The sequence below is a fragment of the Hippopotamus amphibius genome, chromosome 2 (assembly GCF_030028045.1).
Source record: "Hippopotamus amphibius kiboko isolate mHipAmp2 chromosome 2, mHipAmp2.hap2, whole genome shotgun sequence".
In the NCBI taxonomy this organism is placed as follows: domain Eukaryota; kingdom Metazoa; phylum Chordata; class Mammalia; order Artiodactyla; family Hippopotamidae; genus Hippopotamus; species Hippopotamus amphibius.
The window spans coordinates 201,298,164-201,370,252 of NC_080187.1; the positions used below are offsets into that span (position 1 = coordinate 201,298,164).

The 72,089-nt window shown below is 36.6% G+C and overlaps 2 protein-coding genes across 13 annotated transcripts; both read right to left on the reverse strand.

The window, feature by feature from the left end:
- Window positions 1-11,726: 11,726 nt before the first annotated feature.
- Window positions 11,727-18,678, reverse strand: GTF2A2 (general transcription factor IIA subunit 2). The gene is made up of 4 exons (XM_057722608.1): window positions 18,560-18,678; window positions 17,841-17,945; window positions 14,197-14,323; window positions 11,727-12,033 (listed from the first exon to the last, which is right to left on the reverse strand). The coding sequence occupies exons 1-4, from the start codon at window positions 18,629-18,631 to the stop codon at window positions 12,008-12,010; spliced, it is 330 nt and encodes a 109-aa protein (XP_057578591.1). The 5' UTR covers window positions 18,632-18,678; the 3' UTR covers window positions 11,727-12,007.
- Window positions 17,923-58,820, reverse strand: BNIP2 (BCL2 interacting protein 2). 12 transcript variants are annotated; one of them, XM_057722594.1, is made up of 16 exons: window positions 58,611-58,804; window positions 52,268-52,374; window positions 51,329-51,396; window positions 50,640-50,816; window positions 48,605-48,781; window positions 45,467-45,569; window positions 44,674-44,805; window positions 43,452-43,538; window positions 43,233-43,331; window positions 42,482-42,517; window positions 39,419-39,466; window positions 33,812-33,957; window positions 32,454-32,493; window positions 25,337-25,386; window positions 18,560-18,674; window positions 17,929-17,945 (listed from the first exon to the last, which is right to left on the reverse strand). In XM_057722594.1, exons 2-15 carry the CDS (start codon window positions 52,315-52,317, stop codon window positions 18,652-18,654), a joined length of 1,236 nt encoding a protein of 411 aa, XP_057578577.1. In that variant the 5' UTR covers window positions 52,318-52,374; window positions 58,611-58,804; the 3' UTR covers window positions 17,929-17,945; window positions 18,560-18,651. The 12 variants fall into 12 exon arrangements, with proteins under 12 accessions (XP_057578584.1, XP_057578588.1, XP_057578577.1 ...); XM_057722595.1 differs by lacking the exon at window positions 17,929-17,945 and adding an exon at window positions 18,981-19,073 and having other exon boundaries at window positions 18,653-18,674; XM_057722597.1 differs by lacking the exons at window positions 17,929-17,945; window positions 25,337-25,386 and adding an exon at window positions 18,981-19,073 and having other exon boundaries at window positions 18,636-18,674.
- Between the last annotated feature and the right edge of the window lie 13,269 nt (window positions 58,821-72,089).

The following is a 72,089-nucleotide window of genomic DNA, read 5'->3' on the forward strand; positions in this document are numbered from 1 at the left end:
GTCATTTTAATCATTCTGGTGGGTGTTGGTAGTATCAGATGGTGACTTTAATTTGCATTTCCCTAATGACTGATGATGTTAAGTATTGGGTTGGCCAAAAAGTTCTTTTGGGTTTTTCTGTAAGATGGTACAGAAAAACGAACTTTTTGGCCAACCCAATAGTTTTTCATATGTTCATTGCCATTTGGATATCCTGGAAATTCTTTCTTGATTACCTTTATTTTGTCCAGTGAAATAAAGAGCAAGATGATTTTATGAGATGTGTATGGGGGAAGAGATATCGGAGGTTTAGAAAGAGGAAAGTGTATTAAATGATTGTTTCTGAGTGGAAACTGGAAAAAAAGCCAGACCAAGGGGAAAAGATGCCTGGCAGCTTTAAGAACCCACTGACATTAGGGAAAGTGAGTTTGAAATGAAATCAGCCATTCAGCTGCAATAGTACAGGCATACAGCTAACGCATATATATGGAATCTAGAAAATGGTACTGATGAACCTAGTGGCAGGGCAGGAATAGAGATGCAGATGTAGAGAATGGACTTGAGGACGTGGTGGGGGGGAAGCTGGGATGTAGTGAGAGAGTAGCATTGACATATATACACATTACCAAATGTAAAATAGCTAGTAGGAAGCTGCTGCAGAGCACAGGGAGATCAGCTCGATGCTTTGTGAAGACCTAAAGGGGTGGGATAGGAAGGGTGGGAGGGAGTCTCAAGAGGGAGGGGATATATGTATATATGTAGCTGATTCACTTTGTTGTACAACAAAAACTAACACAATACTCTAAAGCAATTATATTCCAATAAAGATGGGGAAAAAAAGAGTACAGGCATACAGTAGGCAGAGAGTAGGACTTACTCAGGTTTGTGATTTATCCTAGCAAGTTTGAGAGAGGGGCAAAGGAGCTGAGGTTATGTTAAAGGGAGTGATCATAATGATGGACCATAGAATTTTATCTGGGTGGGGAGGGGAGGGGATGATGATGGGATGATATAAGGGGTGTGCGAGAGTGTCATGTCCATGATGTGTTGGGATTGCTTTGAAGGGAGGGATCAATCCTATTTCAAGGAGTCTATTGAAGTAAGGGACTAGTCTTATTGCAAGGACTCTATTAAAGATTTTTACAGACAGTGACACTTGGACTAGGCCTTGGAGTTCATCAAATGATGAAAGTAATGAAGGGTTTTCCAGGCAAGCAAATGGGATTACCAAATGTGTGAAAACACAGGGTATGTTCAGGGAACTGAATGTAGCTCCTTATAGGTAAAGAGGAGGTAGCTGGGAATGAGGGAAGGTGAAGATGAGCCTAGAAGGTGGCCAGATTGCAGAAAACCTAGCGTTCTTCTTCTGTCAAGTAGTTTGGACTTTATCTGTAAGCAATGAGGATCTGTAGAAAATATTTTGAAAAGAAATCTTTAATACAGAAATCTTCAAGCACAGACATAAATATAGAGAATAACCTAATGAAACTCCCATGTACCCATCATCCAGGTTCAAAAATGATCAACTCCTAACCCACCTTGTTTTATCTACTCTTGGACTAACTTTCCAACCCCAACTGGGCTATTTCGAAGTAAAGCCCAAATATATTTTTTTCATTCATTTATTTTTTAGTATGCATCTCAATTGAGATAAGTAATAGATGTTTAAAAAAACCCAACCAACTATAACATATTTAAAGTAATACTAGTAATTCCTTAATTTAATGAGATACCAAATGTTTTTAAATTTCCCCAACTGTGTTATAATTATGTTTTACAGTGGGTTATTTGAATTAAGATACATAGGGTTGATAAATCTCTTAAATCTCTTTTAATTGTAGATCCCTCCCTCTACCTTTTTTGTTTTGGCAGTTTATTGAAGAAGCTCAGTCTTTTTCCTCAACAGTTCCCCATATTTTGGATTCTGCTGATAGGATCTCAGCAATATTATTTAATATATTCCGGTCCCCAATATTCTTGTAAACTGGTACTTAGATTTAAGAAGCTTGAAGGGATTCAGGTTTGAATTTTTGTCAAGAAAATTTCATTTTGGTGTTTTGTATTCCGTATTCCACCACATCAGGAGGTACATATGTCTATTTGGTCTTTGTTTTCTCTTCTTTTTTTTAATGTTGGGATTGAACTGTGGGGTTTGGAAGCGGTCAGCCTGATTATGCATTTCCCATAACCTTTTCTCCTAATCATTTTAGTAGCTGTTGATGATCATTGTTAAGTTCTTTTATTTCATAACAAATTGCAAAATGGTGGTATCCTAATTCTACAAATCCTTTTTTGTTTAAAATTTTCTAACAATACAGCTTATCAACTGTATTGCTACTCTGAAGTGCAATTATTCCCCTTTACCAGTTTTCAGAATAATGAGTTGGTTACCTAATGACAAACGAATTTATGTGTATTCATTTAGAACTCAAGAATTGTTAAAAATATATATATATAATTTATATGCTGTGATTCACTGCAATTATTATTTTGATGATGCTCAAAATGCTCCATCTTTGGCTGGTGTATTTTCCTTTGGCTACAGTACCAAATTATCACAAACGTAGTGGCTTAAAACAATAGAAACTTACTCTCAAAGTTCTGGATGCCAGAAATCCAAAATCAGGTTCATTGGGCCAAGTCAAGGTGTTGTCATGGCCACACTCCCTCTGCAGGCTTTTGGGGAGAATCTCTTCCTTGTGTTTTCTAGCTTTTGGTGGCTGCCAGCATTCCTTGGCTTGTAACTGCATCACTCTAATCTCTACCTACATGGTCAGATTGCTTTCTTTTCTCCTGTATGTCAAATCTCCTTCTGCATCCATCTTATAAAGATACATGTGATTGCACTTAGGACCCATCCTGATTATCCTATACTTCCCCATCTCAAGATCTTTAATAACATTTGCAAAATTTTCACCATATAAGGAAACATTTACACATTCCAGGGATTAGGACCTGATGTCTTTGGGGGCCATTATTCAACATACAACAGCTGGTGAGAACCCTTTACAGTTGGCTCCTGTTTCCTTGTGACATGATTCTGGTAATTTTGGATAGCTTCCTTATTTTCTGTTATAAGAAACCTTTCTAAGCTTGTTATATTTCCTATCCCTTACCTTTAATCAGCCATTCTCATAAAAGTTTTTTTTTTCTTAAGTGTGAATGCTATTCATAAGCCACAATTTGGGCATTAGGGATGCTCTTTGCTAATGGGTTGTCATTGAATCAAAGGGTCCAGGAATCAAGGGGGTAAGTGAGAATGGCTCTTAGCAATGTTACATCTAATAACCCACTCAAATAATTTTTGCTTCCTGTACCTGCAACTTTGGGCTCTGCTGGTTGTGTCCCAAGGGAAGAATATATCTACTAGGAAACCAACAATGCTCCCACTGAATTGGAAATTGAGACTCCCATTTGGGCATTTAGGGTTCTTGTGCCACTGGACCAATGGGAAAAGAAGGGGGTTATTATACTGACTGGGGTGTTTGATCCCAGTTATCAAGGGACATATGGCTGTTGCTAAACAAATCCTTACTGCCCCCATAATTCAGTTGTACAAGTTAAAGAAAGGCTCTAGCAATTCACTAGGGGAAAATTCACTAAGAACTTAAATACTTCAGGAATGAAGTTTAGAGTCTCCCCACCAGGTAAAGAATCCCAGTCAGCTAAAGTGATGACTGAAGGCAACTGGAAAATGATATGGGCTGTGAAAAAAATATGTCTGATGGCTATTTAATTTATAAAAATGAGGGCTATGTCATCTATGTTTGTTCTGTTTGTGTGTGTAAACATTACATGTTAATCTTTTCCCTCTCCTGTTGTTACCTTTAAAAGTTTTGGTGGTGAGTAATTTTTATAATTTAGTCTTAACAGTACAAAATATCCAGGGAGGCGGTGTTTGTGTGGAATTAACATCTCAAGCAGATGTTCCCAGTGATAGGAATGTGTGTCTTTCTTTTGGGGGACAGGCTAAGCGCATTTTGTAGAAGAGAGAGTTTGTTATTGTATGTAAATCTCAAAACAGGCAAAAGGATGGGAGCATATGCTGAATAGTCAAAGGAGGGTGCTGGATAGTGTCTTTCAGCTCCATGTTAATTCTTCAGTATTTCCCTTTGCACTGTTGTGGCAGGAGATCCACAAGCTACATTTCCCAGACTCCCTGCAGCTGGATTTCTGTGTCGTTCTACCTTTGAGCGGCACTACTGGGATACTGGAAGGTGAGAGGAAGGGAGAAACTATCTATCTTATACATTCTGGTAGTGTCACAAGCAATGGCAGTGATAGAAGAAGTGACAGTAGATGCAGTGACAGCAACAGCACCGTGGCAGCTGTGGCTGGTGAGTGCAGGATGGTTGGTTTCTGATCAGGCACATGGTCCAACAGTTGCAGCCTCAGTGGCATAGTGACTGTGGGCTCCAGGTTCATATCATTTTGTTTTTGCTCCCTCTGGCTATAGGGGTGTTAGCTGCTTCCTCAGTTCCTGTTCTTTAGATGCACTTACCTTTCATCTTTTGCTCAAGCTGTTTGAACACCTTTGTAACAAACTTGCTGTATTAAATTCCTTCTGTTTGAAATACTTAATGTGGTTTCTTTTCTTTTGAGCGGACAATGACTGATACATTTCCTCTAGCCACTAGAGGAACCCCCAAACAAGCTGAAGACGGTCTTTTTCAAGGCTCTTACAGGTTAAGTTTCAAGACAAGTAGATTATCTAACACTATGTAGGGTGGTCTAGGAGTTCAGGGGAGTTTAAGAAACATGTGAAGTAGAATGGTGACGAAACCTTAGAAGTGGTGGGGCTTGAGTAGAGCAGGCAGACCTGAGAGAGGCAGGGAGAAAGATTTTTTCCCTCAGCATTTTTTTTAAAAGAGTAATAACAGTTGTAAAATATACATAAAATTTACCATCTTAATCACTTTGGGGTATAGTTCATTCATGTTGTGCAACCAGTCTCCAGAACTTTTTCATTTTGCAAAACCAAAACTTTACACCCATTAAACAACTCAATCTCAGCCCCTGACAACCACCATTCTTTCTTTCTCTAAAAATTTGACTGCTCTCTATATAAGTGGAATTATACAATATTTATCTTTTTTTGACTGGCTTATTTCATTTAGCATAATGCCCTCAAGGTCCATCCATTTTAGATGTGTCCAAATATTTTTTAAGGCTGAATGATATTCCATTGCGCATGTATATATATTGATAATTTTGTTTATCCATTCAATTGTTGATAGACACTTGGCTTGCTTCCACCTTTTGGCTATTATGAATAATGCTGCTATGAACGTGGGTGTACAAATATTTCTTTGAGTCTCTGCTTTCAATTCTTTTGGTTATATATGCAGTAGTGTTGCTGGATCATATCATAATTCTATTTTTAATTCTTTAAGGAAATGCCATACTGTTTTCTATAGCAGCTGCAACATTTTACATTCACACCAACAGTGTACTAAGGTTCCAAGTTCTCTACGTCCTCACAAACACATATTTTGTGTTTGCTTTTGATAGTGGCCATTCTAACGAATGTCAGGTGGTCCTTTTTAAGCAGTTTTAAAATTTTGTTTTATTGTTTTCTAAGTACATAGTTTTTTAACAAGAAAACTGTGGGTTTGTTATCTTTGTTTCTGTGGTTACAAAGTGACCTTTACTTCTGATTACATAAAAATTTTTCTCTTTTTCACTGGTCTTAGATGAGATTATGAGGTACATGGTTATCTGGTGTAGCATTTATTAAGGCTTCTTTGCTCTGTTGATTTATAGTTTTCAGCAAATTCGGAAAAATTTGACTATTTCCTAAGAATTGTTCCCTTCCTTCTTGGGGGTGCGCACGATATGTAGAAATCTCCACTTGCTATGATCCCAGTCTTTTGTCTCTGTACTGTTTACTGTACTGTACTGTATTTTGGCTAGATTTATTGCTAGGTCTTCAATTTCACTGATCTTTTCTTCTGCAGTGTCTAATATGCTGTTAATTTATCTAGTTAAATTTTCATTGCATCTATTTTGTTTCTTATTCCTAGAAGTTCTGTTTTGTTATTTTTAAAAATATTTTTTCATTTCTCATGTTTTAAATACTTGGACAAAATTAACTGTTTTAATATCCTTGTCTGCTAGTTCTATCATTCCCATCACTTCTGGGTCTTTCCCTATGGACTACCTTTTCTCCTACTTATGGACCACCTTCTGCTTCTTGGAATGTCTAGTAACTTTTTTAAATTACTTTAAATTTTTTGTGAGTGCTATGTTAGGAGAATCTGGACGTTGTTGACAGAATTTTTTGAGCGTTGTTTTGGCAGTTATTTACTAATCAGTTTGATCCTCTCAAATCCGGTTTTTCACCTTTGCTAGGGTGGTTCTAAGCTAAGTAGCTTTTACTCCATTTTAGTCTACTATTGAGGCATGACCCTCTGGAGTCTTGCTCTATTTAATGCCCTAGGTGACTACTGAGAACTGTTCACTCTGGTCCCCCACCCTGTGTGAGCTTTGGGAATTGCTATTTATAACTAACTCCCTAGTTACACTTTGCTTTATTTTGTAGAGTGTCATTCTACTTATGTGCAGCCAAATACTCAGCAAACAGTCTAGGGGACCACTATTTTGATTCCTTCTAGAATGCTGCAACTTTCAATCACTTCAGCTTTCCTAAACTCTGATCTCAGTGTCTTTTCAACTCAGCAAGGTTGCCAGGCTCTGTTTGGGTTCCCCTCACCCTGTGTCTATAGTTCGGGTTTTGTTTGTTTGTTTTGTTTTTTTTTTAAATTTATTTATTTAGCTGCGTCAGGTCTTAGTTGCAGCACACAGGATCTTAGTTGCAGCACACAGGATCTTCTTTGCAACAGGGTCTTTAGTTGTGGTATGCAAACTCTTGTGGCATGCAAACTCTTGCGGCATGCGGGATCTAGTTCCCTGACCAGGGATCCAACTCAGGCCCCCTGTGTGGGGAGGGCAAAGTCTTAGCCACTGGACCACCAGGGAAGTCCTTATAGTTTGGGTGTTGCCTCCATGCAGAGAGCTGGAATATTATAGAGCTCATGTATTTTTTTGCCCCTTTCTTAAGGATTACAGCCTTGTGCTGCCTGTCGTCCAATGTCTGAAAAACACTGTTTCACACATTTTGTCTACTTTTCTAATTGTTTATGGGAGGAGGTTAAACCCTGTCCTTGTTATTCTGGCATGACTAGAAGTCTCTGAAGATGGGAACTTAAAAAAAATTGAGATTGAAATTGACATATAACATTGTATCAGTTTTAGGTGTACAGAATGGTGATTTTATATATGTGTATATTGCAAAATGATTACCATAATGTTAATATCCATCACCACACAGTTAACATTTTTTTTCTTATGATGAGAATTTTTAAGGTCTACTCTCAGCAACTTTTAAATACAGTTGACCCTTGAACAATGAGGTGGTTAGGGTTGCTGACCCTCTGCAGTTGAAAATCCATGTATAACTTATAGCTGGCCTTCTGTACATGTGGTTCTTTTATATCTGTGATTCTATATTTGTGGATCCAACCTACTGTGGATCATGTAGCACTGTAGTATTTATTATTAAAAAAAAAAACCCTGTATAAGTGGACTCCCACAGTTCAAACTGGTGTTGTACAATATTGTTAACTATAGTCACTGTGCTATACATTACATTCCTTGCACTTATAACTGCAAGTTTGTATCTAATGACCACCTTCACTCACTTTGCTCACCTTGTCACCACCTGCCTCTGGCAACAGCGGATCTGTTCTCTTTATCTATGAGTTCAGTTTCTTTTAGATTTCACACAGAAGTGAGATCATACAATATTTGTCTTTCTCTAACTTATTTCACTTGGCATAATGCCTTCGGGTCCATCCGTGTTGTTGCAAATGACAGGATTTCCTTTGTTTAAGGGCTGAATAATATTCTGATCCTTGTGGGCCATAGATAACATGTTTTCTTTATGCATTCATCCATCAATGGACACTTATTTTCATGTCTTAGCTGTTGTAATTAATGCTGCTCTGAATATAGATGCAGATATCTTTTCTAGATAGTGACTTCACTTGTCTTCATGTAAATACGCAGAAGTTGGAATTGCTGGATCATAAGGTAAGTTTTATTTTTAACTTTTTGAGGAATCTCCATACTTTTCCATAGTGGTTGCACTAACTTACATTCCTGTCAACAGTGCACAAGGGTTCCCTTTTCTTCACCTCTTTGCCAATGCTTGCTGTCTTTTTGATAGGAGCCATTCTAACAAGTGTGAGGTGATACTGTGGTTTTGATTTGCATTTCCCTGGTTAATGAACATCTTTTCATGTACCTGTTGGCTATATTTATGTCTTCTTTGGGAAAATGTCTATTCAGATCTGCCTGTTTTTTAGCTACTGAAATTGCCTGAATTCTTTGTAATTTGGATATAAATCTCCCATCAGGTATATAATTTGCACATATTTTCTCCAATTCTGTAGGCTGCCTGCTCATTTTATCGATGGTTTCCCTTGCTGTGCAGAGATGTTTTTTAGTTTGATGTTGTTTCACTTACTTTTACTTTTGTTGCCTTTGCTTTTGGTACTAAATACAAAAAAAATCACTGCCAAGACTGATAACAGGGAGCTTTACACATGTATGTTTTCCTCTGGTTTTATGGCTTCAGGTCTTAGGTTCAAGTCTTTAGTCCATTCTGAGTTAATTTTTTGTGTGTAGTATAAGATTGTGGTCCAGGTTTCCCAACACCATTTATGGACAAGATTGTCCTTCCCTCATTTATATTCTTGCCTCTTTTGTCATAAATTAACTTACCATATATGTGTGGGTTTATTTCTGGGCTCTCTCTTCTGCTCCATTGATCTATGTGTCTGTTTTTATGCCAGTACCATACTGTTTTGATTACTATAGATTTGTAATATAGTCAGAAAACAGGAAGCATGATGCTTTCAGTTTTGTTTTTGCTTTGGCCATTCCAGGTGTTTTGTGGTTCACTTAAGGGAACAGAATGAGTAAAAGCAGAGGAAGAAAGAATCAGAGAATAAGAGAGTTGGGACATTCAAGAGACAATACTGTTGACAGTTTTCTTGCACAATGCTCTCTTGAACTAATCCTGCTAAATCCTTTGCTGCATGTTGCCAAATTCTTATCCCTCTTACAAGGTAAAAGGCCTTGCCCCAAACCCCAGGCACATTCTATCTACCCATGTACTGAAAAATAAGATTCTGTTATTACTACAGCATATAAAAAATAGCTGGATGAATTTTCACCAAATTAGGGGGCATTTTTAGAATGGACTGACAAAACAAGGCATTCTACTTTATTGATTCCAAATTTTATAACTATGCCACAAATAACTGCTTCCCCAGTTGAGTGAAACACACACACACATTCCAATACATGTACATATTCTACTACTAGCGATTCAATTATGACCCACTCAAAACTGAAAATAACATACCTTATGACGCTGGGATTGATGTCTACCAAGAGGTAAAATACTTTTTTCCCCTAACATTAGCTGAAGACAGATCACTATAAACAACCAAACTATGACCAGTCTGGCATTTAACCCAAAGAAGCTATTCTTTGTCCACTAGTTGGGTGTTAAAATAGCACTTTGTAATGCACCTAGACAGGACTGACTCTATGTTACCACACAAAGCCCAGGCTTTACATTTAGTCCTACTTAATAGATGAATTAATGAACTTCTTTTCTTCTTCCATGTTAACAGGCAAGTAAGCTTGTTATCACTGGAGCTGTGGCCAGGTGGGAAAGCTTACACCAAAGTGGTATAAGCTCTGACTGTGTCAATTCTGTTAAGTTCCAGTAAAGTCCAAGCACTGCTGTGGGAAGATTAAAACACCTATATCACTATGCAAATGTTAGCCATGTGATGTATATGCAAGTAATTAGAACTGAGAGGAGTAAATGTCAGGCTATGATTTCTGCACTCCTGCCCTGGCAAAAACAGAGGTGTGTATGGTGGCTGACCTAAGTATAAGAACTTGTTTCAACTGGTGGAATGTGGTATAATCCCTAGGATTTATACCTAGGTACACTATAAACACTAGGTATTCCATACCAGTTACCTGGATGAGTATGAGTGACTACTGAAACTGATATAAGTTCTTCTTGTCCTTTGTTGTGTTTCCTCATGACTTCTTTGTTAAGAGCTCACAAGGGAAGAGATCGATATGGGCTACACTCAGATACAAGCGGATTTAAATTTTGAAGAATGGGTAGGATTTTGATTCTGAAAGGAGTCATGAGAAATGAAGGAAACAGCATCACCAAGACAAAAGAAAAATCCGAGATCAGACATTTTTGTTTCTCAAATTTAACTAGAGCAGACTATGTGACCGTTGGTAGGAAAGGTTAGGAAGAGAACATTGGAAACAGATTATGCAGAATGGGCTGCAAGGATGACAGTTTTAATGTAAGAATCAAGGACTACACTGACATGCTGAAGTAATAATAGGCGCACCCAGTCATTACACCAATTAGTAGGTCATGGCAGTCAACTATTTCCTATAAGAAACTCATCTAGGTCAACGTTGCTTCTGTACCTTTTGTAAGCACAATCTAGGGACATCATTTGTAGCATTTAAAATCCCCCAAAATATACACCTCCAGCCCTATACTTCTTTCTGGAAGATCTCAGTGATTGTTAATAACATGAAAAAAGTTTAAATCATAATTTACTCAAGAAACAAATTTCTACACCCATTGTAAGTTTACTATCAACATAACCTGTCTCCTAACCATTATGTTGAACCTCCAAAATAAAAAGGTATTGACCTTGACTAACTGCAATTAAGAAAAATCCTAATTTGGTAATTAAGCTTCTAAATCTGTAAAAGGAGAACAAAGTTCTTTCAGGGCTGCTGTGAGAATTATCTAGAAGACTATATGTAACACATAGGGCACTCATAATGAAGTCAATGATGTTGGCCACTGCCTCACATAGCTCGGATTCAGCACTGATTACCTAAAAATGATGACACCTATTATATAACACGTTCTACAACTAAAAAAGGTGGGGGGGGGGGGGGGGCCTGTGTGCAATATAAAGATCTTTTTAATACTAGGTTTATGAAAAGCGACTTGGCTGAAGATTGCTGCCAACTCTATTCTCTCTCAGCAGACTGAGAGTGAAAAGACAGCTTCACATTGAAAAGGGTTGAAATGGGAAGGACCATAGGATGGGGCTGTAAAAGCCTACTCCTACTAAGTGATAAACATTCTCCCTCTGTGACATTTTAGAAACGCCACTTTTGCATCATATATACCAAGAAAACGTTCTCCTTCAAGTACACAAGGATATGGCATACATTTAATAAGACTTTTTATTGAAAGTCTAATAACTGGTAAGATGTAGACCATTCTAAAAATGAAATGACTGACATGGCCAATTTAAGAAATAATTTACATGTCATGTAAAGATTATATTTTATGTTGTTTGTTTTAGCTATAGAAGTTGTATAAAGACTGCCTAATTTTTCCTAGTTGAGTTGTATTTAGGGTTTTCACACCAATAATTACCTTTGATTTTGTACTTAAAAATTTTTTTTTTCTAAAGAAAGTTCTAGCCTGGAATTTTGGTCTTGCCCCTGCTGATGCTTTCAGCAGCTAAACTTACAATTGGTAAAAACTAAACATTACTGAAATGAATGCATTTTCTAATTTCCTTTGCAAGGAACACGGTGCTCTTTCAAAATGCTTGTCTAATATCTTCATGTTGCTAGCTTAGTAGCTCTAGCAGTTATTACTCACATTGAGTTTTAAAATGAATTTATTAACGAATGGTCTTAGGAAGGCAACAGTGTTTGATTTGTCATTAAAAAAAGTTGTTTCTTCATGCTGTATAATAAAGGTAATGTAAGAGGGTACAGAGTTATTAAGCTTCTTTCTACTGGAATTCTCTGATAGTACAGCACAGTGTAGTCATTTCTGCAATGCTAGAATAAATTAAAAGAAAGTCTCTTCTATGCTTCTCTTCAAAAAGCGGTGAACAATAACAGGATGGCATTAAAAAGCCATTTTTTTTTTTGTTGTTCATTCCGTAGTATTGGAGCCAGTATCTAGGAAACAAGAGGAGAAAGAGTAAATTCAAGAATCAACTTAAATGTCTTTTTACCTCTGCCTTAAAAGAAAAGTTAACGCTTAGCCTCTATACTTATGTTAAGAGAAATCAAGCTGTACTACATTTGGTTCATACAGCTGCTATACTTTTTTTTTTGCAAATCCTCTACTGCCCCAAAATTTAAAACCACAAAGGACTATAACATATAATCAGAAGAGAACTGTATTTAATTCCTGGCGAGAAAAAGACTAAAATTCTAGCCACTATCACTTTTTTTCTGCTTCTCTATTTGGAATTGAACTTTATTTCAGAAAGCTGATTTTTAGAAAAAAAATGGGCTTATTTCACAGTAGCACTGTATTTATCTGGTTACTAAGGAATGGTATTAATTACTTAAGCTTCTACCTCCAAATGCCACAACCATTTATATTTTAATGATTGTATTATTTTCTGCTGACACGGAGTACATGGAACACAATCTAAGCTTTTCTTGAATACTCAACAATTTTTTCTTTGAAGAACAGTTACTATACTGTGCTGTAAGTGGGGCAAGTTCCTCAGAAGCCACTGCAGTAGGTAAGGCTGATTTGTACTTTGTTTTTTCAAACCTCAGTGGATATAATCTTGTATCTTTAAGCAAGAGAAATAAACTCTAAAGATTACCTATAAGTAAAATACATGTTTACACAGACTCTTTGATACTGTTTGCTCAAGGGCCTTCACTGACTTTTAGATATGCTTCAAATGATACATTTCCATCAGTATGAAAGTTTTATCAACAGTGCTGATTCATATCATTAACTCATTTTGATAGCAGTCTAGAAATTATACATTAATGCTCAAATTCTAGTGTAGTAAAAATTTGAAAACCTAAGGGTTATAAGGATGTTATTAGCCTAAATTATAAGAAAGACATGAAGAAAAGTATACATTATCTGACATATAGAAGTGTTACCATTTGTGATCTGGGAATTATAAAATTACAAACAGATTTTTGTTGTTACAGCAAGGAACAAAGTAGTCAATAAAAAAAGTCATCTTAAAGTTCTTAGAATGGTTAACCCTCTGAAACATACAAGCCACTGTAACACTGCTAGTTTCAGAGACTCTGACATCCTGAAGAGATGATTTCTTTAAAAAGGGATAAAGGTATAATTTTAGGCAGCTATCAAAAATCAGGTTTGAGAGAACAGTTAATGACTATATGTGAAAAATGATATATTTGCAAATGAGTATATATGCATACATATATTACTGTAAATATAAGTAGAAGGTTATACACTAAAATATTAAGTGCTCTGTTATCTCCAGATGACATTACAAATGATGTTCTCCTTCTGTGTGGTTTTCTGTCTTTATACCTTTTCAGTGATTAGAGCATTTCTTTGAAAGCCAAAATATATAAAGAGACTTAATCTATAACCTGAGAAATGTAGATACTGCTTTCTACATTTCTCTTTCTCTTGCTTTTCAAAACTCCCCTTCTTGGACAGTGACAGTATTCTCTATTTAATTTCACGAATAGCTGCTTTAAACACAAATTGTTCAGAATACAAAGTAAAAGTAAGGATATTTAAAATACAATTTATATATTTAAAATTCAATTAGCAAAAAGAAAATATAGTTTTGAAACATTTAAGGACCTGAATAAATTTCTAGGCCTGCTATAAAAATACCCGCATTTAACAGATCAGAGGCCTAGAGATTTACCATTATGACTTATAAGACGCTTACGGTTATGTAAACTCTTAAATAATCGTTTTTAAAATATAAAATGTATAGGTATCCAACAACACAGAAACCACACAGGATAAATTCTTGAAATCAAACACTTCCTCAAAGAAAAAGAAAAGCTTAAGAAACACTTAGAAAAGCTTAAGAAACACTTCAAATCTGCAACTGAAGTAGGGAAGAAAAGCTTATTAATTTGTTTTTCTCCCCCCATACAAATTCAACGTGTCATAGGAAATGTTTAAAGTTAATTATGAGGACTATTTGAAGCCTGGAATCCAGAATCTAGCTGAGAAAGAAGCCAGGTCTCTATCTGGGAGTGGATCACTGGCCATTTCCACTCTTAATTTCAGATGAAAATTTTCTAAAGACTCATGAAAACAAGATTTCAGGTACCTTTGCTTTCACAGTAATTAGGGTAAACACTTACTTTTACCATCACAGGCTACGATTTTCACTTTATCCACTTTAATAAGTTCTGTCACCTCTCTGAATTCAACATCATTCAATACAAAGGTCCACACATTATCGCAGAATCTGTATGTATTTAGAGAGCCCTTTAAAACAAAACATTGAGACAAACCATGAAAAGTCATTTTTTTCCCTCACATTTTTCTCTAATTTAAGAAGACAGAGCTACAAGTACATAATTCTCAAAACAGGATGAAAATTAAAGAAAATCTTAAGCAAGCAAGCTAAGTGTTAATCATACTATCACTTAAAGCAAAAATTCCTAGACAAATTTGCTAAGGGAAGAGCCTGCAACTTACCTGAAATGTGAAGAAAAGCTGAATGGAAATTTGAAGTTGTGTTTATACTGCCCTCACATGGCTAAATTATGAAAATTCATTTGAATTTTTATGTAAATACTTTTTAAAAGCAACCTATTTTATTGTGTTAATTCTCCAAATTTGTACAAAAGCAGGGAATTCCTAGAAACATTAATTTAAATCCTGTGACTTAGTGGCTAACACAGTAATTTACTAAGATTACAACATTATCGTCCTGTGCAACTGACATTCTTCTGGTTAAAAAAAAAATTATTTTTTTTTTTAGGAGAAATAGGTATCTGAACATAAAAAGGAACTTTTCTGAAGAGTGTGATGATGGTGCAAGGGTGGACACCAACAAAATATAGTCAAAACCTGAGAGATATACACATGCACAAGTATTTACATACGAAATTTAGTATTCAATAAGACATTTATATGCCTTCAGGAAAAAAAAAAAAATCAGCACAAAACTGTTCCCTGCAGTGTTACTTAGTATACCAAAAACTGAGCTCTAATTAATGTCTTATTAAGTTAGAATGAGAATGATTAGGGAAACTATAATGGCTATGAATGAATTAATGAATAATTACTATTTATTAGACTATACTAGGCTCTGAGGATATAACGGTAAGTGATACACATATGATCCCTGCCATCCAAGAAGCTTAGGTTAGCAGGTTACATTAAAACAAGTAAATACACAGTGTAACAGTGCTATGAAAGATTAAGTTACTGGGTACAACGGGAGTACAGCAGAGGCACCCAACAGTACAGAAGACAGGACAGAGAAGGCTAGAGTCCCGACAAATGAAAAGGAGTCAAGGGAAAGGTGCGATAACAGAAAGGAAGACAAGTACTTGGAATGGGATAGTAGTTCCAGAAACCAGAATATGACGGGAGATCCTAAGGTGGAAGAGATCTTGGAGAACCTTGGGAAAGCTTTACCTATCGTGAGGGCATTAGGAGGTCAATGAAGGATTTCAAGCAGAGGAGTAGCATGGTGAGATTTGTATTTTTGGTGATAACGTGAAGAACAGACTAGAGGGGAGTCTGACTGAAGGAAGCAGAGCAGCTAGGAAGCCGGTACCTTTTAGCTGGCTGAATCAGGTGAAAGTAGCTGGGTGATAGCAGGAGCAAAGGGGGTCCAGAGAAGTGGAGAGATTTTAAAAGGTAGATCTGTCAACACTTGACAACCAACTGGATATGGTCGGGTGGGGAAGAGAGAAATCTTTGTTATTCCCAAGTTTCTGGCTCATGTAACAATGCAGTCATAGAAAAAGCTGGTTTGGGAGGAAAGTTACATTTGAGTTTCAGCTACATCTTACCATACCCAGTAAGCAGCTGGAGTGTAGAAGCAAGCATGGGAGCCTATCAACTTTAAAGCCAAGGGCTGGATGAGATCATTCAAGACTATGTGGAACTCTAGATAACTTAAGGAAAACCAGCAATTAAGTGATACAGGCAGGAGGAAACTACAAAGGAGCCTGAGAGAGGGGCCAGAGACTAGGGGAAAAAAAAGCCAAAATAGTATCATTTCAAGGGAAGTATGGGTTTCTAAAGAGACTAATCAATAGTATCACTAATTATGCATTAGATTCAACTTGGCAAGAGAAATTTCAGTGGAGGGGTGGGATTATTGCAAAGAAAATCACTCCGGACCTACTGTAAAAAGATGCAGAATTGTAAATGTAAAAAAAAAAAAAAAATTTTTTTTTTTTTTTTTTTTTTTTTTTTTTTAAATAGATCTGTTCCTTGAAGATTGAGCCTTTGGAAGGCTAAATAACCAAATGCCAACCTCAATGTTCATTTCTGGCTTCCCTGAACTTGTGTATAATCCAATGAGCCTATGAGCATGTAAGTTATTGTCATATCTAATTGGTGTGTCAATAATTTGAACAAGTTTGAATTTGGCATGTCTTTAAGATTTATGATTAGCATGTAAACATTCAAATATGCTGAAATTCTATTCTTTATATTCAAAAAGTTCCTTCTATATGATGATATGTGACTAAACTGTATCTTTAATGCACCTAATATTTTTACATATATCTATAACTGAATAACACTTTAAATTTACTTTTAGCTGAACTATCTTTAATGCACCTCTAATAAACACATTTTTTACATATATTTACTGAGCAACACTTTATTAAAGTTAATTTACCTTTAGCTAAATAGATCCAAACTAGAACCCGACAATAATACAACTAGAAGACCACTCAGGCCTTGTGAACCCTATAACTCTGATAAGTAGTCAAACATTTTCTACACGCACAAAAGTCTACGTATCAACATGGATCGATTTAGAATTAAAGGACTAGGTTCTAAATGACAAACTAGGCAGATTTGTATGTATGGTTGTAACCAAAAAAGGCAAACTTTGCCAGCATTATTACTGTTAAAAATTCAAGAATTCACTGATAAAATTTTATAAACACACATTTTACTCCAGATAATTGTTAGGTGTATGAAACTGATGTGACTTATTTATATGAATATAAAATAGATGCAGATTTTATCCCTTCACTAAAATAAGTCAAAGGGGGCCTTCCTTGTCTGTCTTCTTTTGCCCTGTATACCCAATATCCAGAACAATGCCTCGTATTTAATAGGCTTGAAATGTTCACTGAGTAAATGATAAATTTTTCTTTTGTGTTTTTCATCACGAACTAAAACCAAAATCCCCAAACTCTGACGTTCTCTTAAGTGCAAATTAACGTCTATATTCTTTTCATATGTTTCATATGTTGATTTTCACTTTTTAACCTGAATTTACCATCAAATTGAGAAAGATAAGTTTGTTCAGTTTGGGATTACTGTTCAAAGTACAAATGATTCAGAAGAGACCATTATCTCCCAACAGGTCAGGTCTTTATAAGCTATGTATCTAAGAGTAGGTGGGATGCAACATGACGTTTCTAGAAATAAGTCTGAACTTCGTGGTGAGAGTTTAAAAAACATAACTGATCCTTAGAGATTACTCTCACTTACCTTCAATCCTGCAGATAATATTTCAGATGTCTGAAATCTCAGTAACTCTTCAGGGAAGGTAGCCAAACATACACAGGCTGATTTGTGAAACAATGGGATAAGAATCTAAAAACAACTCTGTTTCTCACATTAAGTAGAGGAACTTAGTATACAGATCATTTAAACATAAAGCAGGATTTAGTTGTTATAAAATAAGGTCCAAAGTTTGATTAAGCCATCTCTTTTTATGATTAATAAATATGTAGGTGTCCTAAAAAGCACTATTTTAACAACCATGGTGCAGCTTTTGGATTTAAGAAAATATCCTTACCCTGAAATTGACTCTGTTCCTGACTCTCTGTGCCAATGCTGAATTTATAGCCTTATCAAACTGAAGTAGAACTTGAAGGGCAAGCTGGGGGGTAATCTGTTGAGACTGAGAAAAAATAAAGGTCATGAATCTTCTTAGGGAAGAACATTAAAGACAAAAATAAAACAAAAGTATATGAATTATCATCTAAAACTGAACGGAGGTTAACCAGAGCCTCTAAACTAGAGTCCCTTATTTTTTGTCATAACTGACAACTAAGAAGCAAAGTCTGACTATTTTCTTGCATTATCTTGACACAAACCTAATTTTGAAAAGAAAACATGCAGTGATGTTACAACACCAGGACAAAACTTTGTCAACCACTCCTTCACAGTATCTGGAAAGAAGTGTTCGATAAAGTGAAGGAACCAAGTTTCTCTTAAATAAAAAACTTGAGACCAATAATATGTTAAAAAAAAATCAATAAATCTCATCAAAGCTCAAAATATATGAAAATAAATGGAAATACATAATATATTCTTGGGTACGAGGTTTATATAAAAAGGTTAATTTTCCTAAAATTAAAATATAAACTCAAAATTCTAATTTAAATCTCAAGACCTGCATTAACTTATCCAAGCTTACCTTAAAGCAACACAGACTATGCAGTTCTCATAATTATGAGAACAAGGATTATTACAGATCCATCTAAATAAAAATGTTGATTTTTAGTCCCTCACCTGTATAAGCTCATCGAGGCTCTCCTGAAGACTGTTTCCCAAAGTGGTATTTCTGTACAACTGATATGCCATGGCTTAGGAAGGAGAAATTCTTATTCAGGCTTGCATTGATATCCTAAAAAATTAATATGAAAGTATTTTAAAAAATTATAAATTACATATGTAATATATAGTCTACTTCATATTTTCTAACATATACTATTAATATACTATATGTTCTATATAATAACTGAGGAATTATAAGGAATAGTTAAAAATGGTTTTCCTATTTTTTCTATTATTTCGATGTAGGCATTTATACTCCTTTATACAAAGTATAGATATACATTTATATTACAATGTACATCTTTACCCATTTCTTTCAAATATCTACCTTTTGACCTAGTCTAGAATTTACCATGTACCATTCTTTTCTACTTACTGTCAAGTCAATGATCCAGACAATCTTCAACTCACATTTGCATGCCTTCCCTTCATTTTCCTGTTCTCTCAAAATTCAGTATTTATAGAGTGCCTACCAAGAAGACAGCACTGTGATAGGTACCATGGAGAGGAAGGTAAAAATACACCTCTGACCCTAAAAAATTTATACTTTAGAGAAGATAACAGACATATAAAAAAGTTGAATAGATTATAAGAACTGTGATAGAGATTATATAGTTACTGTGGAGGCTGCCTGTGGACAGAATGAGTTGGCTCACAAAAGCGTCCTAATTCTTCAAGCTAGACTTTAGTCAAGCAAAGGAGGAAAGTCATCTTAAGCTGAAAAAACAGAATGAGTAAAGCCACAGAAGGATGAAATAATACAGTCTGTAGACAGAAGTATAAATTGTTCCATATTAGGGTATAGGTATGAATAGGAAGTGATAGGACATGAAGCTGAAAAAGATGACATGGATGGATTTGTCAGGAGAGGTGCCAGGGTTTTATAGTGCAAATAATGGGGAGCCCCTGAAGCTTTCTAGGCAAGAAAGGTCAGACAAATGGGCAGCAATGTAAAGAATATACTTGAGTGCAAGATTAGAAAGAGATGAGGGATGAGGGGTCAAAGAGGGTGGCAGTAGTACAGATTCAACAAATATTGAGCTTCTACTACATGTGTGTAAGACGCCCAACCTCATGGCACTTTCAGTTTAGAGATAGGAGACATGTATTTAGGAGTAATCATCAGGTAAAACTCAGCAAAAATAATACTTATGAGTCTTCACATTACACACCCTGTGAGCATTTGATACACTTGATCATTTCTGCCTTCTTGAAGTCTTTTCTTTGGCTTTTGGGACCCGACACAGTTTTCTCCCCCCACCTCAGCAGATACTACTGTTTCCTGTTTCCTTTTGCTGGCTGCTCCTCAGCAATCTGACAATCTGACTTCTAACTGCATGAATGCCCCAAGGCTTCTTATGTCTTCCCTATATGCTTTACGCCCTACTTACCTCATCTAGGCTTATGGCTTTAAATACCTTAGTATTTTATCTGCTGATAATATGCAAACTTACATTGCTAGTCCTGACCTTTTATATGCCCATGTTGCCATATATAAAATTGCCTACTTGACCCTAGATAGAAATATGAAGCAGTAGACCAAATTAAATTTGTCAAAACCCAAATTCCTGATACTACTACTCCAAACCTTTTCTGCCCTCGGTTTGTCCACCCCAATTAACAGTAAATCTAGTCTTCCAGTAAGACAGCCCCAAAACCTTGTAGTCAACTTCTCTCTCACCCTGCATGCAATCTGTCAGCCAATCCTTTCAGCTCTTCCTTCTGGATATAACCAGAACCCGACAACTCTGACCATCTCCACTGTTAGCATTAAGTCACCATCATCTGTCACTAAGATTTATGGATATAGCCAAGTAAGGCTTCTCCTTTCTACCCTTTTCCATCCCACCCCTGCCCCCAGAGCAGCCACACTGAGCCTTTTGAAACATAAAATCACATCACTCATCTATTCAAAACTTCCCAGAGCAGCATCCTATCTCAGTAAAAACCAAAGTCCTCCTAATGGTTTACAAGGCCTGCATGATCTGGGCCCCCCACCACCTCTCTGAACTTGACTTCTTCCACCTACTCTCTCATTCACTCTGCTTCAGCCATACTAGTCCGTTGCTTCAATATGGCAAGATGTTACTGGTGTAGGGCCTTTGCACTGGCTGTTCTGTTTCAAATGTTCTGTACAGATACCTGCATGGTTTACCCCTCATCTGATTCAGATCTCTGCTCAGCTATCATTTCATCAGAAATGACTTTTGTGACCAACCTATAAGAAAGACCTCCCTCCCTCCCCCTTTACACTGCTTTATTTTCATTCATACCAGTAACTGAAGCTGCCACATATGCTTATTCTGTTTCCATCCACTAAAACAGATGTTCCCTAAAGATAGGACTTTTGCTCAGCTATATATTTACCACCTAGAACAATGCCTGGTATGTAGTATGAATTCAACAGGTACTTGTTAGTGAACAAATAACTTGGTTAACATGTCAAAATGCTCATATCAAATTATATTGCACTTAGATGCATTTATAATAGGTTTTCTACCTTACTGAGGAAAGTGAAGCAATGAAACTTCAACTCTCAAAACTACATCTAACCATCTAGCAATAATCTACACCCATATACTCTGCCTGTCACTACAGTCAAACTATCCAGGCTGTTACCTAAATATAATCCTACCTGTGCATCAGGTCCTATCCCACCTATTACAGACAGGATATTGTTCCAACAATTCAATTATTTCTGTTCTATCGAATTTCCCACCTCTATGGATCCTTCCCATCAGCAAAAAAACATGTGGCTACTTCTCCCGCCTTTAAAAAAAAAAAAAGTCTCAACTCGCTTCTCTGGCCAGCTACACTCTATTTCTCTTTTCCTCTTTGCAGCAAAAACTAAGAGTTGTCTTTATTCACTGTCTCTCATTCCTTTCCTCACATTTTCTCTTAAACTGACTCCTCAGAGTTTTGCCTCCAGCACTCAAATGAAACAGATGGCGAAGGTCACCAGTGGCATTGTTAAAACTAATAATCCTCAATTCTGTACTCTCACCAGACTTCAGCATTTGCCATGACTGATCGCTTCCCTCCTCTTTGATAAAGGATCTTGGCTTAGCTTCTGGGACAGTACACTTTTTGGGTTGTTCTCTTAAACTCACTGGTTCATCCTCAATATCGTTTGTTGGTTGGAGGCTCTTCTCCCTTAACTCTTAATGTCCCAAGACACCTCCTTGGTCCTCTGCTGCTTTCTGTCTACACTCATTCCTTGGTGATATCACTTTGTCTCACGGCTTTACATACCATTGCTGATGACTCCCAAATTCATATATTAGAATACAGCTTGCCCTAAACTCACTCCTGGATCCAACTGCCCACTCTGCTTGTTGTCTTTCCCACCTCAGGTGATGCAACTCCACAGCTCTCTGGGCTTAGGCAAAAACCTTTGAAGTTATTCCTGAGCACCCCTCCCTGCTCCTACTCTGGCCATCTTACCTCCACGTCCAATGCCTAGCATAACCTGTAAACTATCTTCAACATGGATTCAGAATCCAACCATTTCTAACCATTTCCATTGTTATCACCCTGTTGTGTGCCACTATCACCTGTCACTGGGATTACTAAAATAGCTTCCTATCTGGTTTCCCTGCTTCCATGCTTGTCCCCTACATTCCAATCCCAATTCAGCAGTCATGTGATCTTCTAAAACACAGGTCAGAACATATTTCTTCTCTGTGAAAACCTCCCACAGCTTCCCTTTCATTCAGTCCTTCTAATAATCTGGCTAGCTATTATCTCACTGACCTCATTTGCCATCTCCCCCTTGTTCTTGCCCTTCGCCAGACATACTGGATTCCTTGCTTTTCTTAGAACATGACAGACATGTTCCTGCCTATGTAAGCCTTCCTAAAGCCTGTTCTTGCTACCTGGAATGCTCTTCCCCCAGATATCCTCTTGGTTTTCTTAATTCCTTCAAGTATAGCATATACTTAATGAGGCCTAAACAGACCATCATATTTAAAACCCCAACTCCCACCTCCACTCTGGAACTTTCCAATCCCCCTCACCCTGCTATGTTTCTTTGATGGCACCATCACTTCCAACACATTATATAGTTTCCTTACTTTATGTTTATTTTCTGTATCCTCCAATAGACTGTAAGACCCACCAGGGCAGGGACTTTTGTCTATTTTTGTTCACTGAAGTAAACCAGGTGTCTAGAACACTACCTGACACATAATAGCAGACAATTAAATACTTGTTTAATAAATAAAAGCAAAAAAATCAGTTAGTATAATGTGTGTGGGTAGGTGAGGGGGATAAAAAGGGCAAGAAGGGGTCCCAGCAAGAAGATATAAACTTGACAAAGTGCAAGTATAGAATCTTTGTGTTCTGCCCACTTAACAAAAGTCTAAGAGCTATGTAGGAAATAACTATAAGTTAATAATAAGTTATCAGGAAGAGAAATAAACAATCCCATTTACAATTGCATAAAAAAGAACAAAATACCTAGAAATAAATTTAGCCAAAGAGATGAAAGACCTGAACAATGAAAACTGTAAGACAGTGATGAGAGAAACTAAATATGGCTCAAACAGAAAGAAATTCCATGCACGTGGACTGGAAGAATCAATATTATTAAAATGTCCGTACTACCTAGAGCAATCTACAGATTCAACACAATTCCTATCAAAATTCTAATAGCATATTTCAAAGAAATAGAACAAACAATCTTAAATTTTACTTGAAATCACAGACCCCAAAATGTCAAAGCAATCTTAAGAAAAAGGACAAAGCTGAAGGCATAATATTTGCTGATATCTAACTCTATCACAAAGCTATAGTAATCAAATATAGATTATAGTAATCAAATATAGATGAATGGAACAGAATAAAGAGCCCAGAAATAAACTTACGCATGTATGGCCAATTAATTTATGACAAAGGAGGCAAGAATGTACAATGGTGAAAGGACAGTCTCTTCAATAAAGGGTGCTGGGAAAACTGGGCATCCACATGCAAAAAAAAAAAAAAAAGAAAAAAGATACCAGACCATTATCTTATACCATACACAAAATTGAACCCAAAATGGATTAAAGGCTTGAAATGTAACACCTAATACCACAAAACCCCCAAACTCCTAGAAGAAAACAGGTGGTAAGCTCCTGACACAGGTCTTGGTGATGATTTTTTGAATCTGACATCAAAAGCAAAAGCAATAATAAATAAGTGGGGCAGGATCATACCAAAAAGCTTATACACAGCAAAGGAAACCATCAAAAGGAAAATTAATAGGCTACCTACTGAATGGAGGAAAATACTTGCAAATCATATATCTCATGTGGGGCTGATATCCAAAATATATAAAGAATACATAAAACTCAATAGCGAGAAACCAAACAATCCAATTAAAAACTGGGCAGAAGATATGCAGCAACAAGGATGGACCTAGAGATTACCACATTAAGTGAAGTCAGACAAAGAAAGACAAAATATCATATGATATCACTGACATGTGGAATCTAAAAAATGATACAAATGAACTTACTTACAAAACAGAAATCAACTCACAGAGAGAAAACAAACTTATGGTTACAAAAGGGGATGGGGGGGTGAGGGATGAATTAGGATTTGGGGATTAACATATACACAATACTACATATAAAATAGGTAAACAACAAGGACCTACTGTATAGCACAGGGAATTATACTCAATATCTTATAATAACCTATAAGCGAAAAGAATTTGAAAAAGAACATATATATATTTATACATATATGTATAACTGAATCACTTTGCTGTACACTTGAAACTAACACAATGTTGTAAATTAACGATATTTTAATAAAAAAAAATTGGGCAAAAGATGTGAACACTTTTTCAAAGAACATATATAAATGGCCCAACAGGTACATGAAAAGCTGCTCAACATCACTAATTATCAGGGAAATGCAAATCAAAACCATGAGATATCACCTCACACCTGTTAGAATAACTACTATCAAAATGAGACTTAATAGCAAGTGTTGGTGAGGATGTGGATTAAAGGGAACTCTTGTGAACTGTTGGTAGGAATGTAAACTGGTGCAGCCACTATGGAAAACAGTACGGACATTTCTCAAAAAAGCAAAATAGAACTCCCATATGATCCAACAACTCCACTTTGGAGTATTTATCAGAAGAAAAAGAAAACACTAACTGGGAAAGATATATGTACCCCCATGTTCACTGTAGCACTATTCACAATAGCCAAGATATGAAAACAACTTAACTGTCCATCAAAGGATGAATGGATAAAGAAATTGTGGGATGGGAGACAAGAGTAGGACATCATCTCTCACAAAAACACCAAAATGACAACTAGCTGCTGAACAACTATCTACAAAAAAACACTGGCACCTACCAAAAAAGATACCCTACATCCAAAGACAAAGAAGAAGTCACATCGAGATGGCAGGAGGGGCACAATCGCGATAAAATCAAATCCCATACCCGTTGGGTGGGTGATCCACAAACTAGAAAATAATTATTAGCACAGAGGTTGTCCCACAGGAATGAAAGTTCTGTGCCCCACGTCAGGCTCCCCAGCCTGGGGATCTGGCAAGGGGAGGAGGAGCCCCCAGAGTATCTGGCTTTGAGCACCAGTGGCATTTGATCACAGCAATTCCACAGGACTGGGGGGAAACAGAAACTCCACTCTTGGATAGCACACACAAGGTCTCATGCACACAAGGACTCAGGGGAAAAAGCAGTGAGCTCATAAGATCCTGGGCCAGACCTACCTGCTGATATTGGAGGGTCTCCTGCAGAGGTGGGAAGCAGCTGTGGCTCACTGCAGGGACAAAGATACAGGTGGTGGTAGTTCTGGGGAGTACTCATTGGTGTCAGCCATCCAGGAGGCCAGCATTTTCTCACCAACACTTTGCCCCACCCAACACCCTCTAGGCTCCAGTGTGGGAACACCTGAGGCCAAACAACCAACAGGGTGGGAACACAGTCCCACCCATCAGCAGAAAGGCTGTCAAAAGTCTTCCTGAGCCCACAGCTGCCCACTAAACACACCCCTTGACACACCCCTGCCCACCAGAGGGACAAGGCCCAGCTGCACCCACCAGCGGGCAGGAACCAGTCCCTCCCATCAGGAAACCTGCAAAAGCCTCTTAGACAAGCCTCATCCACAAGGGGGCAGAAGAAGAAGCAAGAAGAACTACAACCCTGCAGCTGAAAAGATGCAAGAAATGTTTAAGAAGGAGAATATCTAAAGAAGAAACAAGCATGAACAAACAATAAAATAACTGAAATGAAAAATACACTAGAAGGAATAAGTAGCAGAATAAATGAGGCAGAAGAATGGTTAAGTGAGCTGGAAGACAGAATGGTGGAAATCACTGCCACAGAACAGAAAAAAGAATGAAAAAAAAATAGGACAGTTTAAAAGACCTCTGGGACATCATCAGATACACCAACATTCGCATTATAGGGGTCCCAGAAAGACGAGGGAGAGAGAGAGAGAGAGAGAAAGCACCTGAGAAATAATTGAAGAGATTGATAGCTGAAAACTTCCCAAACATAGGAAAGGAAAAAGTCACCCAAGTCCAGGAAGCAGAGCCCCACACAGGATAAACCCAAGGAGGAACACGCCAAGACATACAGTAATGAAATTGACAAAAATTAAAGACAAAGAAAAAAAATATTAAAAGCAACAATGGAAAAGCAACAAATAACATACAAGAGAATTCCCTTAAGGTTATCATCTAGGGCCTCCTAGGTGGCGCAGTGGTTGAGAATCTGCCTGCCAATGAAGGGGACACCGGTTCAATCCTTGCTCTGGGAAGATCCCACATGCCGCGGAGCAACTAAGCCCGTGAGCTACAACTACTGAGCCTGCGCTTTAGAGCCTGTGAGCCACAACTATTGAGCCCATGTGCTGCAACTACTGAAGCCCACGCACCTAGAGCCCATGCTCCACAACAAGAGAAGCCACGGCAATGAGCACGCGCACCACAATGAAGAGGAGCCCCCACTCACCGCAACTGAAAGAAAGCCTGCACACAGCAAAAAAGACCCATCACAGCAGTAAAACAAACAAATAAATAAATTTATAAAAAAAAAAGATTATCTAATTTTTCAGCAGAAACCCTGCAGACTAGAAGGAAGTGGCAAAATATATTTAAAGTGATGAAAGGGAAGAACCTACAACCAAGACTACTCTACCCAGCAAAGCTCTCATTCAGATTAGACAGCAAAATTAAAAGCTTTATAGACAAGCAAAAGCTAAGACAATTCAACATCACTGGACCAGGTTTGCAACAAATGCTAAAGAAAGTTCTCTAGGCAGACAAAAAAAGGCCACAACTAGAAACAGGAAAATTACAAATGGAAAAGCTCACTGGTAAAGGCAAACAAACAGTAAAGGTAGGAAGTAAGCCACACAAAAATATGATATCGAAATCAGCAATCACGAGGAGAGCACAAATGCAGGATATTGGAAATACATTTGAAGTGAAAAGACCAGTAATTAAAAACAATCTTGTTTATATATAGACTGTTATATCAAAGCCTCACAGTAATCTCAAACTGAAAATCTACAACAGATACACACCCAAAAAAGAAAATGCAAACACAAAACTACAGTTACTTATCATATCACAAGAGAACAAAAGAGGAAGGGGAGAAAAAAAGACCTAAAAAAAAAATTCCAAAACAATTCAGAAAATGGCAATAAGAACAGACAAGATAATTACCTTAAATATAAATGGGTTAAATGCGCCAACCAAAAGATAAAGACTGGATGAATCCATACAAAAACAAGACCAGTATATATGTTGTTTACAAGAGATCCCTTCAGACCTAGGGACACATACAGACTGAAAGTGAAGTGTTGGAAAAAGATACTCCATGCAAATGGAAATCAAAAGAAAGCTGAAGTAGCAATACTCCTATCAAACAAAACAGACTTTAAAGACTGTTAGAAAAGACAAAGAAGGTCACTACATAATGATCAAGGGATCAATCGAAGAAGATATAACAACTGTAAATATATATGCACCCAACATAGAAGCGCTTCAAATATAAGGCAAATGCTAACAGCCATAAAAGAGGAAATTGACCGTAACACATTAGTAGTGGGGGACTTTAACATCCCACTTTCATCAATGGACAGATCGAGACAGAAAATCAATAAGGAAACAGACCTTAAATGACACGTAAGACCAGATGGATTTAATTGATGTTTATACAGCACTCCATCCAAAAGCAGCAGAATACACATTCTTTTCAAGTGCACATGGTACACTGTCCAGGACTGATTATAACTTGGGCTACAAAGCAAGCCACGGTAAATTTAGGAAAACTGAAATCACGTCCAGCATCTTTTCTGACTACAACACTATGAGATTAGAAATCAACTACGAGAAAAAAACTGTAAAAGACACAAAAAAGTGGAGGCTAAACAATATGCTACTAACCAACCAATGGATTACTGAAGAAATCAAAGAGGAAATCAAAAAATACCTAGAGAGACCTGAAAATGAAAGCATGATGATCCAAAACCTACGGCACACAGCAAAAACAGTTTTAAGATGGAAGTTTATAGCAATACAATCTCATCTCAGGAAACAAGAAAAATCTCATATAAACAACCTAACCTCACATCTAAAGCAACTAGAGGAAGAAGAACAAATAAAACCCATTTAGTAGAAGGAAAGAAATCATAAAGATCAGAACAAAAAGAAATGAAATAGAGAAGAAGAAAACAACAGAAAAGATCAATGAAACTAAAAGCTGGTTCTTTGAAAAGATAAACAAAATTGATAAACCTTTAGCCAGACTCATCAAGAAAAAAAGGGAGGGCTCAAATCAATAAAATTAGAAATGAAAAATGATAAGTTAAAATGAACACCACAGAAATACAAAGGATCATAAGAGGCTACTACAAGCAACTATATGCCAATAAAATGGACAGCCTACAAAATACGGACAAATTCTAAGAAAGGGACAATCTCCCAAGACTAAACCAGGAAGAAATGGAAAATATGAACAGACCAATCACAAGTACTGAAATTGAAACTGTGATTAAAAGACTCCCAACAAACAAAAGTCCAGGACCAGATGGCTTCATGGGCAGATTCTATCTAACATTTAGAGAAGCCACAATGAGGTATCACCTCACACTAGTCAGAATGGCCATCATCAAAAAATCTAGAAACAGTAAACGCTGGGGAGGGTGTGGAGAAAAGGGAACCCTCCTGCACTGTTGGTGGGAATGTTAAGTTGGTACAGTCACTATGCAAAACAGTTTGGAGGTTCCTTAAAAAACTAAAAATGGAACTACCATATGACCCAGCAATCCCACTACTGGGCATATACCCAGAGAAAACCATAATCCAAAAAGAAACATGTACCATAATGTTCACTGCAGCACTATTTACAATAGCCAGGGCATGGAAGCAACCTAAATGCCCATCAACAGATGAATGGATAAAGAAGATGTGGCACATATATATACAATGGAATATTACTCAGCCATAAAAAAGGAATGAAATTGAGTTATTTATAATGAGGTGGATAGACCTAGAGTCTGTCATACAGAGTGAAGTAAGCTAGAAAGAGAAAAACAAATACCGTATGCTAACTCATATATATGGAATCTAAAAAAATGGTACTGATGAACCAGGGGAGGACAGGGCAAGAATAAAGATGCAGATTTAGAGAACAGACTTGAAGACACGGGGTTGGGAGGGGGCGAAGGGGAAGCTGGGACAAAGTGAGAGAGTAGCATTGACAAATATACACTATCAAATGTAAAACAGATAGCTAGTAGGAAGTTGATGCATAACATAGGGAGATAAACTCGATGATGGGTGATGACTTAGAGGGCCAGGATAGGGAGGGTGGGAGGGAGTCACGGGAGGGGATATATGTATAAATACAGCTGATTCACTGTGGTGTACCTCAAAAAATGGCACGAGTGTAAAGCAATTATATTCCAAAAAAGAGCTTAAAAAAATTAAAAAAAAAAAAAGAGTTAACACCTACCCTTCTGAAACTAGTCCAAAAAACTGCAGAGGAAGGAACACTCCTAAACTCATTCCATGAGGCCACCATCACCTTGCTTCCAAAACCAGACAAAGATACCACAAAAAAGAAAATTACAGGCCAATATCATTAATGAACAGATGCCAAAATCCTCAACAAAATATTAGCAAACCGAATCCAGCAACACAGTAAAAATAATCATACATCATGATCAAGTGGGATTCATCCCAGGGATGCAAGGACTCTTCAATATCCACAAATCAGTGTGATACACATAAAAAAACTGAAGAATAAAAACCATATGATCATCTCAATAGATACAGAAAATGCTTTTGACAAAATTCAACACCCATTTATAATAAAAACTCTCCAGAAAGTGGGCACACAGGGAACCTACCTCAACATAATAAACGCCATATATGACAAACTTACAGTTAACATCATACTCAATGATAAAAGCTGAAAGCATTTCTTCTAAGATCAGGAACAAGACAAGGCTGTCCACTCTCACCACTTTCATTCAACATAGTTTTGGAAGTCCTAGCCATGGCAATCAGAGAAGAAAAAGAAATAAAAGGAATCCTAATTGGAAAAGAAGTAAAACTGTCACTGTTTGGAGATGACATAATACTATACATAGAAAATCCTAACGATGCTACCAGAAAACTACTAGAGCTCATCCATGAATTTGGTAAAGTTGCAGCATACAAAATTAATATACAGAAATCTGAAGCATTTCTATACACTAACAATGAAAGATCAGAAAGACAAATTAAAGAAACAACCCCATTTACCACTGCATTAAAAAGAATAAAATACCTAGGAATAAACCTACCTAAGAAGGTAAAAGACCTGTACTCTGAGAACTATAAGATGCTGATGAAAGAACTCGAAGATGACACAAACAGATGGAGAGATATACCATGTTCTTGATTTGGGAGAATCAACATTGTCAAAATGACTATACTAACTAGGGCAATCTACAGTTTCAATGCAATCCCTATCAAATTATCAATGGCATTTTTCACAGAATTAGAACAAAAAAGTTCACAATTTGTATGGAAATACAAAAGACCCTGAATAGCCAAAGCAATCTTGAGAAAGAAAAATGGAGCTGGGGGAATCGGGCTCCCTGACTTCAAACTGTACTGCAAGGCTGCATTAATCAAAACAGTATGGTACTAGCACAAAGCCAGAAATATACATAAATGGAAAAGGATAGAAAGTCCAGACATAAACTCACACACCTATCATCAACTAGTCTACAACAAAGGAGGCAAGAATATACAATGGAGAAAAGACTATCCCTTCAATACGTGGTGCTAGAAAAGTGGACAGGCACATGTAAAAGAATGAAGTTAGAACATTCTCTAACACCATTCACAAAAATAAACTCAACATGGATTAAAGACCTAAATGCAAGACTGGATATTATAAAACTCTTAGAGGAAGACACAGGCAGAACACTCTGACATAAGTCACAGCAGTATCTTTTTTGATTCACGTCTTAGAGTAATGAAAAAGACAAAAATAAACAGCTGGGACCTAATTAAACTTAAAAGCTTTTGCACAACAAAGAAAACCATAAAGAAAACAAAGACAACCCACAGAACGGGAGAAAATATTTGCAAACGAGGCAACCAACAAGGGATTAATCTCCAAAATATACAAACAGCTCATGCAGCTCAATATACACCCCCCCACACACACACAAAAACAAAACAAGCCAAAATCCCAAAACCAACCCAATCAAAAAATGGGCAGAAGATCTAAATGGACGTTTCTCCAAAGAGGACATACAGATTGCCAAGAAGCACAGGAAAAGATGCTCAGCTCAGCATCATTAGTTATTGGAGAAATGGAGATCAAAGCTACAAGGAGGTATCACCTCACACCAGTCAGAATGGCCATCATCAAAAAAACCTACAAACAACAAATGCTGGAGTGTGTGTGGAGAAAAGGGAACCCTCCTACACTGATAGTGGGAATGTAAACTAGTACCAATTATGGACAACAGTGAGGAGGTTCCTTAAAAAAACTAAATATAGAGCCACCATATGATGTAGCAATCCCACTCCTGGGTATATAATCAGAGAAAGACTTAATTTGAAAAGATACATACACCCTGAGGCTTCTCTGTTGGAGCAGTGGTTAAGAATCCTCCTGCCAATGCAGGGGACATGGGTTTGATCCCTGGGCTGGGAAGATTCCACATGCTGTGGAGCCACTAAGCCCACGTGCCACAACTACTGAGTCTGTGCTCTGGAGCCTGAGAGCCACAACTACTGAAGCCCGTGCGCCTAGAGCCTGTGCTCCATAAGAGAAGCCACTACACTGAGAAGCCCATGCACTGCAAAGAGTAACCCCTGCTTGCTGCAACTAAAGAAAGCCCACACGCAGCAACAAAGACCCAACACAGCCAAAATAAATAAATAAATAAATAAATATATTAAAAAAAAAGTTACATGCACACCAATGTTCACTGCAGCATTATTTACAATAGCCAAGACATGGAAGCAACCTAAATATCCACTGACAGAGCAGTGGATAAAAAAGATGTGGTACATATATACAATAGAATATTACTCAGCCATAAAAAAGAATCAAATAATGTCATTTGCAGCAATGTGGATGGACCCAGAGATTGTCATACTGAAATCTGTCAGAGAATGACAAATATATGATATTATTTATATGTGGAATCTACAAAAGTGGTACAAATGAAGTTACTTACAAACAGAAATAGTCACAGATGTAGAAAACAAACTTATGGTTACCTGGGCAAAGGGTGGGGGGATAAATCTGGAGATTGGGATTTACACATACACACTACTATATGTAGAATAAATAATAAGGACCTACTGTAAAGTACAGGAAACTCTACTCAATACACTGCAATGACCTGTATGGAAAAAGAATATTAAAAAAAAAGTGGATGTATTTGTATAACTGATTCACTTTGCTGTACACTTGAAACTAACACAACACTGTAAATCCATTATATTCCAATTAAACAAAAACACAAAAAGACACATGCCCTTTTCTTTCACTGCAGCATTATTTACAATAGCTAAGATATGGCAACAACCAGTGTCCATCCACGGATGAAAGAATAAAAACGATGTGGTATATATACTGGAATAATATTCAGGCATTTAGAAAAATGAAATCTTGCCGTCTGGGACACTGTGAATGGACTTTGAGGGCATCACACCAAGCGAAATAAGTCAGAGAAAACAAATACCACATGATCTCACTTACATGTGTAAACTAAAAAACAAAAGAGAAGAAAATTAAGCTCATAGATAGAAGTTTGTGGGTTGGGGAAAAGAATGCGTGAAGCCACAAACTTCCAATTATAAAATAAATACGTCATGGGGATATAAGGTACAGGATGATGGCCAGAGCTCATATTGTACTGCATATTTGAAAGTTGCTAAGAGGAGATCTTAAAAGTCCTCGTCATAACAAAAAATTTTTTTGCAACTATGGTGATGGATGTTAACTAGACTTATTGTGATCCTTTCACAATGTGTACAAATATCGAATCATTATGCTGTACACCTTAAACTAATGTCGTTATATGTCAATTATACCTCAATAACAAATAATTTTAGAAAGAGCTGTTATTCAAATGTTTGTAGCTTTAATGATTTTAGACTCCTAAAATTTCCTTGTGAAATGTTCAAATCTTTTAGATGTAATATGAGCCACATAAATTTAGTACTACTCCACCCTGCAGTTTAAAAATTAAAAAAGAAGGCTCCACATTCGCAAGTAACCTGATAGTCCCAGTCTTTCTTGAGCAAACAATCTAGTTTAAATTCATTCCGGTACGAGTTCACACGAAGTTGGAAAACTGACTTCAAGCACCGAAGACACACAAGAATGAGAAACTTAAGGAATGCGCCCCCACCCCCCACCTCCGCCGCGATACTGTGGGGGAAAATCACCGTGTAAGCTTTAAGACATTCATCTGGCTAAAAATACAACGCTGGGCTGAGGACCCCTCGCCCTCCGGACTGTTCAGCTGGCGCCCCGAGTACAAGCCTCCCGGCCGCCTCCCTTCGTTTCGCATCCCGGGAACCGCCGCGGGGCCATCCCGGCAGCGAAGTCGGTCACCGGCCGACCGCAGGCCGAAAAGGCCCTCGCAGAAGACCGAACGGATGCAATGCCTGCCCTGAAGGGTGGCAAGGAGCGCGGGCCGGCTCACCCAGTACCTGTGGAAAAGGCGCTTCCCGCCTCGCAGCGGACAGAAGTGGCGCGGCCAGGAGCCCAGCAGGAGGTACCTACGTCCCCGGACCACCTCTCGGGCCGAAGCAGAGACAGCGGAGCTGGGTCGACGACCCGGAAGCGCTCGCAGAACCTGGAAGTGACAACATCCCGGTGGGCCGGGAAGTCCCGCCCACTGCTGCTCCCGCCCTCCACTCAAGCCTTGCGAGAGGGCGGGGATGTGGAAATAGGAGGAGCGAGGGGACGCAGTTTTCAAGCCCTAGACCGCTCAACAGGCTTAGTTCCCGAGTAATTCACCAGGTTCATTAAATCGTTAATAAGAGAATTATAATTTTACAAACTATTCTCCACTGTTAGACGGACAGTTACAAAATGTAAGGCAGTCACACTTTATGCCTTAAGTGTGTTCAGCGTAATACTGCTGAAGACCCTGTAATACTAAATTGAAGACAAATTCTTAAAAGTTTATATAGCAAGTATTTAATTCAAAACGGTGGCAATTCATTGAATCTAGCAAGCGTTTAGTTTGTGAATCATACAGAATTTCAATTCGGGAGAATCTGTATTTAAAATTTATGCTTAATGCCAGACAAATACTTTTAATATATGTTTACGTTTATGTAATCCCAAATGGTATCCTAACTGTGGATTAAAGCCAGCAGTAAAATGCACGGCTGTTTGCCCTTAAGCAGCTGAACAATGATTAAGGAGTAAATGCAAAACAAGTGCTATCAACTGGAACCTCTGAGCAGGTCCACAGAGTAAACAGGTTATTTTTTATGCCATGTTTTCAGCTACTTATTGATTTCATTGGTGGATTCTCCATAACTAAAATAATTCTAAACTATGAAATACAAAGTGTTGCTTATAGTTAAGATAATGTTTAAAATTAAAGCAGGATGAACCCTTCACCCCCTTGAATAGGAAGCAGCACCCAAACTACAGAAACAAAAATAAAGGTCTAAAACTATTTGAAAAGCTTACAAGATAAACTTTGTAAAAATTCAGTAGTGAAATGCGAGACAGAAAAAATGTGATAAAACGAGTCTAAAACAAACTTTCCAATTAATTTATTTAAATTCATTAACGTTGCAAAAATACGATGTGCAACAAATCAGGACACAAGTTATTGTATTCCTAACAAGTCAAGGAAAAAGAAAATATTACATCTTCTTACTAAATCAAGACCAACCCTAGTATTTCTTACAGGGACCACATCAACATCTTGCACACACAGTCTTCAGAACTGAATTTCTCTCACTGTAAAAGGAGAACACTAGGCTATGCAACATTATCTGAATAGTGGTAAAATGATCACAGTACATTAATTGTGTCTAAATGACAGCAATGTGAACTTAAGAAAAATGTTCGAATCTTTGAAATATATATCAAAGTGCATTAAGTGTCTAATGAACTCTGAATTGTGTTCCATATGCCCCAAGGGCTGCGCAAGTCAGTGCCCTCAACACTACAAATATTTACTAGCCAGTTTATGTAAATAAACTGTTTAAGGGGCAAAACTTTAGAAAATTCAAATACAAAAAGTGCAGTAGAGTAGCTAATTTAACATTATTTTCCAAGTTCCTCCTTAGCTATAGTGAATGTGAAAATGCATAAAAATTTCAAAATGCAAATGTTTTAACCTCTTATAGAATGTTTTATAAAATAGCTAACTGAAACAGATTATAATTCTTTAGTAATGTGAAAGCATTAAAGCTCTGATTTTCTTTTGGTGTTTGATGTGTTATATTAAGTGCTTTATGTAAACTTTTCATAGCATTTTAAAAGTAGTTCTCAAAATATAAGAAATTAAGTAGATCATGTATGGCCGCAACAAAGTAACAATTCTGTTCAAATTTTAGTGTCACTCCTTGCTAGTCAACACATTATTTTCAATTACCATTTAGAACTTTTAAGGAAAGTTACATTACTGGGACTCACCACTGATGTGATTCTAATTCATTCTGAATCTTGGGATGGGAAGGGGGGTGGTGAAAGGCTCTCCAGGTAATTCATCCTTACTATTAGTATATTGATAATCTCCCGTTTCTCTTACCAGCTGCCCTTCTCAGGCAAGTCTAAGTCCTTGACTCTTTCTCCCAGCAACTCAGGTTACACAATCCCTGTTCCCTATGACAAGATAAACTAACAGAATAGTTGGTCTGTTAAGAGTTTTAAGTACAGTCTAACTTTTAAGTACATTAACTCCTCTAGCTGTCCCACCCTTCTGAGATTCGTGATCCATTTCTCAAGTATCTATACAGGATGAGAAAAAATAGGCATGAAAACAAAACAGAATGGGGTAGCCATATCTATCTATTTTCTATCTATCTCCTCCTGATTGAGCAATGTTAGCAATTTTCCACATATAACATGGGGAAAAAGATGAAGCTACTTCACCTTATGTACAACCCTACCAATCTCATTAGGAAACTGGATATATCCTAATGCTAATTTTTATCAATTGAAGAATTCTAAAAAGCCACTTCTGCATTAATTCAAACACTTTCAAATTCCCTGAGCACTCACATAAAAACAGCCAGAGTAACACAGTCATTTAAAAGCAGTGTCTATCAAAAAAGCAGACTCCTTATCTTTTTAAATTCTGGAATTGTAGTTGAAGAAAGTCTAGCTATCTATATATCAGCAAATTTCAGTATTCAGTATGGTTACTAAAGTGTGATGTCCATTTTGGAACAATACATTAAATGTTTACCAGCCATGAATGTCAAAAGTAACAAAACCTTACACTTTAATCAGAGCATTGTAATTGCTGACCCTCCCTGTTTAAATTTGCCTCTGTATGAAGACACAAAGAAAGCAGAGGAAAATATGAATTCTCACTGTAGGTATTACTAGCCTTTGCCCCCTTCACTCCACAGTCTCCTTATTTACATATTCTGTATGTGGCCTGCAGGTTTTCCTGCTCGATACAAGAAATGGTACAAACAGCTGCCATATACAGCACTTTCCTTAACAAGGATACATTCAGTGGCATCTTAGGTAACAGCTAATTTGTTATCCCTTTATAGTCCTCTTTCTCTTACTTCCTTGTTTTGTTATCTTCCTTTCCAGGTACCCTGCTGGGCCCTACTTGGAATCATATTTCTTTATACTCCCCACACCCTCAGTTAAAGACTTATTAAGCTTAAACTGTGGGATCGATATAGTGTCTTCCCTTGGTACTAATAAGGAATATGACCAAGCAGAACACAATCAGATTACTTTATATGAGAAACTTTTGACTAAAAAGAGGCACTCAGAACCCAAACAAAGCAAAAAATAGTGGCAGAAGCATCAAATTAAACAAGTTACATCCATGATCCCAGCAGAAAGATAACACAATTATATGTACTTTCGCCTCAACCAGTAATGGAAAATTAAAATTGATATGGGAAAAACGTCACATAGCTAGTAATTACAAATAAATTTAATAAATGATTTTCCTTTAAGCTACTTGTTATGATCTTAAGTCTCATAGTTATAAAACATTTTGTGGCACGTCCCTACACCAGATTTCACCGAGGGATAGGTTAGAACAGGCATTCTTTTAAATCTAGTGATTCATGGCACATCCCTTTGGTTATATCCCAAATGTTATTACTGTTCCCTCTGAATTTTAATGTTCTAATAGAATATAGGCTACCTCTACTTTAAAAAAAATATGCAGGAAAATGCACCACTTTTGCAACAAGTTGTTGCAGGAACAATGCCCACAAAAGCAAGTCAATAAACAGTAACGTGTTGAAACTGAAGAATTGGGTATTTATGTGGAGGAAAACCACCTATTTAAAAAGCTCAGCCAGGTTTGAGTGAGACACAAATTTATAGATGAAAGACTACCTTACAGATGAAAGGTCACTTAAAGCACTCTACAATTATAGACTCTAATCACAATTAAATTCAATATGATCCTTTATTCTTAAGTTCAGAAGGAATGCCTAAGTTGTTACTATTAGTTTGCTTTCTGAACACAAAGTATTTCTAAGATCTGAGCAAGCAATAATGGTTTTGGCTTTATTCACTATAATGATGTTAGTTCAGGATCTGCCTACGGCTGCTGAGGAAAGTCTCATTCTGGGAATCCTCCAGCATCTCCCATAATTGGACTTGGGTTAGCATGTCAAGTTTATGGACAAAAAGTAAAGGAAATTCTCTTTTGTAATAGAAAACTTTATATTAAAAAGAGCAATGACAAAAGCCAGTCTAGAATAGAATAAATCCTAAAGGCTTAGCTCCTTCACCTCAATTTTACTACTCTTTTGTAAATTACCTTATTATAAGAAGGGCTGGAGTGTGGTGTGACACTTAAATTAGGAAAGTACTAAGTTTACCAAATGTATGAGTCACACAAGTATATGACAGTATTAGACCAATCTGTTGTTTTTGGATGATTCTGTGGGTAATTAAGTTCTATCTGGGAGCATAAGTACAATTCAATGTAGAGTCCAGGTACTTACCAAATTTAACAAGGAGTTTATATGCTTACACCAGATGCAAAACGCCATAATAGGATGATGCTCTACAACTTACAAAGTAACTTAATTTACAGTACTGTCAACACAATTCAACAGAAAATGTGAAAACACACCATATCTGACTAGGTCAAACATCTGATATCAAAGTATTTTGGTAAAGTGCCCACACTGAAAGCAGTTAAAAAAGCAGCCCCTGTTTTCTAAAGAAAAGTAGTGACAGTGAATAACTCATCACAGTCTCTGAATATTACACTGCACTCACACAAATTCAGGAGAGTAAAACCCTGGACACACAGCTTATTTCACATTAGTGAACAAACCTAAAATTTTTATGAAGTTCTGACTTTTGGCCAGAGGAGAAAATGCCCGATATATACATATATATAAACCCCAATTCTCAACCTCTTAAATCCTCTAATTCTAAAAAATGGCTTTGACTTGTCTTTAAGTTTAAAAAAAAAAAGTGTGCAATACACTTGTATTTGTGTCCGAATTAAGAAACAATACATGTTAAGTGAGAAAAAAGCCCAGAATGGTACTCATCTACTTAGATTATGTACATGACCTTTGGGTATTCATGAGAACCAGTTTAACTGTCCCTCACCTTATGAGCATATTTTCTAAATGACCCAGGAAGTGCATTTAACCATTTAAAAAACAAAGATTCTAACATGCACTTCACAAAATCATGATCTTATTTACCTGCATATTTTTCCACAAGAAAGGTATACATTACAAAATATTGCTCAAAAACATAAAAATATATATTATCTCTTTCCTTTTCCATTTAGGCATATAAATATTTTACTGAAGAAAATGCATCATTTAATAAACAAATGCAAAAACTGCTTTATATAAAGTGTGATTCTCTGCTATTTAGCAATATAAAATATAAAATGATTACAATATAATTAGCTAGTAAAGAGCTAAATTCGAGAGATCTGTGAACCAATACAGCAGTGAACAGTCCCTTATACGAAAGTCCATTAAGGAAAAGTCAAGTCAATTTTGTAATAGGTTACATAAAAATCAGGACCAATAAATGCATTATAAATGCAAAAACACTGCTTCATCAGCACATTCTTCAGTTGTGTTTGGACTAGATGCCAAACTTACTGTTCACTTTTCGGTTCATCTTGTTTTCCATTAAGCTCTTGATCAACTCTGTTTAATGAGAAACAACATAGATAATAAGATGTAAGCAAATGAACAATTCTCTTTCTAAAAATAATGATTAATTTTACCATAGATTATTATTCTGTTAAAAACAAAGCTTTGCAAAGAAGCAGACATAGTAAAAAGGTTACCAAACATTTTCCCAACCAGGAAAGATAATTTTTAAAGGCAAGAGGACGCTGGCAAGAATGTGACTGTTGTTTTTTTTAAAAGATACTTTACACACAAATGCATATAAACTTTATTAAAATTTCAAATTACAACAGGCATATTAAAACGCTGAACTGTAGCATGGCTGAGGCAGGGAGCTAAATGATCTCAGTGGCAGGAAAAATAATTCCCTCAAAAATGATTTTGTTAACTGAAATATTTAAATGACACTAATGCCATCAACTGATCAACTCATATTTTTAAGTTCGGTGATAAAAGTACATATTTATGGGTACCATAATTATTCTCCAAAATTTATTGGTACACTTAGAATGTGAATGCTTTTCGTTTATCTTGACAGTAAGAAGCCACAGAATTTAATAATCAGAAATATCTAGACTGGGTATGACTGGATCAGGAGTGCAATGCACAAAGATCACATCAAAATTTAGGCAAGTGGGGATTAGAAGAATTATGTAATTACCACACAAAAATTATAGACAACCCTTCACAGATAATGTATAACAATCTCTTACTGGGACTTCCCTGGTGGTGCAGTGGTTAAGAATCCACCTGCCAATGCAGGGGACATGGGTTCGATCCCTGGTCCAGGAAGATCCCACATGCCTCGAAACAACTAAGCCCGTGCGCCACAACTACTGAGCCTACATTCCACAACTACTGAAGCCAGTGCAGCCTAGGGCCCGTGTGCCACAACTACTGAGGCTGTGTGCTGCAACTACTGAAGCTGGCACACCCTAGGGCCCGTGTGCCGCAATTACTGAGCCTGCGTGCCTAGAGCCCATGCTCTGCCACAAGAGAAGCCACCGCAATGAAAAGCCCGTGCACCAAAACGAAGAGTAGCCCCCACTCGCCACAACTAGAAAAAGCCCATGCGCAGTAACGAATACCCAATGCAGCCAAAAAAACAAAAAACAAAAAGACAAAAAACCAATCTCTTACTATTATATTTGTATATTTACATTTGTAGTAGTCTGAATCACTGATGGAGGGGAGTTTAAAACAACTTGGTATGACATACCTTTCACACTTGTTTCCATTACTACAATCACCTGAACAATTAGTGAATCAGACCTAAAAGCTTTGGCCTGTGGTAAAGCCAGATTAATAACATTTTAAAATATTTTTCATATTGGTAACAAAAATCTGATAGGTACGTATTCTTGATAAGGCATGCAATACACATCAATCTTTTCAACATCTGGAATATTGTTATGAACTAATTTCATAGTCACTTTATTTTCAAACTCTGTTCAAATACTTTAACGATCAACATCTACCAGGCCACACTTGCACCGAGTTGTCTGAAACAAGCATCTGAAATACCTGAAACCGCTGTATCTCAGCACACTCAGTTTTGAATCCTCCTTATCACCAGCACCCACATAGAGATTTCACCTCGAGGAAGCTCCCCAACATGTAGTTTCTGTTAATTTGGTTTTAAAAACATGCCCTTCTATTTTTAAAACCTGAGTGTTATCATTTTCAAGCTGACACGGGTTTACTATTTTTCAAGGCTAAAGAAACTTTGTACAAAAACTAAAAAGTGCCTAAAAGATATACGTAATGTACGTAATGTTTCTATTCAAGGTTAAATGAAACAAAAGTAAAAATCAAGATAAAATAATATTGGTAGGTTTCAAACAATACATTTAAATAAAAAGTACAATTCTACTTTTTTTCTGATGCCTAAGTTACTTAACGAAGAATTTTGTAAAAAGGAACAACATAGCAGATTTCATCAACAAAGGCAATTCATTTTGAAATCCATGAAGCAGCTGGCTTCAAAACATTCTACAATTACAGACTACATTTTAAATTTCAGCCAATTGTCTGGCAAATGCACACCAATGTCTTGAGAGGAAGACAGCAAGATCTAAAATCACTGTCCTTATCTCTATTGTAAAATGTTTAGCTGTAAAGCGTCATATAGAAATGTAAAGCTATGACCCTTATTACATGGTCAACTGAATTCTTGCTCATCAACAGAGCCAAAATGTGTTCAAAGTTAAGAATATTCCAGCTCCAGTTCCTTACCATAGTCCAAATGATAACTACACACAAATCTCTCACTTTAACTCTTGAGAGACTGTATGAATTCGTTTTGCTAATTTGTCAGTATTTTAAAAATTCATTAGCAAGTTAGATATAAATCCTATACTTTTCTAAATTACTATATAAAATGGTAACTTTTATACACTTGCCTTTCATCTCCTATGCCAAGATAGTAAAGGATGACAGTTTGTTATACTCAAAGCGGAAGTATTCAAAATTAAAGATGGAAAGCAGAGTGTTTAACTATTAAATGGTACATGAACTTTTAGGTATTTTATCACATGTAGAATTTGACTAGTTAGCAGGCCATTTAAGCATACAAGTAAATCAATGTTGGTTAGCCAAAGAATATATGCATTGCAAATATAATCATCAACCCCAGGATGGGAAAACAGATACATTAAAAAAGTGCATAAATATTTCAAAAGCACAAGTTAGAGATTTAAAGTACAGTGAAACTGGTAAGGTATTATAAGTAATTGGTTTTTCAAATAGTATTCTTAGAAATTCACCATCAGTATTTTTACGAAAAGGAGGGAGGAGGAGGTGTGGTCTTTATTTTCTAACTGGCATTATTGTGGTGTTAAAACAGAGTGAATTCAAGCCATACTCAGCATCAGGAACTGTGCATTCACTCCACATTTGGATCCTGGGGTATATTTATATTTACAAATGCTATTATCTTTGTCTACAAGCTAACCAACCAATAAGGAAGAGTTAGTCTGTGCAATGCAAATGAACTAGTCTAGATGCAACCCAGTCAAGGTGTGCATATACCTTTTCTGTTTCTTTTTTAACTTTTCTTCTTCATACCTTGGTAGGGAAGAGTTACTTTAGTAAATATACGTGTTATGAAGATGAACAAAAACTCAAAAAAAGGCACTAAAAATAAACTGATAAGTTTGTAGGCAAAACCAAAAATATTTAATATACTATACAGAAAGTCTAAACTGACTTAAGAAATGTGGCTTTGACACGTTCAACAGACTAAAACCTCAGATTAATGGAACAAAGAAACATTTTTCTGTATTACACCACTGTGATACTGAAGTATTTGTGTTAACAGCCTTCTACCAAGTCCTTTTAGAAGTTAGATAAGTGAATTTGGTGAGCACAACAAATGCCAGCCACTGGAGAGTTATTAAGGTTAGGCTGATATAAATTTCCCTAATAATATGATTTCCCTAATAATATGATTATTTGATGCCATGATGAGCTTATTACTCAAATTTGGAGAGTAGCATGTTCAAATCTAGAGAATGTTCTTTAGTACTGACCAATCAAGAAATCATCTCTTAGATTGTAACTAGTCTAAAAATACAAATGAACCAAACCAGAAACAATTCTTCCTACTTCTTCAACTGATAGCCTGGAAGGTATTGGAAACTTTTCCCCCCTTTTCTTTGTTATAAGAGCAAAAGCAGTTACAAAATAACTATAATAATATGAAAGGACAAAGAATGGGTATTGAAATGTTTACCTGTTGCACATCAAAATATACATATCCAATATAAAGAACAAAACATACTGTTTTATGCATTCTGGTATTCCAACATATTCCATGGGGACAAGTTCCGCTAGTTCTGCCAAATTAAAGACGTATCTAATTTTCTGGCTGAATTTTGAGCTATAGAAGAAAATAAAGATAATTACCTTAATATTACTGACCAATAGAATTGACAAGAAATTCATACAAAGAGTTTATGGGTTTTTTTTTTTCAAGAGTCAATGGTTCTCAGAAAATTACCTAATAAATGGTCTTGTAACGGCCAGAAGTGTTCTGATAAACCAAGAGGGGTGTACAATGATTAGAGACTTTAGGTTTTTCCGTAACCTGGAGTTTAAAAAAAAAAAAGAAAAATTTAAAAGCTCTACAAATTCTAATGCTAGAAGAAAAGCTAAGACATCAATAAGAATGTGCAAGTCTATACAAAAAACTGAAAAAACCCTCATTCAAGAGTTGTCATTTGGATATGATATTCCTAAAGACAACGAAAGATAACAATAAATAAAAGAAAATTCACTCTTGAATTCCAATGGTCCTTCCCACTGCCATGAAATTAACTCTACTTCATTTGCCTAAATTTACGTCTACAGTGTAGCCTGTTAATAATAAATGTCTCCTAGTATACATTCACTTGTCTTCCTGACTCTGTTAACCAGGAGTAGAGGCCAGTATGGAATATAAAAGTAAGCTCTTTTCATTTTTCAGGATGGAGGAGAAACTATTACAAATTTCTTCAACACCATGAAAGGCACTAGGCAGGCAGAAAGGTGAGAGGAGAGATCACCACACGAACAGGCAACATGAATCAAATCTAATATATTTTTATGGAGTCCAAAATTTTGATGAAAAGTTGAAAGCATTATCCTAGATGACGTAAAATGATGAAATAAAAACCGCTGTTTTATCATCATATTTCACACTTACAGGGATGACTAAGCATTAAAAAAAAACAAAATAAAACAAAAGCACAAGAACCAGCCAGCATCATGAAGAGAAACTTATTAATGGATCTGAGTTGATTAAACTAGTCTGAGTTAGCTGTGGTCAAATCAAACCAAATAGGGGATCAAAACTCCTTCCTTTAGCATGAATAACTCACTCCAAGGAGAATACATTTCTAGAACTCATTCCAAAGAAAGAATACAGCTAAACACGCATCTTAAGTAACAAAATATACTAAGCACTATAAATGAGGCAAAATCCAGAATGTAGTAAAATAGGAAATGTACTAAATTCTCCATCCTTTCCCAAAATGTAAATTATAGGAAAATGTCTGAGTGGTACAAAGGAGAAATAACGGGCTATTTTATAAGTTTGAAAATAGAAACTTGCTATGAAATTAATAAATCTAATTTCTGAAGAAATACATGGTGCCTTTAAGTGGCAACTGAAAATAAAATTGAATCTAAAAAGGACATTATAAAAATTATTCAGACTAGCTTTCTACTTGTATTTGCAATACCTTCTATCAATCTGTTGATAGCATTTCCGGAGCCATCCTAGACTGGGCATTTTTCTTCGAGTTGTTGCACCATTTAAATAAACGATCATGTAGTTTTCTGCTACTAACAGTTCCAAAGTGCCAATAACATACCTGCAAAAATAAAGTCTTCAACATTGCTATGAGGAACCAAACCAGGTTATTCAAATAACACAACTCCCTTCCCTCCCTTTCAGTGAGAACAAAAATTAAAAACTGCATTAGTTGGTATCATGGTTAAAGAAAAAGAGTTCTTCTCTTTTAGAAATACATATCGAAATGTTTATAGATGATATGACGTCTGGGATTTGCTTAGAAATTACACCATGGGGGAAGTATTCGTGGGAATAGTATAAATTGATAATTGTGGAAGTGGGTGACTATTACAGAAAGATTGAATATACTTCTCTCTACCTTTACATATGTTTGAAATTTTCCCCAATAAAGCACTTAATGTGTCCTCAAGTATAAAATAAAGCAGCTGAGACACATAATCTGTAATATCCCTTCCAGTTTTAAAATGACTTCTTCTGTTGAGTTGGAAAATGGATAGTTTTTATAATGTCAAAGAACAGATTTAAGGAACCAGAACTAGGATTATTTATATTGGGTTGGCCAAAAAGTTTGCTCAGGTTTTTCTGTAAGATCTTATGGAAAAACCCAAACAAACTTTTTGGCCAACCCAATAATTTTTACCCAGCTAAAGTTTCCTTCCTTAAACTGGAGATCTAATTTACTCAATTTTGTCCAAACATCTTTGCGATGATCTACTTACTTAAACAGATTGTCCATCAGGTATCTATAGTTAGGTTGACCACTTTCGGGCATAAAACAGACAGCAAACACAACAATGGCATTTAATCCATCCCCATAATATCCTGAAAAAGAAACCAGCGTGATTATACTCTGAAGATTTTTAAGGGGATGTCATTTATGGTTGATAAATTGTAGTGGTTTATGTTCCACACATTTCTGAATCAAAAAGTACATTTTTTTGTTCTTGTTGTTGTTCTGACCCTGTATAGTCTTATAGAGATCTTTAAATTCTCTCTTCTCAAAAAAACAAAAGAAAAACAAAATTTGAAGAGGAAAGAGTGCGCACAAAAACCAGAAACCCACTTAAATTAGCATACTCAGAAAGCTAGCCTTATTTCAGCAAGTAGAGTGATATAATCCAACCAGATACAACATCTGCAATAAAATATTCTTATGCAACTTCTGCTTAAAGTGGTTGCTTTTTAAAAATAGTTTTACATTCAATCATGTCTAGCATTTTGTAGCTTTTAGGGTATTAAAAAAGAAAGAAAAGATTATCTCTGACATAAGTCTAAGTGAAAAACAACACTAAAATATCTGTTTTAATTACAATCTCTAAAATGTAAATGTTTTAATTATAATATAGATATTAAGCTGTAACCAGCAAACAAATACTTCTGCTTTAACTCTCATTCCTATTGTTTATAAACATGCACTAAAAAGGTTGAACATTCCAAATACATTAGAATCTTCATTACCTTCCTTAATCCCTCAGTCACAAAACACTTTGTGGTAAATCAACAGGATAAAATGGCCCTAGTTATTTTCTCCTAAAAAATAAAGTGCTATTTCTCAAAAATATTAGGTTTAAACCATGAGGCAGATCTCACAACTTGCTTCCAATGAACTAGCTGAATTAATACATGTCTGTGGACTTCCTGATCCACATTATCCTGTTTTCTTCACTGAGTAAGACTAAATTAGGCAGAATAATGTAACTGCAAATACTTAAGTGATTTGCTTTCACATGAATGAAGACTACAGAAATAGGCAGGAGAATGCATTTGGCAGGGAGTAAATTAAGCAGAAATGACTATGTGAAAAAACCAATCTGCTTGGCCCCCTGTCCTGCATTAGGAGGATTTCAGGAAAAATGACATGCTCTACAGAGTTGTACTTTGACTACCACTAACATTCTGGTACTATTTACACAGTGACTATGTAAACTTCTATATACAGGATAGCCAGACTGACAGAAGTTATAATTGCATTTCATAGCTTTTCCTATTTGACTTGTAAATTTCTTAAGGAACAAAGCCTTATTTTTGTATATTCCACAAATATGCAAAGCAGGTGCTCCATAAAAATGTGGGATGAACTAATTCTCTACTTTGTGGTAAAGCTAAATGATTTGTTCAGGGTTTTAAGGCAAATTAAGTCATATTTTAAAGGGCTAGGTTGTATTCATAAGCACAAAAGACTCATACAAGAATGTTCACAGCAGTTTTAATCATAATAGCTCAAACTGGAAAAAAAACTCTCACGTCCATCAAAATAGGGATGGATAAGCAAATCAGCAGTAACAAGGAATGAACCACAGATATATGCAACAACATGGATAAATGCATCAAAATCATTATACTCAGTGAAAGTAGACAAGAATGTAAACTATGATTCCAGTTACATGAAATTCTATAACACGCAAAACTAATCATGGGGTAGGCATTAGAATAGTGGTTATTGGAGAGAGGGTATTCATTGAGAGAGGGAACCAGAGAATTTTCTGGGGCAATGAAAATGTTCTCTCTGTTTAGGGGATGTAGATTATAAGTATATATGGTTATATGGGCATTCGTCAAAACTCAGTGAACTATACACTTAAGATTAGAGTGTTTCTTGTGAAATAAGTCAGAAGACAAATATTGTATGTCACTTGTATCTGAAATCTAAAATAGCTGAACTCATAGAAACAGAGACTGGAATGGTGGTTACCAGGGTCTGGGGGGAAAGGGGAGATGTTGGTCAAAGTAAAAACTTTCAGTTACAATATGAGTAACTTCTGCAGACTAATGTACCACATGGTGACTATAGTTAACAATATTGTATTATGTACTTGAAAGTTGCTAAAAGAGTAGACTAGACCTTAAATGTTCCCACCACAAAAAAGAAATGGTAATTATGTGATGTGATGCAAGTGGTTAGCAAATGCTATGGCAGCAATCATTTGCAATATATAATGTATCAGGGACTTCCCTGATGGTACGGTGGTTAAGAATCCGTCTTCCTGCCTTAGAGGACTGGGGCGGGGAGGGTGGGGGGACTCGAGGGGGGGGAGTCAAGGAAGGGAGGGAATACGGGGATATGTGTATAAAAACAGATGATTGAACTTGGTGTACCCCCCAAAAAATAATAAATAAATAAATAAAATTAAAAAAAAAAAAAAAAAAAAGAATTCGTCTTCCAATGCAGGGGACGAGAGTTCGCTCCCTGGTCAGGGAACTAAGATCCCACATGCTGTGAGGCAACTAAGCACGCACGCTCTAGAGTCTGTGCGCCACGACTAGAGAGCCCACGTGCTGCAACTACTGACCCTGTGTGCCCTGGAGCCCGTGCACCACAACTAGAGAGAAGCCCACATATCACAACAAAAGATCCCACATGCTGCAACTAAGACCTGATGCAGCCAAATAAATAAATAAATAAATACTAAAATAGATACACAGAATATATCGGATCAATATATTTTACACCTTAAACTAACACAGTTGTATGTCAGTTTTTTCTCAAAGAAGGTGGAAAAAAAAGAAATTTGTAAATGCTACAAAAAAAAGGGTTAGAGTATTGCACTGTATATAAATTATAAATTGATACAAAGAGGAGAAAGTTATGTCCCAGTTTAGGGGTGTCTAGGGATAAGGGTGGAGGGAGACAGTTTTCACTGTACACGCTTACATCTTTTGAACTTATTGTACCCATGTATTAACAGTTTTTAAATGTTGGTTTTATTCTTTTACTTCAAACCTGTTACATTTCTAAAATGACATAATGTTTATTATGCTTTCAAAATTATGTAATCTCTCAAAGGAGAGATTCTCTAAGCATTCAGATTTCTGATTCTGTATTAAAAAATCTGAAGAATCTTTTTGGTAACTCTTACCTCCATGGCTGATAACTTTTTTATAGGGTTCAATTGCTTTCATATCAACCCTGTGGTCCTGTTCTCCAATTCTGAACATACGCCAGCGTCGTCCATCTTCTTTTTCCTCTGCTGCTGTATATTCAGTAATTGAGCCTTTCCTAATAACTTCAGTAGTCTTGGGTTTCGGAAGATCATCTGTCAAAATAAAAGGTTTTTGAACCACAGATTGTTATTTACATAATAAAAATCAAATTACATGTTAACCACTTTACTATCTAATTAGATTGTTCAGAGAATTTTTTTATTATACCTTCTGTGGAATTTTTTAACTTTTTATTTTGTATTGGAGTATAGTTGATTAACAATGTTGTGATAGTTTCAGGTGTACAGCAAAGTGGTTCAGGTATACATATACATGTATCTATTCTTTTTCAAATCCTTTTCCCAGTTAGGCTGTTGCATAATATTGAGCAGAGTTCCCTGTGTATGGAATTTTAAATATTTCTTCTATAATAAAGGAAAAGGTTTACTCTTGATATAAAGCTATTTTGTTTTTGGAAAACATCGTTCTTTAACTTTTTTGTATTGCTTAATTCTGAAAGGACCTAATCACAGTACAACATACAGCCGCAAGTTCAGAAACAATTATTCATACAGCCATCAAATGGCTCTACAATGCCCTTCCAGATTCTATTTACAACACTGTCCTTGACAGACAGTTACCACTACAGGTAACTTAAAGCAACTCTCTGGGAGCCAATGTTTTTTGTTGTTGAGCACATAAATTATTCCCCAAACATTATAATACCAGATAGAAAGTGGTTAACAAGTCAATAATTATTTTTCATTTGATCAGTCTTATAAAGCAGAAAATTATTGATAATATTCTGAAGTGTACATGCAAAAGTCTATTTTAAATTGACATTAGCCAAAGCACAAACACCAATGATCAGGCTTAATTTACATTTTAAGATTGCATTTTAGCTGATTTTTAATGAAGCAATGATTTTCAAAATTTTAGTATCACAGTCCTTACCAAAAGATGGGGGAAGGGGAAACCTACTGTATGTTAGTTGTTTGTTTCCAAGACAAAGCTGTTAACGGAAAATATCCTTCCAGGAAATGACTACAGCAGCATTAAAGAAAGAAAGACAAAACACACAGGCAGAAAACTATTTCAGTATCTTTACAAAATATTGTTTAGTACTGGAATGCATACTGAACCGCTGAAACAGGGAAGAAAAAAGGAACAAAAGATATAGCACATTAAGGATCTTACTCTTTACTGCAAATAACATACCTAGTGCTAAACACTGCTTTGAAGTAAAGATTACTTTAAAGATGAAATATACATATATAAATTAACAACTATAAAGATACTGTAGACAGCAGTTATCTAATTAAAGAAAGCATGCAAAGCAAAACACATGCTAATTCCTTTCAAGTCCAAATAACGAATGATAAAGACTGTAAGGGTGGAGGCTAGGAGAATACATTAATTCAAGGTGGTTGTTTACAAAGTGCAGCACTATCAGGCAAACCTATTAAAAAAAAAAATCACCCTCTGGAAAAAAAAAAAGCAAAAAACTCCCTTCAGAACTCCCTCTCTGCAAATTCTTAACTACTGATAGCACATTCCCTAAAGTATAAGGCTTTCTTCAAAGCTTTTCTTCTTAGTTGATTGACTGAATAAAAGAACATGTCATAATTATCAAGCAATGTTTGGGAGCAACATGGAAAAATAAAACTTTACAGCATTGGGAAATTAAGAAAAAAAATAAAGCCACATGTGTAATCTACTTTAAACAGTTTTGAAAGCCATAATATTCAGTGTTAGCCAAACTTCATATCTTTGCAACAAATATATGAATTATATGAACTTTAGAAAGTAAACCATCTTATTTCAACGAAATCCTTTAATCAATGATTTTAGCTGGTTTCATGATCAAGTTTTAAGTTTTTCCAATTATCCTAATATGAAAATGCCACTCTGTATGTATATGAACATGAACATTCATTAATAAAGGTCAGGAAAAAACAACGAAACACTTACCTTCCCACTCAAATTCATTACTGTCCTCCGATGGTGTATCTAAGTCATCTAAGTCAATCTCCCCACTTTCATCCAAATCATCTGACAACACAGAGCCATCGCTAGGATCCAGGGTTAGGCTAATGTCCGGAGCCATTAGTTTCTTTCTCACTTTATTGCCATTAACTTCTAGTGAGCCTGGAATGGGTAAAGAAAAAAACAAACAACAAAAAAAGTGAAACACATATTTAGAAAAAATGCTTAGATGTATACATTGAATAAGAGAACAATTTTAATCTCTTTATTCTTGAGAAAATAACATTAAACACAATTCCAAAGCACTTCTTTACAAACTTTGGATTTTGATCACTATTGCTTCTGTATCACAGCAAGATGACACATCCCAGCAAGAATATGCCTTTTTAAATAACAGAAGCACACCTTACTACTTTTTTACTTTTTTTTACTACTTTTACTTTTACTACTAAAAATGATCTCCCTTCACCATTTTAGGCTTGAAATTTCTAAAACCCAAGGGTATATTTTTGGAAAGTATTCCAAAGCATTCCAAAAACACTTTCCTGAACATTCAACTTACTCTTTGGCACCCTATGATGGAACAAAAACTGAGTATATTTTTTATCTTGACAAAGAAATGTGTTAAAAAAAAAATAGCACAGTTAAAGTCCATCACTGTGTCAAGTTCTTACCAGGCTGACTCTCTGGTCCAGTTACAGCTAATATATCTGCTTCAATACTGTCATCTTCTGGTAAAGGTCTAGAACACACAGACATAATTTTTAACCCAGAATTCTAAAAAAAAAAAAAAACAACTTTTTTTGAAGCTCAGAGATTAAAATAGCTTATAGAAACAATTATGGGGAAACTGAATAAAGCAGTGTTTCCTAAGTTTCAGTAATCTACAAACCACTGTTAAAGAAAATTTTCAGACTGTGTGAATTGACTTACATATTTACATAAGTAACAGATAAAAGTAGGTATGTATTCCTTATGTAACTGCTCTTAAAAGCAACTACAAAACAAATTTAAAAAATCGTCAACCTGCAAAACATATTTCAAATGCATGAATTTAATGTGATATATGATACAATGTATGATGAAGCTAAACTGTCACAATGGGAATATGGTAATGACTATTACATTTTTTAAGCTCAGCATTTCTATATTATTATTATCATGCTGTGCTATGCAATGACTCAGTACTCTCACCAGTTGTCCCTATTCCAACTGCTACGGAACCTTCTTATGCACTGGGATGGTCTTCTGACCAAGATGGCATGGAAGCATCACTTAAATAAAAGGTCTGCCTTTGCTCTTTTCTCTTAACCCAACTCGTATCAACACAATTGTAAACACAAATACAAACATGTCAAGGTAGCTTGCCAGATAATCTAGAAAGCTCTTCCTTGTTTACTTAAGTTTTTTCTTAAAAGTGTACAATTTAACAATTGCTACAGACTTCTAAAGATCGTCTTCCCCTAGAAACTCATGAGACTCTATTACTAGTATTAAATGAACACTGTGCAACACTGCGTTTCTTTAAGAAACCCAATATTCATTCAGTAAGTGACATAAAAAAACTATAAAGTTTTGTTTTAAATTTGTTTTCATTTAAAAGCATGGCTCACATTGGAAAATCTTCGTCTTGCCATTCTTCCTTAAGTTCTACACCTTCCATCCTCAGCCTGGACTCAATGTCAACTACAAACTCCTGATAATCCACAGAGCCAATGTCCTGTAAAAAAATAGAAATACCTTAGTTCACACTTCCACCCTGTTCATGAAATAAATTTAGTGGGTTGCAACTACAACATTTTCCCTCCAAAAATCAGAATAGAAAAGTCAGAGTGTATACATTCTAGTAATTTCTGTTTGTAATAAGTGAAGTACTTGTTTCCATTTGCATAATATATGCATGTGTACCCCAGGACACGATTTAAAATTAGGTACTGTGAATTATGTAAAAGCAATTTGGGGGGTGGGGGGGCACAAATAATAACAGTAAATATATTCTCTATTCTAGACCCATAATTAAATTTTCTGTCCTCTGGAGAGAGGTTAATTCTGGAAACTGAACACTAGGTAAATAGCATTTATACCCTCTTATTCAGCAGAGCCCAAGTGGTATGCTGTCTTTCATATTTACTTCTTAGTTCTAATGCCATAACTCCTGAGCCACTTAAAGGCTATTCAGTACCTGTCCAGTAAATGAATTATGCTACATTCTGATTTGCTTCATATCTATAACAAGCTTTTCTCATGTAGTTTAGCATGAGTTTTCAGACACTGAACTTAGTGAATATTTCTATTCATGCAACTACATGTTTTAACTTAGTATCAGTTTTTCCAAGGGAGGAGGTGGGTTTCACTATCCTCAGTTTACAAAATGAGTGATCTAGAGTTTGGTATCGTTGATGGAATAAGAAACAAAGGTTTAAGTACATTATTTAAGAAGTCATTAAGATCAACTGGTTAACATTGCAACAAAAATCGTGACAACTTTAGGGGGCAAGAGGTGTAAAAAGAATATTTAGTTCACTTACATTAGAGTAAGTCAACAGATGACAAGGTATCTTTCAAAAAAGAAGTAAAGTCTTAAGAGATAGAAAGAATTACTAGTTATCACTAGAAGTTTTAAAACAAAGTTAAAAAGTGGTTGACATCAGTGGAAGAAGAAAGAAGGTGGGATGGGGAGAATGATGCTTTTCACAGTAAATCCTTCTAAATTACTTAACTTTTTTTTTTTTTTTTTTTTTTTTGGGCACACGGGCTTAGTTGCTCCGCGGCATGTGGGATCTTCCTGGAGCTGGGATTGAACCCGTGACCTCTGCATTGGCAGGCAGATTCTTAACCACTGCGCCACCTAGGAAGCCCCTAAATTACTTAACTTTTAAAACCAGGTATGTATAACTAGTGGTCATGTTTTATGGTTGCCTTATCTGCTGTGTCATTACAACAAGATACACACAGTTGTACCAAAAAACCATTATGTTCCAGAACAACAACAACAACAACAAAATTACCCTGGAAATTTTCTTAAGTATTAGATTTCACATAATAAACTAAATTCATATCTCTGCCAAGACTGGGAGTCTCTTTTCCCAGTGTGAATTCTTACTTAAGCTCAAGAGGTTTCAAACATTCTCAGAAGGTTTACATTTTTGAGGAACCACCTGCAAACAGAAAAAAGCAAACGCTGTTTTTTCTTCACCAACATTTTTGCCGGGAAAAGTCAGTTAATTTATACATAGAAGGCATTTTTAATGCTCTGGGAAAAAGTGAGCCAGGCAATTTTGAGACATGAATGGAAAATACACTTAAAAATACAATAATCTTGACTTATTTAGCAGTTTCTCTGTTTCTGACACAACCTATAACGCAATGTGAAATGTCTTCAAGCATTACTTCACGGACTGTTCTCTGACAACAACGCTTACTCTATGTAGACAGGAAAACACACAAAAAAGGGATACCTACTTTACCAATTTTCTATTTAGAACAGAGTTATTAGAAGACCCCCAAATTATGAACAATAAAACCCAACTACTAAATACTTATTACTCTAGAATTCATGTTCAAGTGAGGCAGAAGCATTCTATTACTAAAGGTTGAAAACTGACAGTCTCTTCCAACTTTTAAATTCATTACACTTCTCAATGTTTTCTCAAATCTTTGATGCTTACTATAAAGTGAATTAATGTTTTTTCCTAGATTTAATACTCAGAGCTTTCATTATCTAGTCTCATATTTTTACTGGGTGTTGGAAAAATATTAGGATGTTCTGAGTATTTTTTTCAAATACTCCACATACTCAGAAAAATATTTACTATTTCAAAAATATAAGCAGTGACTGGAAGTTGCTACCACTATATTTCCAACATCTTAGCACCGTGTCTGGCACACAATGGTCCTGTAAATATTAAATTAAAAAATAAATATTTAATTGTAAGGTTGGACACTGAATAATAAGCTTTTGTTTTGCTCAACCTCTTAAGCATTTTTTCTAATTAAACTACATAAATAGGCTTCCTGTTTTTATCCCTCAAAAACAGTAGTGAAAACATTTGGGGCAACCTACATACAAGTAGTTTCAATTTCTGTTGGTCAAATTATTCCTTGTTTGTAAGAGAAAATACATATCTTGTGAAATTCTAAAAGATAAACCATGTCTTTCAGCTGCTTTACCACTTGAACAAGTCTATCACGTGAAAATACTCCTCTAAACACAGAGAGCCAGAGTCTGTCAGCTCACTTAGCTGATTCATTCAACTTTTACTTTAATATCATTGAGTCACGTGATGTTAATACACCCCAGCATATGGACATGGATATTTAGTTTGGGCATGATTAAGCTAGTTAAATGAAACCTAAGAGAAATAAATATGGATTTACTCTTAACTACTTCATCACAAATTTTAGGGGGAAAAGTAAACGAGCTAAAGTTTAAACGTTTGAGAGAGGATTGTTCTTAGAAGCACAATTAGCAGCAGCTGTAAGAACAGGAAACAAGCAAGCAGCAATATAAGCATAACTACCCTGAAGGAAATCAGGATATTGCTGACTCACAGGTTAACAGCAGTTGTTTCTCATTTTTTTGTTCATAGATTTGGTAAATCAGAATGGGGAAGTAATACTCACAGGTGCTAATTGTTAAAATAACCAAATGCAACAAGAACACCCTGATTTCTCAACAAACTTGTGGTAGTGGTGGCACATCATTACTTATGCCAGTTATCAGCAGAGGTCACAGAGGCAAATTCAAAAACAGTAGCTGACCTCAGTGAGGTGTGGTGGTAAATTCAACCAAGATGAAGACGGGGCTTTTCCCATGCAGCCTAACAATATGAGCTAAAATTAAATATTAAGATCATATTTAGAACTGCCTGAATTGTAACTTACAATTTTACATGACAACTTTACTATTATGTAGTTTAACACAGATGCTGGAATAGGTGCTAGTAATCCACATGTATGCTGCAATCAATTTGGCAAAAGGAAATGCTTAGGCAAGTCTTTCACATCCCCATTTAAATGAAAGGGCTTCATTCTAAATATTTACGTTCACTTTTTCCTATAAAGCTGGCAATACTGGTAGCACTACAGGAAAATACTTTAGGCCAGACTATATATTTAGGAAGGTCACCAAAACACCTCTGTAAAAATCCTATATGCTTGTCATCGTTTCCTTAAAATAGAGTCATGTAGGTTTTTAAGAATGAAATGACACAAAGATATCATATTGCCTTGCACCTTAGAATGGCTATTATCAAAAAGACCAGAAATAACAAAGGATGTGGAGAAAAGGAAATCCTTGATGGGAATGTAAACTGGTGCAGCAACTATGGAAAACAGTAAGGAAGTTCCTCAAAAAGCTAAAAACAGAACTCCCATATGATCCAGCAATTCCACTTTTCGGTATTTATCAGAAGAAAATGAAAACACCAACTGGAAAAAATATATGCACCCCCATGTTCAGAGCAGCATTATTTACAATAACCAAGATATGCAAGCAACCTAAGTGTCCATTTATGAATGAATGGATAAATACAGACACACACACACACACACACACACACACACACACACACACACACGCGCGCGCGCAAAGGAATATTATTTAGCCATTTAAAACAAATTTTTTCCATTTGCAACAACACAGATGGATGTTGAGGGCATTATGCTAAGTTACGTAAGTCAGAAAGAGAAAGACAAACATCACATGATCTCACTTATGTGTTGACTTTTCAAAACAAAAGAACAAAACAAAAAAACCCCAGAAAAACCAAGCTCAAAGATACAGAGAACACAATGGCAGTTGCCAGAGGTGGGAGGTGGGTGAAATTGATGAAGAGGGTCCAAAAGGTACAGGTTTCCAGCTATAAAATCAGTCAGTCCTGAAAGTGAAATGAATAGCATGGTGACTATAGTTAATAAAACTGTATTAGATATATGAAAGTTGCTAAGACAGTAAATCTTAAAAGTTCTCAACACAAGAAAAAAAATTTTGTAACTAAGTGTGGTGATGGATGTTAACTAGACTTACTGTGGTGATCATTGTGCAATATAATAAATATCAAATCATGATGTACACCTGAAACTAAAAAAAAGCCACATGTCAATTATATATCTCAATTAAATGGGATACCCTATCAGAAATGTTAACACAAAATTCAAGAAAAATTACAATAGTGCTATTTCTCAAAATTGTGAAGATAAAGCACAGGATAATTGTGCCAACTACAAAAGGTACATTTATTATATTATCAGTATGCAGAACATACTGGAGATGCTCTGAGACCTTTAAGAAGACTGAAGTATGATAACTGATCTCTAAAACTTTGTTGTAGAGTTACAAATATTATATATGTAATATAAAATTATATCTGTAATATTATTATCATCACTTTATGCTAGCATTCTGCTTTATGGGATATAAGCTTAACACAACATCTTTTGATCCAATGCCAGCCAAGGTTAAATGATCAGATCTGGCTATATATATATATATATACTTCCTTTCTTAGGTGCCTTTTTCCACCACTGCTCCTTCTATGAGCATTTCGACAGAAGAATGAACAGAACCACTTTCCCAAAGAGTGCTTTTCCCATTTACTAACCGCTAGCACATCCATCATCTCATATGTTCCATCAAAAAATTTTGTGTCATATAAAACACTGGTGTTATTATCCCCATTTTATCTTATATACGATGTAAATAACACTACATCCTGGTTCCCAGATTAGATTTAGACTGTTTCTAATACAGCACAGTGTCTCCAGTTTACTGGCAACTTTCTACAGAATTAACCAGCAATGCCAGATTTGGCTAAACTTAGCTTCAAAGATCCTGTGATGACTAAAGACTACAATAGCACGGACTTACCATGATCTAGTTCAAGCCCCATGTTTGCATAAGTGGACCTGTCATACTTCCTGTCTAAACCCAACAATGTTAGGCTACAATAGAGGAAATTATGAAAATTAAAAATAGAGTGTGGAGAAAGTGTAAAATGATAAGAACTACAGAGAAGATATGCAAGATCCTAAGAAAATAGTCTGTAGGGTAACTGGACACAGTAACTTGTTATAATTTTGAGGAAACATCCACTTACAAGAAATTCTTACATAATTGTAGAGAAAAGAATACATTTAATTTTAAAAATTAAGTAATTAAGCATTAGGAGAAATAGAGAGCCTAATTTTTTTTTTAAAGTGCGGAGGAAAAAAAAAAACCAAGATGCAATCTTACACTTCATTAAACTATATGCAAGGCTCTATGACGACCTGGATGGCAAAAGCCGTGCTTTCAAAGAGCTTCCCAGAACAAGACCGAAGGGAAGTTTCAAAGCAATGTGAAAGATCGAAATAAAATTCTCATTTAATATGAGTTGGTCTAGTAGATTGCCAGTGGCATCAGGAAACCCAAGCCACTTTTGCCAGGTAAAAGGTAAAAGTAAAAGGTAGCGTCTGAATCCACGCAGGAACTGGGCTTTTCACATTATCAAGGTCCATGAAAGTCCTGAATACAAATGCCTCCTCCGTGTCCTTTCCCCGACGGTGTGGAGTACATCAGACGTCCAAGTTTCTTTGTTCTGCACCAGGTCCGACGCTGGTGACAAGTAAGGGACCAACGTGGCCCAGTCACTGCACCCCGACCGGGGAGGGTGCAGGGGGGCAGAGAAGGGGGCAGAGAAGAGGGCAGGTTCTACGGGCACAACCACCACCGAGGGAAAAGGGGTGGAAGCAAGGGTGGCAAAAAGCAAACAGAAGCCTGGCCGAGGGCGGGGGCCTAAGCGGGGCGGGGATCCGGGAAGCGCCTCCGGGAAGTTTCGATGGCGCCTCCTACCACGGATAAGGCTCTGGGCTTCCTTTCTCGGAAGGTCCGGGGAAGGCGCCCCTCAGACGCCCGCCCCCCCAGGCCCGTTCCCAGCTCAGACCCCGCCGTGCCCAGCCTTCCCGAGTCGTACTGACCCCAGAGGAAGCCTTGGCCTCCTCGTCTCCTTCGCCCCTCCAGGCCGGCGACGTGGGGCTAACGGCCAGGTCGCAGAAGGCAGCGCCGAGCGGAGCCCGCTCCCCTCCGACGGCGGTATGACCCGGGCCCAGTCCCTCAGCCACAGCGGCAGCGGCAGGGGCAGCGGCCGACCCGGATGCAGAGAGCCGCTCCGGCGGAAGTGACAACATCCCGACCTTCCCCAGAGGCCGCAGCTGGCGGAAGCCGAGGCGGAGGCGTGGCGTCTACTTGGAGCCTCAGAGTACCCCCTGCCCCGCCCCGCCCCCCTCGCCGATAGTCTCAGCCTGGGGGGCGGGGGGGCGAGGGGGCGAGGGGGCGAGGGGGCGGGAGGAACTAACGCCCGCGCAGGCGCCCGCGAGTTGGCCCGCGGGGCTGTCCAGCGTTTCTGTGCCGCGGGCGGTCGTTTACACCCCTCCGCGGCCCGTGGGAGGCTGCGGGCGCTTCCGCACGAGGCGCCGGACCGCCCGCTCTCGAGTTTCAAAGAGCCATTTTGTTATTCTTTCTGTCGGCCTTATTGCCGCTTGTGATAGCGCTGTATAGTAAAATGGATCCAAAAAGAGGGAAAATATTTGGTGTCTCTTTGGGGAGGTTAACCTCAGAAGAATCCTCAGAGTTGGGTAAAACTGTCCCGGGCGAACAGCGTTATAACAGTGCTGTCCCAAATTGTTACCAGAAAACTGGGTTCACGTTCTAGACGGGCTTGAGCGAAAAGACAACCAAGGTAAAGATTAGGAGAAGGAAGGATTTATGACTGGTACCAAGTAAGGAGACCACTGGGGAAACTTTCCCAAGGCTGTGCCGTCCAGAGACACTGGGGAAGTTTTAAGCTAAGGGTTCATGCATATTCATGAAGGGGCGTGAGCAGAGGAGGCTGCATCGTATTGGGGCAAGAGTTGACAGAGTTCAAGCCTGAGTTGATTGAAGTTACTTGAGGGTGAGAAAAGGTCAACATCATCAGCTCTTAGGTTCCAGGCGATCTGGTGGTTGAGTGCTTCAGGCTCATCTTTACCATTGAGACAGACCTGGGAGTCTTCACGACTGATTTATTATCTTTGCTATTGTTTCTTTTCTTGCCTAATAACAGTTGTTTGCAGCTCCCGAGTTTACATTGTTTCTTTAAGATCCTTATTACTGACACCTGTTCAATGGCAAGCATCCTGGCCAGGCTTGGATCACAAAATGGCTTAGGCTAAAATGGCTTCTCATGTCAAAAAGCTGTTATCTAGTTCTTTTTCTCCAGGGACCCACTACCCTATCTGCTTACAAAACTACACGTAGAGAACGATCAACTTTTTATTTTTAAAAATTTCCATTTAGTTGTGGACTATGATAAGATTAAAATATTTAAAAATTTCATCATTAGAGTCAAAGCCATAAAATTACCTGCAAAATTGTCATAAAGTTTCCTAAACACTTATTCTCAATTTCTGTACCACCTGTCTCTCCATGGACCAGTAACAAACAGTTCTCTGAAGGGCCCAGGTCTGTGGGCCATATTTTGACTAGCAACGCTACTCTACAGCTTCAAGGAACTAAAATTAGTTTGGAGAAAGTAACAATCCCTCTCAAATCCTGAACGCTAAATCCCTGCAAACGCACAGCAGTCAACTCTTTGGGAAATGCATTACAGAATGATGGGGGTTGAGGGAACTGAAAAGCTCAAAATTTTAAGTCATTGACCCAAAATGCAGCTCCCGGGTTTACATTGCTTTGGTAACTTTTACTCACTGCTGGCAGGGGGGTTAAACTCTCTGCGTCTCACTTATAAAATGGGGGAAAAGTAATACCTGCTTCATAGGATTTTTGTGAGATAAAGTCATATGTATATTAGAACAGTGCATGGCATATTGTAATTATATATGTGGTATGTATTCTTTTCCTCCTATTCTATCAATATTGTTAAGTCGCTGGCAGAGTGAACAAACAAGACTGATCAACTAAGCAACAGAGCTTTAAACAACTTCTTGAGCCAAGCCCCTAGAAAACAATTTTATCTTCAGCTAGACTTTTCATATTTCCATGTCCTGCAATGAGTATTATTCTCCACAGGGTGGCAGAAAATCATTTGAAATCATACACAGTTATGTGGTTTTGCAATCTTTAGTTTCTTTTTCATTTCACTAACTTTGTTTAAATAAACTTGGTCAGTATTTGCTTTGGTTTTGCGTAAGCCATTCTACTATTTGACTTTGTATCCCCATCTCACCAATTATCCATTCTTATTGTTCAAACATTAGAAACTACAGATAAGGCAAGAAGGATAGTCACTATTAACACATTTATGTATATCCTTTCAGATTTTTTTATACATATAACTATAAAAATAGCATATATTTTATAAAAATAAAATAATTTACCTAACAGTTTATAATCTAATATTTTCTTTTCATTTAAAAATCTATCCTGAACTCCTTTTCAGGTCAATAAGTTTATTTCAACACCATCATTTTTATTATGGATAATTTATGTACTAACAATTCCTTACTGAACATTTACGTTGCTCAATTTTGAATACTCTACGCAGTGTTAAAGACAACACTGCGTTAAAAAACACAAAACAAAACAAACAAAAAACCAACCCCCCCAAACACTGCATAGAGTATCCAAAAGGTCAGAAACACAGGACTAACTTATTTTAAACAATATACTAGTTACATTTTTCAAATAATATGCTCAATATATTTTCCTTCAACTTTTAGGTGAAATACCTTGAAACTACGGGTTCGCTTATTAACCTGAAAAAAGAATAATAAAGACACTATTTTCCCTGTGTTTTAAACTTTTTGGACAGTCAGTATATTGTTACAATCACCTGTTTTTTCTCTGTGGTTCCTTGCATAGGCAGATATTTAGACTCTTAAAAACCGGAAAACATTTCAGAGGTGCCAACTAAAGAATGTTGCTAGCCATTTGGCTCGACAAGGATTCAGTCATTAGCCACTGCAGTTGCTGACTTTTTAACAGACTCTGAAAGGAGTTCAGGGCGGACATCAGGAATGAGGTACTCTGTGCTCTGGGAAAACTAGCAAAACAGGCCTTCAGAGAGTTAGATATTTTCAAGAGAAATTTTTTATGAACCTGGATTCTTGCATCTTCCCATACTTAGAAAAGTACTAAAACCATTAACTTTTACATTGTGAGTTTTTTTAAGTCCACATAAGAAAAAAGTGTGTCTTCCTGACCCTAAGCAGAAAGTGATACATTTGGAAAGTGATACATTAGCTCAGAGCCACCATCAATCTTTTTTCTGTGGTTTTCAGTTTTGGTGTTATGTTTAAATAGGCCCTCCTTATCCTAAAATTATGCAAGTAGTCATAGCTGTTTAGAGTTCATCTTTTTAAACAATATGAACATTAAATCCAATTGGAATTTTGTACATATGCTTATGAAATGAGGCAGGGAATCGGATCTGTCCTAAACTGACAAAATATTCCACCAAACATCATTTATTGAATAATCCAGTAATTTTTTTAACATGACTAGGACTCAATCAAGTGAATGTTTACCTTCAAAGTTATTATCTAAGGTTACCTACTTCATTCAAGTATCCATTTACAAACATTTTGACAAACCTTTGTATCCATTCACAAACCATCATTGGACAAACCTTTATTGGACAATATTGTGAGTCTTGAGGGTACAGATGAAAAAGACACAATGTTTGCCTTCAAGGACCTCATAGACTAGTCAGGGAGAGGGGCAAATGAAGACAGTAAACAATTTGGTGGGTTGAGGTGATCTTGGTACTTCCATGGTGTGGCTAAATAGAAGGGCTGTAAACAGATTGAGGGCGAATGGCAGGTGGTGTCAGGAAAGGAAGACTTTCTGAAAGACATGATATAGAGCTTAAGAATAAGAGGAGGATCTTCAAAGCAGAGAGAATGGCATATGCAAATACATGAAGGCGTCTAGGAGTGCCCATTGTTTATCATGACTAGAGCACAAGAAGTGGGAGGATAAGCTGGTATGATTGGCTAGTAACAATAGAAAGTAGTTAAATGCCAGGTTAAAAAGGGACTTTTGGGGGACTTCCCTGGTGGCACAGTGGATAAGACTCCATGCTCCCAATGCAGGAGGATTTGGTTCAATCCCTGGTCAGGGAACTAGATCACACACGCATGCTGCAACTAAGAGTTGCAAGCCACAACTAAGGAGACCACGTGCTGCAACAAAGGAGCCCACCTGCCACAACTAAGACCCTGTGCAACCAAATAAATAAAAATTTTTTTAACAAGGGAGTTTTGGGACTTCCCTGGCGGCCCAGTGGCCCACCCTTCCAATGCAGGAGGCATGAGTTTGATCCCTGGTCAGGGAAGTTCCACATGCAGTAGGGTGTGGCCATAAATAAACACATTGTTTTAAAGGGATTTTTTCCCCTAAAAATAGATCTACCATGTGATCCTGCAATCCCATGCCTTGGCAAATATCTGGAGAAAAACAAAATTTGAAAAGATACACGCACCACGATGTTCACAGCAGCATTATTTACAATAGCCAAGACATGGAAGCAACCTAAATGTCCACTGACAGAAGACTGGATAAAGAATATGTGGTACACATATACAATGGAATATTACTGAGCCACTAAAAAGAAAGAAAGAATGCCATTTACAGCAACATGGATGGACCTAGAGATGATCATACTAAGTAAAGTAAGCCAAACAGAGAATACATAACCAACAAGGACCTACTGTATAGCAAAGGAAATTATAATCAATATCTTGTAATAACCTATAATGAAAGAGAATGTTAAAAAAGTATATATGTGTGTATATGTACATATACACACATACATATGTGTACACCTGTACACCTGAAACACAACATTGTGAATCAGCTATATTGCAATAAACATTTTTCTATAAAAGTAAAAAGGGGTGTTTTTTAATACTAAGGTTTTTTTTTTCAAGCCAATATAATGAGCAACATGGAAAAGCAATCAATTATCACTTTATAATTACCCTCCAAAAGAAGAGATTGAAAGATGTCCTGCATGATGGCAGCCTCATTAGGATAAGTCCTGAGAAAACAACCTTGAGAGGGATAACACTCACTGGAATATATGCTTTAGTATGTGTGTTAAGATTATTCATGTTACTTTGTCATACTTCATACATCAGAACAGAAGCACTGAGTCAAAATGGACTTAACAGGTGCTGTACCTGTTCCCCACCTCCTCCCCAACCTAGGACCAGAGGTCAGATGAGGGGTGATGAAGAAGACATTTCAGACAATGCTAAGAAAATGTGTGTATAAATTCAAAATTCAGAAGACATAATGCACATTAAACAAAACTCTTGAAGGCTGCTGCACTCTCCACTGTATAATTTTATAGACAGATTGTTATTCTTGCTTATGAGCATATAAATTCAGTGATGTTTGGCAGCTCACTCATCATTTTTGAAAAAAATATTAAGTATCCTTTTTACATGGGCTGAAGATGTCTTTGCTGGTTGAGCTTTAGGGTAAAACAGGATACAATTATATATTCATTTAATTATTCATAACTTGAGTCTGAAATGAATGTGTATATATTTTTCACTTATTCACTTTATAAAATTCAAAACTAAACCCAGCAGCAGTTTTGTCTTTGGCATAGTGACAAGTTTCTTTTCTACAGTGAACCAGTAAAAGAAATTGTTCCAGAGAGAATTTCTGCTTCCCTGTTTCAAAAAATTCAAACTGGACTGCATACTCATATTACACCACACTGTTGAGTGATGCTTCCACATTCCACAGGATAGGTAGAGGGAAGCAGCAGCACACATTCCTATGAAATATTTTCACACACAGAGTTAGATTATGGCCATTTTACAGGAAAACTAGGCTTATTTACTGGAGAATTTTAGTCCACAGGATTTTAAAGATTCAACTCACAGGGGAAATAGCTAGGTTACATGTTAAAGTTATGTGAGAATAGGAGTTCAGAGCTGGATGTGGTCGTGTTTGTGGGCACAATAGTGGATGTGCATTTCATTCAGCAGAAATTGGAAAGACTAGTACTGCCTTAGATTACTTACCAAAACAAATAATGTGAAGATGGTGGAATAGAAGGATGTGTGCTCAGTCTCTCTTGTGAGAACACTGGAATCACAACTAACTGCTGAACAATCATTGACAGGAAGACACTGGAACTCACCAAAAAAGATACCCCACATTCAAAGACAAAGGAGAAGCTGCAATGAGATGGGGCACAATCACGATAAAATCAAATCCCATAATCGCGGGGTAGGCAACTCACAAACTGGAGACAATTACACCACAGAAGACCACCCACTGGTGTAAGGGTTCTGAGCTCCACATCAGGCTTCCCAACTTGGGGGTCTGGCAATGGGAGGAGGAATCCCCAGAGAATCAGACTTTGGAGGCCAGAGGGATTTGATTGCAGGACTTTGACAGGACTGGGGGAAACAGAGACTTCACTCTTGGAGAGTACACACAAAGTAGTGTGCACACCAGGGTCCAGGGGGAAGGAGCAGTGGCCCCATGGGAGACTGAACCAGACGTACCTGCTAGTGTTGGAAGGTCTCCTGCAGAAGCAGGAGGCAGCTGTGGTTCACCACAGTGACAAAGACACTGGGAGCAGAAGTTCTAGAAAGTACTCATTGGCATGAGCCCTCCTGGAGTCACCATTAGCCCCACCATAGAGCCCATAAGCTCCAGTACTGGGTTGTCTCAGGCCAAACAACAAACAGCAAGGGAACTCAGCCCCAACCATCAGCAGACAAATGGATTAAACTTTTACTGAGCTCTGCCCACCAGGGCAACAACTAGCTCTACCCACCTCCAGTTCCTCCCATCAGGAAGCATGCACAAGCCTCTTAGATAGCCTCATCCACAAGAGGGCAGACAGCAGTAGCAAGAAGAACTATAATCCTGGAGCCTGAGAAATGAAAACCACAGCCACAGAAAGATAGAGAAAATGAAAACACAGAGGGCTTTGTACCAGATGAAGGAACAAGATAAAACCCTAGAAAAACAACTAAATGAAGAGGAGATGGGCAACTTTCCAGAAAAAGAATTCAGAATAATAATAGTGAAGATGATCCAGGACCTCAGAAAAAGACTGGATGCAAAGGTCAAAAAGACACAAGAAATGTTTAACAAAGACCTAGAAGAATTAAGCACAAATAGGGATAAGCAATAGAATAACTGAAATGAAAAACACACTAGAAGGAATCAATAGCAGATTAACTGAGGCAGAAAAACGGATAAGGGGCCTGGAAGACAGAATGGTAGAAATCACTGATGTGCAAAAGAATAAAGAAAAAAGAATGAAAAGAAATGAAGACAGCCTAAGAGACCTCTGGGACAGCATTAAACGCACCAACATTCGAAGGAGGAGAGAGAGAGAAAGGACCCGAGAAAATATTGGAAGAGATTATAGTTGAAAACTTCCCTAACATGTGAAAGGAAATAGCCACCCAAGTCCAGAAAGCACAGAGACTCCTAGGAAGGCTAAATCCAAGGAGAAACACACCAAGACACAAAGTAATCAAACTGACAAAAATTAAAGACAAAGAAAAATTACTAAAAGCAACAAAGGAAAAATGACAAATAATATACAAGGGAACTCCCATAAGGTTAATGGCTGATTTCTCAGCAGAAATTCTGCAAGCCAGAAGGGAGTGGCATGATATATTTAAAGTATGAAGGGAAGAACCTACAACCAAGAATACGCTATCCAGCAAGGATCTTATTGATATTTGACAGATAAATCAAAAGTTTTACGGAGAAGTAAAAGCTAAGAGAATTCAGCACCACCAACCCAGCCCTACAACAAGTGTTAAAGGAACTTCTCTAAGTGGGAAACACAGAGAAGAAAAGGACCTACAAAAACAAGCCCCAAACAATTAAGAAAATGGTAATAGAGACATACATATTCATAATTACCTTGAATGTAAATGGACTAAATGCTCCAACCAAAAGACACAGACTGGTTAAATGGATACAAAAACAAGACTTGTATATATGTTGTCTACAAGAGACCCATTACAAACCTAGGGACACATACAGACTGAAAGTGAGGGGATGGAAAAAGATATTCCATGCAAATGGAAATAAAAAGAAAGCTGGACTAGTAATACTCATATCAGATAAAATAGAGTTTAAAATAAAGAATGTTATTCTTTATAACAGTTGTTATAAAGACACAAGGAAGGACACTACACAATGATCAAGGGATCAACCCAAGAAGAAGATATAACAATTATAAATATATATGCACCCAATATAGGAGCACCTCAATACATAAGGCAGATGCTAACAACTATAAAACAAGAAATCTACAGTAACACAGTAATAGTGAGGGACTTTAACACCTCACTTACACCAATGGACAGATCATCCAGACAGAAAACTAGTAAGGAAACACAAGCTTTAAATGACACAATAGACCAGATAGATTTAATTGATATTTATAGGACATTCTATCCAAAAGCAGCAGATTACACTTTCTTCTCAAGTGCACATGGAACGGTCTCCAGAAAAGATCATATCTTGGGTTACAAATCAAGTCTTGGTAAATTTAAGAAAATTGAAATCATATCAAGCATCAGGAAGAAATAGAAAATATGAACAGAGTAATCACAAGTAATAAAATTGAAACTGTGATTAAAAATCTCCCAACAGAAGTCCAAGACTACATGGCTTCACAGGTGAATTCTATCAAACACTTAGAGAATTACTAACACCCATCCTTCTCAAACTCTTCCAAAAAATTGCAGAGGAAGGAACAATCCCAAACTCATTCTATGATGCCACCATCACCCTGATACCAAAACCAAAGATATTACAAAAAAAAAAGAAAATTACAGACCAATATCACTGATGAATTTAGATGCAAAAATCCTAGCAAACAGAATCCAACAACACACTGAAAAGAATATACACCATGATCAAGTGGGATTTATCCCAGGGATGCAAGGATTCTTCAATATATGAAAATCAATCAATGTGATACACCATATTAACAAATTGAAAGATAAAAACCATATGATTATCTCAACAGATGCAGAAAAAGCTTTTGACAAAGTTCAACACCCATTTATGATAAGAAAGTGGGCATAGAGGGAATCTATCTCAACATAATAAAGGCTATATATGACAAACTCATAGCAAACATCATTCTCAATGGTGAAAAACTGAAAGCATTCCCTCTAAGATCAGAAACAAGACAAGGATGTCCACTTCCACCACTACTATTCAACATAGTTTTGGAAGTCCAAAACTTGGCACAGCAATTGGAGAAGAAAGAGAAATAAAAGGAATCCAAATTAGAAAAGAAGAATTAAAATGGTCACTGTTTGTGATGACATGATATTATATAGAGAAAATCTTAAAGATGCCTCCAGAAAACTACTAGAGCTAATCAACGAATTTGGTAAAGTTGCAGGATACAAAATTAACACACAGAAATCTCTTGCATTCCTATACACTAACAACAAAAGAGCAGAAAGGGAAATTAAGGAAACAATCTCATTCACCATGGCAACAAAAAGAATAAAATACCTAGGAATAAACCTACCTAAGGAGGTAAAAGACCCGTACTTAGAAAACTATAAGACACTGATGAAAGAAACCAAAGACAACACAAAGAGATGGAGAGATATACAATGTTCTTGGGTTGGAAGAATCAATACTGTGAAAATGACTATACTACCCAAAGAAATCTACAGATTCAATGCAATCCCTATCAAATTATCAATGGCATTTTTACAGAACTAGAACAAAAAAATCCTAAAATTTGTATGGAGACCCAAAAGACCCCAAATAGCCAAAGCAATCTTGAGAAAAACAAAAACAAGGACAAAAACAGCACAAAAAAATGGAGCTGGAGGAATCAGACTCCCTGACTTCAGACTATACTACAAAGCTACGGTAATCAAGACAATATGGTACTGGCACAAAAACAGAAATATAGATCAATGGAACAGGATAGAAAGCACAGAGATAAACTATGGTCAACTAATCTATGACAAAGGAGACAAGGATATACAATGGAAAAAAGGCAGGCTCTTCAATAAGTGGTGCTGGTAAAACTGGACAGCTACATGTAAAAGAAAGAAATTAGAACACTCCCTAACACCATACACAAAAATAAACTCAAAATGGATGAAAGACTTAAATGTATATAGGTCTCCTAGAGGAAAACATAGGAAGAATACTCTTCGACATAAATCACAGCAAGATCTTTTTTGACCCACCTCCTAGAGTAATGGAAATAAAAACAAAAATAAACAAGTGGGACCTAATGAAACTTAAAAGCTTTTGCCCAGTAAAAGAAACTATAAACAAGACAAAAAGACAACCCACACAATGGGAGAAAATATTTGCAAACAAATCAACAAAGGATTAATCTCCAAAATATAAACAGTTCATGTACTTCAATTACAAAAAAAATAAAATAAACAACCCAATCAAAAAATGGGCAGAAGACCTAAATAGGCATTTCTCCAAAGAATGTATACAGATGGCCAAGAAGCACAAGAAAAGCTGCTCAACATCACCAATTATTAGAGAAAGGCAAATCAAAACTACAATGAGGTATCACCTCACACCAGTCAGAAGGGGCATCATCAGAAAATCTACAAACAATAAATGCTGGAGAGGGTGTGGAGAAAAGGGAACCTTCTTGCACTGTTGGTGGGAATGTAAATTGATACAGCCATTATGGAGAACAGTATGGAGGTTCCTTAAAAAACTAAAAATAGAATTACCATATGACCCAGCAATCCCACTACTGGGCATATTCCCAAAGAAAACCATAATTCAAAAAGACAGATGTACTCCAACACTCATTGCAGCACTATTTACAATAGCCAGGTCATGGAAGCAACCTAAATGTCCATCAAGAGACTAATAGATGAAGAAGATATGGTACATATATACAATGGAATATTACTCAGCTGAAAAAGGAATGAAATTGGGTCATTTGTAGATACATGGATGGACCTAGAGACTCTCATACAGAGTGAAATAAGTCAGAAAGAGAAAAACAAATATCGTATATTAACTCATATATGCTGAATCTAGAAAAATGGTATGGATCTACCGGTTTGCATGGCAGAAATAGAGACACAGATATAGAGAACAAACATATGGACACCAAGGGTGGAAAATGAGGGGGTGGGGGGTTGGAGTGGGATGAACTGAGAGATTGGGATTGCCATATATATGTTACTAATAAGAACAAAAATATCAATTTGTACACTTTAAATATTTGCAGTTTATTGTATGTCAATTATACCTCAATAAAATTCTTAAAAACAAAACGAAACAGTGTGAACAAAGCTTAAAGTCCATATTCAAGTCCTTTGTGAAGACGTTAATGCAGTGTCATAAAAAAATGGCAAATATGAGTTTAAAACTATCTGACTATATATTTTATAATATAAAAGCACAAAATTTGGCAAAATCATGGCAACAAATAGATTGGAGATCATGATTCACAGTTGGAAAGATGATGGACAGAGATATATCTACCCTGAATTGGGGTCGTTACCAAAAAAATCACTCCATATATTAATTGGTGCTCTTACAAAAGTATGAGACATAGTATTACCATGCTAGGTTTATTACTAAAATAAACATTAATTTTGAAGAGGGAAGTAGATTTTACTCCTTTCTCTCAAGATATGAAATGTTAATAGCAGTATGAGCATCTATAATTAGAAACATGCAAATAAGTAATAGTTTCCAATTAAAAACAGCAGAGTTTGATTAATGGTGATGACGATGATGATGTAGATTTTTACCAGTGATAATGCTTTTTTAACTCTTTATGGGCTGGGTAAGTAAAAGTGAGAATTGATAACTAAAGTGAACTGTCCCACAGCCAATTATAGTTCCTGCATCCAAATTAACACAAAATTAGATATAGCACTGTCATTCCTCAAAGCATTAACAACTTGTTCTGCACCTTTAGAGTCAAAGTACAATTTTACTTGTTTCAAGAAAACAAGTAAGTGCATTTTAAAAATACACAAACAATTGTTGAGTCAACGGGGAATTTCATTCTATTTAACAAAACAAAGTGCTAACATGGCTCTATGTAAGGCAAATGCATTTTTATTTAATGCAAATATAAAAATTAAAAGGTTGTATTGTCTAATTCACTATTGTGATGGGCTAAATGTTCTACAAACATATTTCCCAAAATACTTTACCTCCTCAAAGTAACTACCTCAAATGAGAGAATCTAGGTGATTATTTACATTTTGAAACATTGGAATTCTGTAAATAAGTAAATTGTACTAACAATTCTTTTTAGTGAATTTCAGTACAACAGAGGAGAAAATATTAATCTTGTAACATCCTTTTTCACTTACACAGTTCCCTTATAATACTTAAAGACAAACACCTTTCTTCTAATATAATTACTAAAGCACCAAATTATGCTCACTGAGAAAAAGAACACTTTGCAGTTTCAGGTATTTACGGAATGGGGACAGGAGAAATGACAGAAGTTTAGCATGAGTTATCATTTATAACAGATCCTTAATCTCTAAAATTCTAGAGTATTAACTCTTCAGCAGATTACCCATTAATATGAGGAACTTTACAGATATACTTATGAGATGCTATTCCTTCTGACAATGACCTTCCCAAGGCACAATGTACAAACACTGTATCTAATATGACTTATGTGTCGTTTGGGATATGAGACACTGTAGGGGTGAATTTGAAACAATAAGATGACTGATGCCTGAAATTGCATTATGAGTCTTTCCTTAATTAGCTTATGGCACAGATTCATGTTAGAATACAATTAGTTTTTCATAGAATGGCTTAACACATAAACCTCACGGTAAAATGGAAGGCCAGGACTGGATTAGGATTAGGAGAGGCACTTTAGTCCTTATTGTGCTACAGTCTCTGTGACCTTGGGCAAGTTACCTACATCCCCTAGAACTTCAGTTTCCTTGTCAGTAATTTATGAGATACCTGAGACTCATTTTATCTAATTTAGCATTTTGTCTGAAGCTGGGCTTATCATTTCGTTAAATTTCAGGAATTCACTAAAATGTTAAGTGAGTATATAAGTACAAACATCTGAAAATTACACGTCTTACATGTTATCTTTTTTTAAAGTGGCATACAAAAGAAGACAATCCAAATACACACATAAAATCCATGCCAGGTGATAGGAAAGGTACTTTAAAGAAGCTGAATATTTACCAGTGATACTGGTATTTACAGATTGCAGGTTTGCACAATACAGTAGAGGGAGGCTGGAACTCAGTGAATTTCCTTTAAAATTCCAACTTGACCACTGAATTTGTAAGTCTCCGCCCTTCCCTCCCACCCCATGCAATATGCATTCTCTAAGACTAGGAAATAAGCAACAGCAAATGAAGAAATAGATGGTAGTCTCAGGGAGTCTTAGGAATTGCCTTGAATTGATAATTTTTAAGGACCATTCTGAAAATGACGAGTTG

What these genes read in the sequence shown, in the direction of transcription:
- GTF2A2 (XM_057722608.1), bottom strand. Translation starts at nt 18,631, where the DNA reads ATGGCATATCAGTTGTACAGAAATACCACTTTGGGAAACAGTCTTCAG. An exon ending in GCCTCGATGAGCTTATACAG is followed by an intron (nt 17,946 to 18,559) that starts GTGAGGGACTAA and finishes ATTTTTTCTCAG; the next exon opens with TCTCAACAGATTACCCCCCA. An exon ending in CGTAGCCTGTGATGGTAAAA is followed by an intron (nt 12,034 to 14,196) that starts GTAAGTGTTTAC and finishes CTTGTTTCCTAG; the next exon opens with ATACTGGCTCCAATACTACG.
- BNIP2 (XM_057722600.1), bottom strand. Translation starts at nt 58,820, where the DNA reads ATGTTGTCACTTCCGCCGGAGCGGCTCTCTGCATCCGGGTCGGCCGCT. An exon ending in ATACCAGAATGCATAAAACA is followed by an intron (nt 42,518 to 43,232) that starts GTATGTTTTGTT and finishes TTCCCTACCAAG; the next exon opens with GTATGAAGAAGAAAAGTTAA. An exon ending in GATGAACCGAAAAGTGAACA is followed by an intron (nt 32,494 to 39,418) that starts GTAAGTTTGGCA and finishes TTTTCCATACAG; the next exon opens with GTCATTGCAGTGTATTGAGT.